The following is a 72,089-nucleotide window of genomic DNA, read 5'->3' on the forward strand; positions in this document are numbered from 1 at the left end:
ACAAGCAGAAGAGCATGAGTGTCCTTTCCCTTGTATGGGGACTGAGATATAACACACATGTACATTAGGGTAAGTATAGCAGGTGCCACAGCATGCTGTGTAAGCAGCCTCTCCCACTTGCCATCAGAGCCATTTTGGGTGCATTGCCATCACTACCTGGAATGGCTCTGACAATTAAGGGGAGGGGCCACTTACATGGCCTGTTGTGGTGCCTGCTATACTTATCATCCCCCCCCCCCCCCGTAGCTCTGGGAAGATAAGCATTGGGAAGAAAATTTCTTTGCCCTCCCTCTTTTTTAAATATATGGTTTTTAAATCATACATAAACCTCTCAGAACTTTTAAGATGGAGTATGATATAAATCAGATAAACAAATATAGTTAAATGCATTTTACCATAAGACAGTAGGATAACTTCTAGTCAAAACATTTTAGCATAATGCCTGGAATCAATTTCTCTGTTAAGCCGAAAGCAGCTTTTCTTATCAGTGCTTTGTAATAACCATCTTCAAAGACTTTTTGTAAAATACAATTGCACTTATTTTGCAAAATCTGTGGCTATTTGCTCTTTTTATAGTTCAGCCATATTTAAACACACATTATTCAAATCCCCTTATCAATTGACTTAGCTTGACATGAAACAGTACAAACAACCTGACACTTTTTTGAAAACTAGAAATTCATAGATTGAGACAGGCATGTGTTAATATTCTGGATGGATTCCCACGTTCAAATCTGTGGCACCGAGCCTAGATTTCAATGAAATTAGTTGACACTTAAGGAGTCTTCAATAGGATAGTGATGTTTATGAACCTCAGATGTGATTTACTGCAAAATTTCACTTTCATTTTAATGCAAAAACTGGAAAAGCTGAGGTGTGCACAGAGAATGCTACTTTACAAAGTGCAAGAACGCCCAAGTTCAACTACAGTCACTGTTAATTTAGCTTCTCCAACTCTGTTGCCTCATACAAAAAAAGCTGATAGAAACACTGTTAATACACTCCTATTTAGTATGCATCATTCTCACACGTTTCTTGCAGGTATTAGCCAGACTTGGTTTTCTCTGTTCTCTATTCAATAAACCTCCAATCATATCCAATCCAGAGGGTCCAATCCAATCCAGTGGGTCCAATCCTATCCAACTTTCCAGCATTGATGAAGCCACAATGCAGCTTCAAGGTAAGGGAGGCCTCCATGACTGGCCTCCCACCACAGGATGCAGTGCACGCCCCATTGGCATGGCTGCATCACTGCTGTAGGACTAGGCCCCAAAGCATGTTGCTCCTCATTAATAACCCTGCAAAACTATGGAAATTCCTCTCTGCCCCCCTTAGCAAAATCATCAGCTTATGCTCTGGTCATCTCTCACCTTGACTACTGTCACCTTCTTTTTTGGCCTTCTGTTTCAGCTCAACCCCTTCACTCCTATCAGGGCAGCAGGGGAGGATAGCCCTTGCTTTCTCAATAGCAGAGTGGCACAGGAGCATAGGGAGACAGCACAAGAAACAGGCAATCCCAAACAGAGCCAAGGAGCAGACACAGGCGTGTTTGTTGCAGAAGCATGGATTGGTAAAGGAGCAGGCAGAAGAGTAGTCAGTCAAATGGTCCAGGAATCTGGGCTACAGAGAGGCACAGTCCAAGTCACAGAAGAAACCAGCAGCCCAACACACAAGAACTCCACCACATCAATCCACATTTGGAGTCTGCTCTTGCCCCCATATATACCAGGGCCAGCCAATCAGAGCAGGGCAACCTCACAGTCACAAGACAGTCTTGTGACCCACTCTTATTGGCTGTCCAGTGGTGCATTGCACCACTCCTCCATTGCCTCCCACACATCTCCCCAGGTCACATGGCTCCCACCTAACACAGGTGCTTTTAATTGCTAATCACACACATATACAGTGCAGCTGTTCCTTTACTTGCATTTCTTATCAGGCCTGGACATCAAGGCCCCTCCTGCCATATCCTGGCTTACAACAAGTCAGGGCCTGGGATGCTAAAGGTCTGACAACTCCCATGCAGCATTCTGCTTCCCAAATCATTAACCTCAGTCATGATTTTTTCATACCCTTCTTTAAATCCCTGCTTGGGCTTGTGGATTTTAGTGCAGGCTCCTCATTCTTACCTTGAAAGCTCAGCATGGCCCTGCCCTTCTTAGCTCTTACACTCCTACCACACTTTCTTCTTTGGTCCTCCATCTCCACCACCTTGAAGGTCTCCTGTACCCTCAAATGATTCTGCCATTTCTCTCTTGCTGCTCCTCATGCTTAGAACTTCCTCCCAGTTTGCTGGTGTGATGCCTCCTTTCCTTACTTCCTCAAAAATCACCTTTTCTGTGAAACCTTTGGCACACCCCTTAGTTCCTATACTCCACTGCAAGCAAACAGAATGATTGTCAGTGGTTGCCAAATATCTACAGGGAATTTGGGAACCTTGTAAGTATTTACAGGGATGGGGGCAGTGATAGCACCACTGATCTCACTGCTGCTATAACCAAGGGATCTCATAATGTACCTGGAGGATAGCACTGGCTATCTGGAGGGTGCAGGGGGCTTGTAGCCCCCTCTACGGGCCTCCCCACTGCTCAGAAAGGCTCCTTGATCTGATTGCAACCCAGTTCCAGATATATTGTGAGACCCCTTAGTCATGACAGTGGAGCAATCTCTGTGGTCATCAGTGCTTGACCACTCCCCTTAAGGGGCAATGGCCTGCTTCTGGTTCCCCTGATTGGTTCTGACCCACCAGTTCAGGAACCACTGTTCTATTCACATTCTTCCCTTGTCCACCCCTGTTGCCACTCCCGTCCCCTTCCTCTGTTGTCTTCCTTGTGCCTATTGTTAGACAGTGAACATCTTGGGGCAGACCTGTTGTAAAGCATCATGTGCATAGATGGCACAGTGATAATGATGATGATGATCAAATGTTTGGCACAGTCAACTCTGTTACTTGAAAGAGGGAAATGTAGCTACCTACATTATCCAAGCTCTCCACTCACATAGAAGGAGGGAGGCCTGTAGTGTAAAGACAGGCTTGAATACGCTACCTCAGGCTTGAATAGGCCCTCGGTTTGGCTGTACTTGTCGTAAGAGGCGACTAAACAGCCACCGGGTCGATGGGACTCGTCAGCCTGGGAAGGCAGCTCATCTGAGAGAAGGAAAACTCTGACCCCAAACCTCCACTGCCTTGTGGCTACATCCAGTTATGGAAAAGGCTTCAGGAGTCAACCTCGAGGCAAAATCAGGAGCCGGAGACCCTGAGGCAGTTCATGGCTGAACACAGTCACGTTCTGGCAACTCCTGCGACGCCGCTGGAACCAACCATATTGGCCTCTGCCTTTCCATTGGACCATTCCAGCGACGTGGAGAGGGGGGATTTGCTGCATGGGTAACAGCCTATCCTCCATACCTACTTTACCCAGGCTTCGCGCACTGGAGAGGACACTCTGTTCCAGAACCACCATTCAGAGCGCGACACCATAGTCTTCCGAGACTGAAGGATGCCAACAACAAAGAATACGCTACCTTGGCTCACAGCCTGATCCTACTGGGCTGCTGCACTGGAAAAGGCCCACTCCGCTCATGCCAGCTGCTGAATAGCAGCAGTAAAGTGCTAGATGTTAGCACAAGCTGCTGGTGCGCCAGTAATGGCCAGGCTGATCTTTTTCTTCTTGCTGATGTTTTTGCTGGGACGGAGCCGTGTGCGAAATAGAGCTATGGGACTTCCTAATAGAGCTTCCTAAAATAGAGCTATGGGACTTCAATAGGCATTCCTGTTTCACCTAGAACTGGGTTCCCTCTACCGCTCTGTGAAATCAAGTCTATAGTGCCAAAATAACTACTTAAAGCACACTGTCTTGGGGAAAAAAACACACGCAGAGACACACAAAACCCTGATAATCCTATTTCTATGATTTAAAAATAACACAGTCTTTGTTTTGCATTCTCTGTGTAATGAGATCACTGTGGAGAGATGCCTCATGTTGTATTCATTAAGGTGATTGTGACCAGGCTCTTGTACTGTCGAGGGCACATGAACATATGCGAGAGTGTGAACATACAAAGCTGAGTTCTACTGAGCCAGACTATAGGTCTATTCAGTTCACACTAACTGGTGGTGACTCCCCAGGGATCAGATGAGGTTCTTTCCTGGCTCCTCCTGAAATGCCAAAGATTAAACCTTGGATATTCTGCATACCCTGCATGTACTCCACCATTGGGCTATGAGCCAGTGGCATCACTAGGGTTTGCATCACCTGATACGGAAGGCCAATGTGTCACCCCTGTGATGGACCTCCTCCCATGCAGTGGGCAGGGCAATGTAAGGTAGCTTTCTTAGCAGATGTGAATTGTCTTCCATCATTTCCCATGCCAGGCCAGAACTGAGTGGTGGTGCAATGCACAGACTGTAATTCAATCTCAGATCACTACCTCAAGTCCAGTTGTGGGCCTGTATCCCAAAATCATGTCAGCAGCAAAATATCTGGTGTGAGTGGGGTCTACAAACCTTGTAATACAAGGAACTTCCTGAACACCACTACACCCAGGAGAATCCCACATTTTGTGAATGAAAGATAATGCTACTGATTTATCTGACTCCCACCTTTAGTGAGATGTGTTATCAAATCTATATCCTTGATTCATTATAAGGCTGGACTTTGATCTGGTGAAACCAGAGGTGTACCCAGAAATTTTGGCACCCAGGGCAGTGCCATGACATCATGATGCCACACTGAGTCACAACAACATTAGGGTGCATGCGCTCCAATTGCTTCCCCACTTAGGAAGCAGTTAGACCACAAAGGTGCACTCAGCAGTCAACTGGGCAATTTTGCAGGACCGGCTGCTGAGACAGTGCATGTGCTCCAATTGTTTTCCGAGTGGGGAAGCAGTTGGAGTGCATGCTCTGGCACCCCCTCCAGTTGGCACCTGGGGCATATGCCATGTTTTGCCCTGGGGCGGTATGCCTCTCAGTGAAACAACTCAAGAGGGGCTCTTCCACTGTCAGCTTTGGGAAGGGAAAGAGCTCTATGTATCCCTGGAATTCCATTTGTTGTAATGAGAGCTTTATGTTCAAAGCCATAGCCCAGTGTTATTCAAACTGTGAGGCGCGGCTCTTTAGGGCAGTGCCAGGGACTCAAAAAGGAGGTGCGGGATGTCCTCTTGCAGCAGTACAGTCACACCCCTGGGCAGAATATGAACCCATCTTCTGCCCCTCGTCCGCACTTTTTTTTAAAGCAGAAGAAATGGGAGTTGCTCAGCTGCGAGAGTGGCTGCTGCTGCCCCGCTGTCTTCTGAGCATGCTCGGCTTGCAGTCCTTAACCCTCGCTGATCCTTGTCTAGTTGGTTCCTAGTTCCCAGCCTGGGATCGCTTCTCATCAAAGTGAAATCTCTCTTTTCAATCCCCTCTCTCTTCCACTCCCCCCTTTTGATCCCCAAACCTTCCCGCTTTCCTCCCCCTCCCCAAATAAAACGCTTCCTATTTTACCAGTCACCAGGGGTCTTATAGTTGCTTCCATGCAGTTGGCAAAAGGGGAGGAGAGGGGAGAGACAAGCACACACTTTACTTGACCAGGAGCAGAAAAAGGGGACTGTTTTTAAAGTGATTTATTGTTGTTTGACTGAAGAGGAAAGGCTGTATTTTTAAAGTGATGAATCTTGCTATTTATCAGAATACTTATCAGCCATTGATGAAGTGATTGCCAGCCCAATCCTATCCACACTTTCCTGGGAGTAAGCCTCATTGACTCTAATGGGACTTACTTCTGAGTAGACATGCATAGGCTTGAGCTGTGCATCTCCTAGTATAGGAGACAAATCAGCTTCCTAACCAAACCCTTATCAGCTTTGATATATTTTCATGGTCTATTTTTGTTTTCCCCACCAGCTGCTGGAAAAATTTAATTTCATTAAATTAATAAAGGGTTCAATCCTATCCAAGGAGAATGGAAGAAATGACTAGTTGGATTGGGGTCCACAGGGGGGTGTGTGTGTAATGTTGGTCAGACTGGTTGTTCACAAAGTTCATTTGATAAAACAATTATATTGCTATGCTTACAAAGTTTTAAAAAATGAGTCCTCCTGGACCAGACAAACTCTACCTATTCCAGCATCCTGTCTCCAACAGTGATCAGCAGGTGATCATTTATAAAGCATGTATATTGCTGTGTATTAATAATATATTTTTAAGATCTGCATTTAATTAATGATGTGATTAATATAATTATTATTAATATAGTTAATATATATTTTATATTATATATTATATTATAATAAATATAATATTATATTTAATATAGTTAATATTTCTGGCCACTTCCTGTTTAATGATATCACTTCCAGCCCTCAGGATAATGATGGGGAGTCATGGCCATCAGCCACGGGGGTCAAGGGAGCCACTGGCCGGAAAAGTTTAAGTACCACTGCCATAGCCTATATCCACAAAAGCTAAAGTTATTGTTTGTATCAATGCTATCCCATTTTTCCAATGGCACTGGGCTAACCTATTAGTGGCTGGTTGAAAAGCACTCATATGCTTCAATTATACTCATGATGTGTATGTGAGTCTGTGCATCCGTGTGTGTGTGTGTGTGTGTGTGTGTGTGTGTGTGTGTGTGTGTGTGTAAAGGCAGCCCAATCCTAAGCTGAACTGGTGCTGCAGAGCCACATGGCCCACACTGCAACCAATACAGCTCAGGAGGTGGCTGGAGTTCTATATTTACCCTTACCCCAAGTAAAGCCCTAGCTGTCTTTATAGGGACATGTAACTGACCCACCTAGTTACATGTAGCTATGTAACTGGTGCAAATCCAGGATGCTCAGTGTAACGCCAGGCTGGTTGGGAGGGGTTATGATACAGCTGAGGCCTCCTCCACCGATCCCATCCCCTCCTGGGCCTGGGAATCTGTTCCCCATTCCACCCTCCCTTGCCCACAGAAATCCCTCCCTGCCTTCAACACACCCTCCCGCCACTCTTTCCCATCCCTGGAGCCACCCAGAGTAACCTTACATGTGCCAGACGGTGCTGGGATGGGATGCAGTCCTGTTGGGCCGGTGCAGCCCTTTGTGCAGGCCCAGCTGGCTCAGGAGTTGAGGTGTTTGTTTCTGGTAAGATAGCTGTGCATCAAAGTCTTACCTGACACAATGGGCTTACTTATGAGTAAGGTAAACAACACAATTGTCAAACACATCTACTCATGAGTCATCACAGGCATGGCTTATGGCATGTTTGTGGCCCTCTGTGCTTGCACCAGCTCAAGCCGAATTTAGGAATGCACCATTAGTTAGTTCAATTTCCATGCCATCCTTTTGCAAAATGTCAGAGTGAGGAACAGAGTTAAAATGAAAACAAACACATGCAAAAAAAATTTTTAAAAAATTTAATTTACATCACCTCTAAAGTCAGCCCAAAGAGAAATGTTTTACTGTGTTTCTGGGATCTTCTGGGATATATTCCAGTGTGTACTTCAGTGGACTTGTAGAGTTACTCTACTATTGTGGACCACCACATAGAAACTTTTGTATGCGCTGTTGCTGTTCAAACCCGATACACAGGTAATATAGTCAAGAAGTGCTCTCATTCCATCCAGATGGCTCAAAGGAAAGAAGGTAGTCTTCCCTAGTACGTATTTACACCCAAAGCCAGTAAGGATTTTTTAGATCAAAAACAGCATCTTGAATTGTTCTTGGAAGACAATAGGGAGGGTGTGCAGGTGCTTTTTGTGTTCTGCCCCAGCAAGGAGGCGGACTGTTATTATTTAAACACCACCAACAGTGTGCATAGCATTTACAGAATAATACAGTATAAGCAAACAGTCAAGTCTCTAAGTTTAAATCTAAATTTAGACAGCGGGGGAGACAGCAGATGGAGAAAAGGGAAGGAGAGAGGGATGCAAAGTGGAGCAGAAACTGCGTGAATATAGTCACATATTTAGGTTTTGTTTGGGGGGGGATTGGGGCTGTGTTCCTTTAACTAGTGTTTTCCTTTGTTGAAAGTGACTCACTTTGCTGATGGGGCCTCTACCTGCTTCCCTACTTTACGGTTTTGACATTCAACTTCACAACACATCCAGTCTGTTAAGCGCCAACTAATGAGCATAACTGTAAACAAGTCTTCTGATGAGATACTAAGCTGTTCAGGGATGCAAAGCTTATCTGGGTGGAAATGCAAAGCATATATTCTTTGCTAGACTGCTGAGAGCAGAATAATATTTGATGCTCATTTTTTTAAAGAAAGGAAGCAATGCTCAAGTAACACATGGAAAGGACAAGCATGTCATTTCACCTTTTTGATGGGCCTTATCGTTTGCTTGCAGCTTTGGCAAAATGCTTAAATGACAGCAGAAACAAGATTAGATTACCCTGCAACCTGCCTAAGGATTTTTGGAAAGGGTGGTTCCTGGGGCTGGAGATGCTTTTATTTTTCAGTTTAGTTTCCTTCATTGTAGCTGGGGCACAAAGAATGATTTCAGATGTTACAGATGTATTGGGGAGGGGGGAGAGATGGGGTTGCAGTGCATTGGTAAAGCACATGCAGAAGGTCCTGGATTCCATTTTTCACATCTCCAAGGAGAATAGAGGGAAAAACACCTGTCTGAAATCCTGAAGAGTCTACACTGACAATGCTGAGCTTGATGGACCAATGTTCTCATGCAGTAGAAGCCAGCTTACATATTTAACCATCAGTAATTTGCAAATGAGGTCATTTTCACATGTGTGTACTTTTATTTATTTTCACATTTTATTTATTTCTCACTTTTTTATACCACCCTTCCTCCAAGGAGCTCAGGACATCTATAGTCAGTTCTTATTATCCACTAGGATTAGGTTCCTGGAAAACCTATTGGATACCGAGTTATCGGATACCAAATCATTGAGCTTGTGGGGAAAATGGGATTAGGTTCTAGGGGACCCACTTCCCCATATACTCAATGAATCTTATGAGCCTTAACTTGATGTAAATGGGGCTAGGTGATAGTGAGGGCTCATCAATATATCCAACGCTTCCTCCTCTGAGCTAGATATCCCTCGACATGTTGAAGGTTGTAGTAATGGAAATTTCTCTGTGCTGGCTATCCCTTGGCATGTTGAAGGTTACTGACCCAACAACAAGGCCTCAGAGCTCAACAATGGGAAGGGGGTTGATTCACCATTCACTTATCTCTTGGCTCCTTCCCCAGGCTTGCCCCAGACCTATAACAGCCCTCAGGTAGCCTTCCAGAGACTTCTCATCATCAGCTTCTGATCATTGTCAGAATTATGAAGGTTCAGCTGGAGTCTCCAAGATGGTGGGGCAACTCTGGAAGTGGACACTGATGTACTCACCAATTCTCCACGGGCCAATACCAGTGCCCGTTTGATGCTGCACCGGTGCAGTATTCATTGTCAACAAGAACAGGCAATTCTACCCCCCACAGATAAGCAAATTCATGGATAGCAAACTCACATATCAAGAAAACTGATTGTACATGGTTCCTTCCCTTCTTTTGTTCTCACAACTTTTTTTTCACAGCTTTCCATGACATCGCAGATCCTTGACATAGGGTGCAATCCTAACCCATTTTCCAGCACCAACATAAGGGCAATGCACTTCTGAGTTACTGGTTGGCAACCTTCAGTCTCGAAAGGCTATGGTATAAGCCTACAGCACCCAGTATTCCCAGGCGGTCTCCCATCCAAGTACTAACCAGGCCTGACCCTGCTTAGCTTCCAAGATCAGACAAGATTGGGCATGTGAAGGGAACAAACATTTCCTTACTTTGAGGAGGCCTCTGCTAGTACCAGCCAATTTCAGGATATAGCACACGTCCCATTGGTACCGCTATGCCAGTGCTGGAATGTTGGTTAGGATTTAGGCCACAGTCTGTTAATGGATGTGGTCCAAAGAATGCCTTGGCCCTAGTGCAGATGTAAGAAGTTGTATGTCTGGACTTAAGCAATTGGTTGTTTTCATCCTGTTTTTGGTGCCCTCTCCGTGCAAGTTGTTCAGATGATATAAATGTCTTATTATGAAAAACAATTGCAGACTGAATCAGAAAAAAATGTACCTTCCTCAGTTTATGATAACACTAACACAGAGGAGGAAAGGAGATGTTCCTTCTCTGGCTGTCTGAAAGAACATTTGTTTTTATTTGCTTATTCTTATAATTTGTATTCTAGCCAAAGCACTACCTGCAGTATCCAGTAGCATAGCAACGGGGGGTCAGAGCTGTAAGTTTTGCAGGGTGCCTCATCATGCCATGGAAGCTGCCCCCCCCCCTCACTGTCAGATCCATTCCAGGCAGTGAGAGCAAAGCAGAGGAGACACTTTGCATAACATGAGTGACAGGCGTGTAACAGGAATTTGTGAACCACAGATACCTAAAACTGTGGGAACCTCTGATATGGGGGGGATCACTGTACTACCATGGTTTTATTTGAACAAAATTGCATTACAAAAAAAGATGATGGATACATCCATTATAGGTATATCTCACGTTTGTTTGTGACTCATCACATTTATATTTCTCTTCCCAGAGTCCAAGATTCCCACATATCTATCCCACCACATATACCACAAACTGACAAGCAGTGGCAATGACATCCTTCATAATCTAAGCACAGGCTTCAGCAGTAATATGGGGATAGTGGCTTTTGCACTGTAATTCTGCAGGAATTTTACAAGATCTTAATAACATGTTAATGTCAAGCAACGCTTTAGCACCATGGTTGCATTCACACGCCAAAATATTTGTCTTTAAGTATATAAGAAAATTATTTTGACATGGACAAATCAACAGTCACATGGCAGGAAACATTTTTGGTTGCTAAAGTGCAGATGTTTTCATTTGCACTTAACTAGAAGTTTCTATCTCTCCATGCCAAAGAAAAGCTGAAAAGCCAACACTTGCTATCATTTCAATCAGATGGGGAGGGAGAGAACTTATCTAATTAGGATCTTCTAAAATAAATTATATTTGGGGGAGAAAATGATGCTCATGAGAAAATAGTTCTTCAGGCTTTTTGTGCCTTATTGGAATCGGATGATGTGTTTGCTATATTCAAAAATAAACATAACTGCAAAATGCTGTGTTTGGGGCTATAAATAAAGCCGCATCTGTCAGAATAAAAAAAAACACCCTTCAGGAATCTGTCCATATATCAGGGAGCTACCCTATCAATGAGCTATTTTAAAGCCACAGGTGCAGGGTTTGTTGGGACAGGAATACAGAAGAGATGCAGGGTTAGGAACCAGCTGTGGAAATGCCAAGTCACATTTGATATTCAAATCAAAAAGGTTTTGTCAAATTGAAAAACAATATTTCCTGTTTCTCAGGAGGTTTGGATTGAGTGTATGTTTAGATGTTGCAACAGTTGTTCACAGGGTGTTTATACCTTCCTGTTTCACCACCTCTCCATCCTATATAGGAAGAGGACTGATGTCAGGAGTCAACGTATTTGGCCAAGTGGACTCAGAAGGGCTCAGATCAGACACTGCTGATCTCTGAGATCACCTCTCTATGGCCTGTCTCAGACGCATATCTTGGGTGTGGCAAGACAAGGCAAGTACCCTGGGCACCACTTGGAGAGGACATGGGACAAGGGAAGCGATTAGAGCGCAGTGTGTTCTCAGTAGTGGCTGGGGCAATTTTGCTCCAACTGCCCCTGAGAGTGCACTCCAGTTGATTCCTAAGTTGGGGAATGCTCAACTCAGAATGCCAGATGCAAGGGAGGGCACCAGGTTGCAGGTCTCTTGTTGTCTTGTGTGCTCCCTGAGGCATTTGGTGGGCCACTGTAAGATACAGGAAGCTGGACTAGATGGGCCTTTGGCCTGATCCAGCAGGGCTCTTCTTATGTTCTTAACATGAATGGTCACTGCAAATGAGAAGGAACATGCTGATCCCTGGAGAAGGGGAAAAAATACATCCCTTAAAAACTGCAGTTTAAAAAAACTGCTTTTCTTACTAAGAGGCAGTCAGAGCGATCTCTCTCGAGTCGCTTGCAAATCTAATTGCTGACTACCTCTCTACAACAGTAAGAAAAGCTGTTTTTAAACCATGATTGTAAAGGGATGCGGTTTTTTATTTTTTTTTAAACTGCTTTTATTTAACACGTTTTTGGTATCAGCCGGGAGTCCCAGAACCAAATCCCCACAGATGCCAAGGCACAATTGCACGTAGTTTTCAGCTTTCACTGTTGCAAGGTTCTGTGCTAGAGTTGCTTAATATTGGTGTTGGCTTGGACTGAAGATTGCATGAAATTGGTTCTTCACAAATGTTGAAGACATACCTAATGTTCTAAAGATACATCTAAAAGAATCTCACTCATCCTGTCATCTGTCATATAGCTTCTCGGCAGGAGGGCTCTTCTTTGATCATACTCTTTACTTTTAGCCATTGAAAGAATGTACCTACGGTTGATACCAGTATATGAACTGGATGTGCATTGTCTGAAGCTAATAGAACCAATTAGAATACAGCTCAGTGGCCTTTACATGATAGTTATGAAGAAGCTATCAGCTCCGTTTAATGATTCAATATCTGTTTATGAAGTTACTGCAAATTTAATTAATCACTGAAAGTTACATTCCAAATAGAGATCTGGTCGAAGAAGAAGAGCTTCACAAAAGTTTATGCAGCTTGAAGACAACAGCATCTTATAATGCAATGTAGCTGTGTGTGAATCATGCATATTCAAAAATATTCAATACAATTTTGCTTGAAATGAACAACTGATAAGTATGAAGGCATGGTAGTAACACAAGCAGAACTGAGTAACACAAGTAGGTAACACTGAGTAACACAACACATGATAGTAACACAACAGAACTGAGCAGAATTCAGAATTCCAGCCAATGGATTTTATACAAAAAATATAGATGATGAACATGATTTTTTATTCAAAAATCCACTGGTTGAGGCTGGATTGCTATTAGGAATCATTTTTCTATTCAAAAACACTCACAGCAGCAAACAATGACTAAAAATGGTGGAATCAACAGTACAATCACACAACATGGCATAAAGCTCAGTCATAACATAGAACATCTTCCTAAGTTTATTTGGGTAAATGATAAAAATATTCTTCCATTTACTAAATTTTCTCTTATTGCCACCTTTTAAAAAAAACAACACATTGTGTTGCCATTTAAGGGTTTTATGTGTGTGAACTGATGCCTTATGACAATGGTAGCAGCAGAATTTTTTTTTCCCAGTAAAATTGCTTCATTTAATGGACAAGAAAATCTCCAGCGCTTTGCAGGTTTACAGTTACAGAAAGCACAGTGAGATTTTTGCAAGTTGAAAAACGCTTAAGTAGAAAAGACTCACTTTGCACCACTGACACTTGCTGTGTTAATGACTGCTAGATAATTATAATATCACACTACCTTCCTAAATATGATGATATGGCTATATATCCATATGGGTCTTATGGGATGCTGGAGTCATGATAGCTATGGGTTGATTTGCAGCACAATCCTATGCACATCAACTCAGAAGTAAATCCTATTGTGTTCAATGGGGCTTTCTCCCAGGAGAGGGTGTAAAGGACTGCAGCATTGCAGAGCAGGAAGCAAGCTAGTTAGGCTAATATATTGCACTTCACAGTATCAGCACAAGCCTATGCCTCTCTGCCCAGAAGTAAGGCCTTCTGAGTTCAATGAGGTAAGCCTAGGTAAGCCTGTATAGGATTGCAGCCTAAAGCTGCATACATGACTTCAAAGACTCACACATATATAGGCAGAATGTAAATGATAATAATTCTAGCAGCCCAATCCTATACCCAAGACACATCAGCATAAGTTCACATACTGGTGTTCCCCCACTCATTTGACAGTTTAGGGGCCAGAGCAGTGGTAAAAAGAGGGAACAGTTGAAAAGTGGAACTTGGTCTTTTTTTAGTTTCCAAATGTTGCTTTCAAAATTTTTTTAGCTAGCAAATTGCAAATGCCTTTTTTATCTTGCAAATTCCTGCTGTCACACAAAGATTTCTGCAAATGGAATCTCATTAATGCCTTCAGGAATAGGAATAGACCCAGAGTTAAAGTTGGTGTGTGCTCCCTCCCCCCTCCCTCTCTCTCTCACACACACATGCACACACACACCAAAACTCTTTGAATCCCCATGTCATATGCAAATCAACATGGGGGAGGGCAGTTTTAGCCTTTAGAACAGCAGAAAGAGGTTGAAAGAGCAGAGCATGCTTTGAATGAATGACTTCTGGGAATAATTGAAATGTGTTGAACGAGTGGATCATCCATAAAACAAACTGTCAGAAAATGTAGGAATACCTGTATTTTGGTGCAATGGTAGTCCCACTTGCCTCAGACAAGTGCACCACCTGCTTGCCTCAGACACCTGCGCCACACCACACCAGTGTAACTCAGATGTTGGAGCAACTTTGCCAGAGGAGAGGCCAAAGTGGGGAGGAGATTAGAGTATAATGTAGGAGGAGTCAATATACGCCACTTTCTGAGCACCTCTTAGATCAGTGGTTCTCACACATTTAGCACCAGGACCCACTTTTTAGAATGAGACTCTGTCAGGACCCACCAGAAGTGATGTCATGATGGAAAGTGACATTATCAAACAGGAAAATTTTTAACAATCCTACCCTCACTTACCCAGGAGTGCCCCATTGACTATCATTGTTTAAAGCAGTGTTTTTCAAACTGTGGGTCAGGATCCACTAGGTGGGTTGCAGGCCAATTTCAGGTGGGTCCCCATTCATTTCAATATTTTATTTTTAATATATTAGTCTTGATGCTACCATGGTATGTGGGGAAATGTTACAGACCTGTACTTTTAACAAGCTACTATGTATATTCTTTTAACAATGATAGTCAATGGAACTTACTGGGTAAGTGTGGGTAGGATTGCAGCCTAGGTTGGTCAAAAATGTTCCTGCTTGATGATGTCACTTCTGGTTATGACATCACTTCCAGTGGGTCCTGGCAGATTCTCCTTCTAAAAAGTGGGTCCTGATGCTGAAGATGTGAGAACCACTGGTTTAAAGAATATACATAGTAGCTTGTTAAAAGTGCAGGTCTGTAACATTTCCCCTAATGCAGCCACATACCATGGGAACATCAAGTTCTGGGAAACTGGAAGTACTGCTTAAGAGCACTCCAGAAGCCTCAGAAGGCTTTTAGAGTGGTCTTAAATGCCGCATGAGGCTCTGTAATGGTTAGGTAAGTATCCCAGGAGTGGGGGTGATGTGGCCACAAGGACCAGGTCTATAACTGTGTTCCACAGAGTTAGCTGCTGCCACCACCCCAAGAGAAGGCAATGCAATGTTTCATGCCACAATATATTTGCCCCACAATAGGGACAATTTATGATTTCCAAACAGAAAAAGTTGAAGACATCTTCTCGCCACAGTGGATGATTCACAAAATCCCAATTCTTCTTTCCCCTTCCCCCTGGAATTTAGATAGCAATACGGTACACCATTCCTTGGAAAATGATGTTTGAAGCCAGCAAAGGGGGGAATGCATCGAATGTGAATGCAGCATACTTATGAGGCTACTGCAATCTTCTTGTGATGTTCATTAAGCCAAAAAAAAAAGCATTTTAAAAAGACAGGGTAATCAAATTAAGGTTTGTGCTCACATTTTTGTAGAACTACTTGGCTGCATTCCCCAATTGAAATGCAATTCTAAATTGAAAGATCCAAAACAACAACATCGAAACCTCTTTGGGATAATGAATCTATTTATTTACTCATTTTAATGGCACATAAAGCAAGAAATAAAACATTTTTAAAGTGCCACTGTTAGGTATTTGAGGGCAAATTCGCAGGCACATACTCATCACCTAAGAACAACCGTATAAAATGATTATTTATGAATCAGGATAAAGATATTCTCCAAAGTACAGTAGTCCCCCCCATCAGCGGGTGATACGTCCTAATCTACCACAGATTCCTGAAACTATAAACCCTATACAGAAATCATTCTTTGTTTACATGCATACCTATGGATGCACTGGCAGACCTCGTGATCTGCCACTGCATCCTGTGAGCTGCTGCTGTGGTAGCAGCTTTGCAAAGCTGCTGCAAGCGCAAAGTCCAGGAGGTTGAGCATGTGCAACAGTGGCTTACGGAACCTCTGCCACACCAGGTGAGTTGGCCCCAGTAGCAGATCATGGTGGCGCCCAGGACAGGGGCAGGTTGGGGGAAGATCTCTGTGGTATTGTACCGTTGAGATCTGGAGCCCCTGGCCTGGGTCTGACATGCTCCCTTGGACCTACTGGATTTACACTTGCATTGGTGCCACTGCTCCCTGCAGGCTTGCCGAGGATAGGATTGGGCTATAAAACAACTATTTGCAGTTTTTTGGGGACCACCTAACAGCCTATGAGAAGGGGATTTTCAATGGAAAAATATTGATGGTAAGGGGAAGGAGTGACCCCACTTTTGCTGTTCTGTGGTCCAGATCTGGATCAGGCCTCCCATGACTTTTTCACATTATTTATCACACTACTACTTTTGTTTGTAGTTTGCCCTTAGACTACCACAGGGAGTGAGAAAAGTATGCATCATTAGATTAGTGGTGGAGATGCACTTTAAAACGACTCATTTGTTGTGGCAATCTTGTTTGCTCTTCTTCCTCTAATGGATGTGTGCTCTGGGGAGGGATGTTGTAAATTATCTTTTCTTTGCCAATTGAAGCCTGTAGGTGTTTAATTTGCTCTTATCTGTTCAGCTGAGGCCCGATTAACTACAATATAGGACAGGGCTGTTGTAGTACAGTCTTGCCAGAAATTCGATAAATTCCACATACGTTGCGTGGAAAGAGTGTGGGAGTGAAAGAAATGAACTATATAAAGAAGTAGCTAGTGTTTCAGTCTGTCTTTGATGAAATAAATCAACATCTGAACCTACAACTACAAAATAATTTTGGCTCAATCTGTGGAAGAAAAAGGCCAATATGAGTTAGTGTGAGAATGATTCTCCTCCTTTGGTCTCACGTTTAGTTCAAACTAAGTGCATTCCCACTGGAAAACTCTCTTGGCACAATTTTACTCCTGAGAAAAAGCTAGTGGATTTTGAAGTTAAGAAAGATACTCAGTAAAGAAAGAAAGAAACTTGAAGTAAAGAAAGGCAGAAAGGAAGGCATCTCAACAGGTCAGGGATAGAGAGGAAAAGAAGCACAACACAATTTGTCAGAGATGGGCAAGCCCAGTGCAGCTTGAGTCAAGTCACAAGTCTCTACCCCCTTTAACTCAACTCAAAAATGAGTCCTAACAAATGGAATTTCCAAGTCTTCCAGACTCAAGTGTTTGCCTGAGTCTCTAACACATGTGACTTGAGTCAGCACTTAACTCAAGTCACTTAACTCAAGTTCCCATCCCTGCAGTTTGTGTTCTCAGTTAAGGTGGGAGACAGACAACAACTGAAGGTTATGTGACAGAGCTGCCATTGTCTATGAGGTACATGGTCATCAGTTCAGACATATTTTACAGACATAATGAAGCTCTGTAATTAACTTCAGGTCTTCCTTGACCAGAAAAAATAAGATTGTCTTCATCATGGGTAACAATAGCTGTATCATACCACCATCAACTCTCTGAAAAGGCTATCGTTTGCCACAATAGCAAAGGAGCATTTAAACTTCTGTGGACTTGTTAGAATATGCCAATGAATGCATATTCCGGTAGAACAAGGTAGGAAATGAGGAATATGGAAACATTTGATGTAATATTTAATCTCTCTTTTTGCTCCAAACATCAAAGCCAAGAGAATATGCACTTACAGTAAAATAAACCTTTTATTTTGCTGAGGACAGAGAAATGAGAGAGTTATGGTAGTTGGTAATTTAACGGTCCTATCCTAAGCTGACAAATAGTTCAGCTGCATGCTATGGGCTGGTTGGGAACCACCGAGTGACAGAGAGGTACGTACAAGAAAATGGTTACTCCGTTGTGCCATGGTCCCCCGTGGGATCCACTCAGCTCTGCACCAGCTCTTTGGCTGGCACAAATCTGAGTGGGCCAAAGTGGACATATCAAGGCTGGGAAGGGGCACAAATATTGGTGGAGATACTGCCACCAATATCTTCCTCCTGCCCTCCCCTGACACACCCTGATCCCCACTATGATTGTTCCCCTCCCCTCTGTGATCTTCCCCTTCCCCACCTACAGTACACTCACTCTGCCAAACTGCTGGCAACGTTGCTGGCTGGAAGTCCAGTTGCACATGCTTGCAGTTGCCAGCCATTTACACTGATGGCCCTGTTGCACTCACCATTACTGCAGCTGCAGCGCCAATAGCCCAGAGCTTCCATCACTGGAATGCCAGTTTCATCAGCAGAAGGCCCACAAAGGATTGAGCCATTAGATAATCAGCTGGAAGTCACTGTAGGACAATTGCATATATGTAAAATTGAAGCCCATATACATTTTAGCTAAAGCTTTCTTTTAAGTGTTTTTTTTTTTTTTTTTTTGGCATGGTATGATGCTGACCTATATGAGTATCATGTGATTTATATATCAGAGGATTTTCAGAAACTCTTCGAATGTGAGAGTTGTGTATCCAATGATCCTTCCACTTGGGTGATGGGCTTACTTCACATTTTACACAAATATTCACATACCACTTTTCAACAAAAGGCACAGTGCAAGATTCTTGCACACAGAATTCTGCATGAAGTTCAGACATGATTTAGTGCATGAGCAGCACTTTGTGTTCCACTCTTAGAAAAGTTAGATCAGTTTATCAAGAAGGGACCATAGCTCAGGGACAGAGTGCACACTTTCAATTCAGCTCATATGGAGATGCTCAATAGGCCTGAGTGAACTGAATGGGCACACTAGAACACTTCCCAGAATCCTTTGCAACATACAGGAACTCTGCAGCAAATGCACTGGGGTTCCTTGGTAGCAATGTCAGTGTGGAAAGGGCTTCCTGAAAAATTCACTGAGATAAATTCACAGTGGTGTACAAAGGTCATTTGGTACCCGGGGCCCATAAATTTTTGGCAACCCCCATGAGAAAATTATTTTCAGTAATAGTCATCATGATATAAAATGAATAATTATGGCCAGAGAAGAAGCGCAAACAGGGAACATTTTCATTTATTGAGCTTATATATGATAGGTTCCGCATATGTCATAAACATTAGCGATCATAACCCAAAACAAAACAGGGGAGGAATGCCTATCAAGATAACATGCAGTGGGCTTGTGGTCTATCATACATACAAAAGCAGTTTTGTTGTAATATAGAAGAAAGGCAAAACATACGTACATTTATAAAGAATACATTTGGTTTTCTTGAATGCTTGCAATGAGCTGTTTATTCCCAGTGGTATTCACAGTGTAGTCCACTTTTTTTTTTTTTACGTGAGGCAGTTGTGTTTTTCTTTTCTGGTTTTTTTGGCTATAACATTTGATAGAAGAGAGATATTTCAACATGGCTTGTTTCATTGCATTCTGTATGAAATTACACACCGATTGATATATAACATGATGATATTATTAAAAAAAATACCAAGATTTTAAAAATTGGGAGGTTGCCTCTGTCACCCCCCCTGTAGCTTAGCACCTGGGGCCTGCATCCTCTGGCCCCCCATTCATACACCACTGCAAATGCACTGAGTTAAGTTTGAAAAATACACTGGGATAAATAAGATATAACTTGCAAAACTTTGAGGAGTACATTTGTTTGTTGAAGACAAGTATTTAGCCAGGGTACCAACTTTACCCCTGATAAGATGCTAGGAAGTATGTTTTGTCAAGGGTTATAAATACACATTGGCTCAGAAAACATTTGTACTGAAACGACTGAGGATAATCTGGTGTACCAAAGTATTTTACGTCTGCTCATCCTGTTTTAGATGGTTTTGCTTGCCATTTTGCTTCATTTATCTCAATTAGACATAAATGTATATTATTTTAGCATTAAGAAAAATCTGTGTACACAGGAACTGTCATCTATAAATGTCAACTCCCACAAAGTTCATGAGCTCTCTCTCTCTCATTAGAAGATTGAATTTAAAACATTTCTTTGGAATTAAGTGATATGGAATTTTTGACATGGTTTATAAAATCTGAGCAATGTAAGGAGTCTGGTATTCAGGCTGCAGACTAATTTCCCCTGACTTTGAGAAAATGTGGAAATTCAATCTAATTGAATGTTAACTGTTTCCTGACTTTTATCCTCTGCATTTTGAATTCTCATCTTCTTTTTTTTTTAAATGGATGTTTCAACAAAGGAAAATTGATGTCTTTTAGTTATCTCTTTTGCATTTTGGCACAAACCAATGCTCTGTTTGTGCCAGCAGAGTGCATGTTCCGCTGTTGTGCACAGTCTCAAACATGCTGTAAAGCATGTTGTGACAATGCACCATTCAGTAGCAGCAGTGGGAAGGCCTGAGCCTTCCTGCCAATATCAGTGCAAAGAGTGACGCCCCCTGGAGCAGGTAAGGTCTGAGCTGATCAGTGCAGAGTCAGGGAAAGGGAAGGAGGAGGATGAAGAAAGGGTGCAACAGTGTGGGGGAACAGCAGCAACAGGCATGGGGGGTGGGCAAATCAGGCCTGAGAGGGGGGCAGGATCAGCTGTGCCAGTGTGCACCATATCCTACCCCCCTTCCCAGGCCTGATCTGCTGACATGGATCAACACAGACTTTATCTTCATTCCCCCAAAAGACTTTCCACCTGCTAAACTCTCCTGTGGGATGTAGCATAGCCCATGGCAGTCCTGCTTCCATCAGTGAAGGGAAGCTTAGGTAGGATTGGCTTGCCCGATTGATTTATACAACTTAGGACCACTCAAGGCACAGAGCTAATCACACAATTGCTGCTTAAACTGGAATTTGTGCATCTAATGATCCACTCCCTTTTCTACAATGTCTACTGAAATTTACCAATGTCTTGAAATCACCACAGCCTGCATTTTCTTGCCCCTGTGTACTTTACCTCTGTAATGTCTCTATAATAAAGGAAATTCAGAATATTGTGAGGATAGAATTTGGGAAAGCTTTACCAGACATTAAAGAGGAGGAGGGAAGCTACGTGCCCACTTGCCAACTTTGGTAACAGTTGCGCATTTAATATGCCATCGAGATTGGCCTTGATAGCACATTGGCTCCAGGCCTCTCAAAATCACAATATTTGCTACTGCAATGAGATGAAACATTTTCCTCAAGGCAAATCTACAAGGTCTGCTTGCAACCTCTGATAATAATTCTCTCTCCATTTTGCCAATGCAGATCTTTCCCTCTTGAAGCTGCTTTGCAGCAGACATGGAGTGGCTGGAATCTAGTAACATGAGGTACAGGAAGAATATGTAAAAAAAAATGTAAAGAATTGTTTTTTGGGGGAAAAAATCACAATGTTCATTGTTCAAAATGCACAGATGGGAGTTATAGCTAAAGCCAATCACCAAGAAAAGGGGCCTCGGGTGTCTTGATCACTAAACCATGTTGACTGTTCAGAGGACATGGACATGGATGACTCTAACTAAACTACTTTTATAAGAGCTGTATTTGGCTTGCGTGAAAAGCAGAGATCAATGTGGTGTTGCACTTAGAAATGGTATTACCATGCATTCCCCAATAAATACAGCCGACAACAGGTATGGGATTAAATGGGCCACTTTATTAACTTACAACAAGCACAACAAGGCAAAATAGGTAACAATACCCAAACTAAGTGCGGGGTTCTAAATGGGGGAAACGGCCCTAGCTGTCTATGTCCCCCAGTCTCATAGGGTGTCCACTCAACTCCAGGCGTAGCTCAATTGTTATTAAGCCCGCCTTTCACCGTCGCCCGAAAAGGGTAAGCCAGCCAAACTACTCTGCCTTCAGGTCACCCCTGCAAGGCCCCAAAGTTCAGACCAGGGGCTAGCCAGCCTGCCTCCCCAAGCCAGTCAAGCATCTTGAGAGCAGTTCTGGTTCATCCCTGCCCTTGCTGGCTTAGATTGGACGCCGAGAAGGTCTTCTGTCTACCCACCCCGCACTTCTACCGCCACAAGGGGAGGTCAGCCTAGCGCTTGGCCTTCCCTGCACCCAAAAAGAGTTTCAAGCCTTGTTGCAAATCTGAAAGAAAGCACCCATAACCCATAGGGGAAAGGTGAACTCCATCACCACGGTAAAGAGCAGCCTCCTCAAAACCAATACTGGGATGATGGATAGCCGTTCCACCAAGCTCTGTGACAACACTGCCCAGGTAAGCGTTGACCCTTTTGCGTGCTACGTCAATTCTTTTAACACAACTCGCCCACCGCCAAACTCGCCTAGGCAGCATGTCAGACCACAGGATAGTGATCCCGGGAAACTGACGGACTAACAAGTTAAAATCCTTGCGGGCCTGGAGCCTCAAGGACATGGACGTCCTCTGACCCAGGTCATTTTCGCCCAAGTGTACCACGATTACCTGCGGCAAGGGGTTGATAGCAATGTATTCCAAAAAGGCCGGGAAAAATTGGCCCCAACACATACCCCTCTTGGCCAACCAGTCAATGTGCGCAACATCACCCAGCGCCAGCTGAGAGCCGAAACTGGATGACATGGCATGCTTCCGAGCCCAAAAAACTATGGAGTGTCTGTAGATCAAGACCCTGGCTGGGCAGCTCCTTCGCGGACATGTTGGAAAAAGAAGCACATCGTGAGATAAGCTCACTGGACAGGCCAAGAGAAAGGAGGAATCCTTCCTCCGCTCTAATGCTCACCCCCATGGCCAGTCACGGAGAGTGACCTGGTCCGCCCTACCTAACTTACAGGATACCCCACCTACACATCACGCCAACAATGGCGCGGCACATGCCCACTAAGCGCTGCCAACAGAGCCTACGCAGCTCTGACACATCTCGCCAACACGGCGCAGCACACGCCCACTAAGCGCTGCCAACAGAGCCTACGCGGCTCTGACACATCGTTCCAACCTGGCACTGCACACATCGCGCCCACCTGGCTCTGCACACGCCCACTGGTGTTGCACACGGAGCCCTTGTGGCACCTTAACGAACGTAGTATTTAAAGGCACCAGAGCGCCATCTACCGATGCGCCTGATGCCCTGGGGGGAGAAACCAATGCTGGCTGCAGTGGATGCTGCACCAATCCTAAACGAATGCAGCCCAAGATCAGGCTCAGTCGTCCCGCCCCCCAATGCCAGCCAGCCAATCAGCTGGCAGCAAAGCCCTGCTGCCAGCTGATAGGGGGGTTAGCCTGGCAATCATTGCTAGCGTGCCCATACAGGCACGCTAGCTGCCTAAGCCGAGATTATCTAAAGCAGGGGTCTCCAAACTTTTTGGCCAGAGGTCTCCAAACTTTTTGGCCAGACATCAAATGTCTGGCATGGTTTTGAGGGCCGAAAAAAATTTAAATATAAAATTTATATAAATAAATAAGAGATGGAACTTAGATGTGTGAATAAATGAATGAATGGGCTCATTCATTCAACCTCTCTGGCCCTTAGAACACCCTCCAGATAAAACCAGAGCATAGTTCCAGTCATGTTCAACAAAGTAGGCCAGGGGCTTTCAGGGGACAAGAGGCTGGCCGTGGGCCGGATAGAGGCTAGCAGTGGGCCGCATCTGGCCCCCGGGCTGGGGTTTGGAGACCCCTGTTCTAAAGTAAGGGCGAACAGGGTGCTTCTCACAGAGTGGAGAAGAAGTCGAACGTGTGCCTGTTCCTGACATTTCCACAAAGCTAGTCCTTTCCTGCAGAGACTGTGAAGCAGATATTCCTTTAATCCGCTGCTCAAAGAGAACGAGAAGGCTCTTGATGCGCATTGCCAGTAGTGCTTAAAATAATGGCGGCAATCAATAAAGCAAAACATGCAGAACATTAACCTGGAGAGTTCAACAGTTTGGAAGTAAAGGAAAAGCAAACAAGACATTCTTTTCAATTGTGATCCATGAAGACAAAGAAGGCAAGCACACCAAACCCATTTGAATCCCTAAGGAGAAACATGAGGATTTCATTGTTAATTATGGTTGTATTCCAACATACTCACTGGAATATGACAACAATCACAACAGATTCTATGGTTCATTGGCCTTTACCTACAGTGCTAAAACATTCAACTTGCAAAAATACTTTAACATGCTACATATATCTCTGCAAGGGAATGATCTGCTGAGCATGTTAAGACAAGCCTTTTACTGCAACTGACATTCCTATTGAGTTGTGGCTCACAGTAGATCTCTCTAAAGACCTTTCTCCCAGCTGGGCTCTGGTACTGGAAGTGAGCCTAGCTGGGTAAAGAGTATGATCTCTGTGTATGTGTGTGTGTGTGTGGGGGGGGGGGGTTTGGGAGCATGGAGAGGGATTAGCACTCCCAATCCATATGCCCTCCTGGACTTTAGCTTGCACTCCTTTGCCTAGTGAAACATAGCATTGTTTCAACATGTTCTACAGACCCCAATTTGAGGACATAAAGGTAGACTTTCTGGTGAACTGTATTGGTGGCATAACTGGAGGGGGAGTGGAGCAGCCAGTGGGGCAGGCAGCCTCAGCGTGGCGGGCAAGCGGCCCCTCCCTTTGGAGCCATTCCCGGCGGGGGAAGCAAAACGGAGCTGTAATGCTGCGGCTCCCTGCCCCACTGGCTACTCTGCCCCCCCCGGCTACACCACTGAACTGTATTCAATTATACTTCAGACCAAGAAGTATGAGTAAAACAATGAACATTTTCAATTTAAAAAGATGGCATGGGAATACATTAAAACAAACAAGGACACATTTAGAAACAGTTTGAGGATATGAAAAAGGAACTAGGAAATAGGATATCAAAAAGGAAATAGAGTATGAATCATTCTGTATCAGCATATCGGTTTTTGCATCTTTATTGCCCCTTCTGCTTTTATTTGACACAGGCTTGCAAGTGAAATGATACTGACCATACTCTGAGAAGAGTGAGGTCTACTCACACAGGAACAAGTTTCCATCTGCAAGGTTTCACCACTGAAAATGAAAGCAATGGCATCTGCAAGTGGGGGGGGGGGAAATGCAAGGTAAGGATACATCTCCACATGTCATAGAGGACAAGAGTAAGGGTCTGAGCATCCAAGCCTATCCAGCTTTCCAGCACTGATGCAACTGAAATGCAGCCTTGAGAAAAGGGAACAAAAATTCTGTTACCTTAACTGCCCTCCCATCACACGATGCAGCACATACTCCTTTGGCATGGCTGCATCAGTGTTGGAAAGTTGGATAGGACTGGGCCCTGAGGCAGGTACAGCCTCAGTCATCTGCTTCCTGGGCAACACACCTGCCCCAGTGCCCTGCAGACAGTGTTGTACCTTCTTTCCAAGAGATACAAACCCAGAGAAGTTCTTCTATAGGTCTAGCAGCGACCCTATTGGCTCCCCAGATCACCTGATTCCTCCTGGGATTATTGACTATAGTTTCCCTCATGGCCACTATCAGGGATGTGCCATGGAGCAGCAAGACTAAAGTCAGCCAGTTCCTTTCCTGACTCTCATAAGAAAATAAGAAGAGCCTTGCTGGATCAGGCCAAAAGCCCATCAAGTTCAGCTTCTTATATTTCACAGTGGCCCACCAGATGCCTCAGGAAGCATGCATCTTGGTGCCACTCTCTTGCATCCAGTATTTTGAGGTAGCCTAAAACTAGGAGATTGCACATACCATCACGGCTTGTAACCTATGATGGACAAATCCCGGTCCAACCCCTTTTAAAGGTATATAGGCCAGATGCCATCACCACATCCTGTGTCAAGGTGTTCCACAGATTAATTACACGCTGGGTAAAGAAATATTTTCTTTTGTCTGTTCTAACTCTTTCAACACTCAATTTTAGTGGATGTCCCCTGGTTCTGGTATTGTGTGAGAGGGAAAAAAATATCCCTCTGTTCACTCGTATATAGTCTCATCATAATTTTGTACGTCTCATTCATGTCCCCTTCAGGTGCTTTTTCTAAACTAAAGAGCAACAAATGCTGTAGCCTTTCCTTGTAAGGGAAGTGCCCCAGCCCAGTAATTGCTTTGGTTGCTCTCTTCTGCACCTTTTCTAGTTCCACTATGTCTTTTCTGAGATGTGGCGCACCCCCGCTAAATTGTATGAATTGTTGGCTTCCAATTTTAATATTACATTTTGAGAACACTGGAACCTTAGTATCCCTGGTGAGTTTGTCTTGTTTTGAATATGCTTTTGTTTGATTATATCATAAATATTTATACAGTATATTCCATCCAGGAATGTAAAAGGTCACGCAGCATCAAACATACATTTTTATAAAACGTTGATAAAGAGTGAAGGCACTACCACTGACAAAAAGGTTTGACACTGAGTGCATCTGTGCATTGCTAGAAATTAATTCAATATTCAACAAAATGAATATCTACACCAGATAAAGTGTTTTCAGTTTTTCTCCATCAATTATTTTGAGAAATTATGCTGTTCAACCAGCCATGTGTAGCCAGTTCCAGCTGAAATACCCAGTTATGCCATAGATCGCTTGTCAATTTTAAGTCATCATGTCAATGCCTTTGACATCTGGATACCTCTCCTCCAGCTGAGAACAGTGGAAAAGTCTTGCTGTATTCTTTTGATGCTGTGGGACAGAGTGCATCTATTGTACAATAAAACTGCAATTACCAGTCACACGGCCTTCTCTATTGCAATGCAGAAATCACATTAATCTGTGTATTTTTTTTCTTTCTGTAAACCGCTTTGGGAACTTTTTGTTAAAAATAGGTATATAAATTGTTGTTGTTGTTGTTGTTGTTATTTTCAGACACAAATTTACTCTGTAATTTTTCAATGAGTTATGACAATATGAACCACATAAGGATATGGGCCAATGGGATTGACTGTTTGTGCAATGTCCATCTTTAACTTCTGAGCTTTTTCCATCTGTGCATTCAATTTTTTATGTTACTACATGGCATCCTGGGAGTTCTGTTTCAGGACAGCCCCACCATGAATAAGGAAACCTGTGGATGATGGAATCCCCTGATCTTGGGGCCCCTGTGATCTTCCAGAGGTGACGGGAGATGTGCTCCCATCAGCTCCAGAGGATGTTCTCAGGGTTGAGGAGGCAGCATGTGGTCTCCCCAGCTCTCAGAACACCTTCTAAGGCCTTCTGAAGGTCACTTCTGGTTGAAAACTGGAAGTGACGTTTAAAGGCAGACAGACAGAAACTTTTATTGGCATGTTAAAAAAAAAAAGTATATCCAAAAACACATACAGTTTACAATCCAAGAACAAATCAATCAATTAATTGGGAAGAGTTGCACTCCCCATTACTACAAATAAAACTACGATGTCTCATTAAAAACTTTAAGAAGACCCCCATGGCCTCAGTTGTAGTGAGGTCCACAGATGACAACAAATTTCTTAATTGAATGACCTTTAAAGGTCTTAAACGGCCTTCAGAGGTCCAGGGAAGCCCTCCAGGACCCTCCATAGGCCTTTTAAAGTCCTTAAACCAATTTCCCCAGTTGCATCAAATTGGTCCGTGCCTCATGAGCCCTATGCCGTGGCACCTCCTGCTCACCCATGCCATGTCCGTTTGGCCCAAAATGGGTCTCCTGGAAGCAGCTGGTGGTGATGTTTTCAAATCACTACCACCTATTTCCAGGTGGTGCAAAGCTTCATAGCAGGTGCCACTGGCTTGGGAAGCATCTGCCACTCATTTGGGTAAGGGAAGGCCGCGGAAGAGGGAGGGGTCCCCACAAAAACTAGTGCTGCATCAGGGCCCGCAGCTCCTAAGGCCAGCTCTTTCAGCAACCAGAATCCCCCCCTTCTGCTGCTAAGCCTCTTGGTGCCCTCAGCACCACTCAGCCAATGCCATCATTTTTCATAATACTCATGAGACAGTATTTCTACCTTTTTTGGTAGGGGAGATGAAATATAACAATTTTGTGAAAATGGACATTTCACTTGGGAACTAATGTCAGGCGCAATGATAAGAAGCAGTTGTGCATGTGACAGCCCACATCTGTCTATTGTCAAAGCATGAGAGATGTTTGAATTTTTGAACAGCCACTCAAGTTCACATAAAATAAAGGTAAACATGATGTTGAAAGCACAAGAAATGCTCTGCTGGATCAGACGGATGGGCTGTCTAATCTGGCATCCTGTTTCCAATACTGGCAAACCAAAGGTCTTCAGAAAACCTACAAAGATGACAGGAAGGCAAACATCTTTACTACTGTATATCTCTGCTATTGTACGTTAGTGGAACTTTGAAAGCATCTGAATTCCCCACAGGAATTGACCCCAAACCAGACAATGGGGCTTCTCAAATCTGCACCAGCTATTTTGAGCAGACCTCTGCCAGTTCCACCCCCTCCCTCTCTGGTTCCTACTCCCACCCCGTTCTGCCCACTCCCTGCCGCCACCCCAGTACTACTTATCGCCAGCTGGTGCTGCTGGAGCGCCAGCCAACCCTCCAAGTGGTGCTGAGCCTCAGGGCCAACTGCTCTGGCCCAGCGCCAGCTGCCCCTCCTCTTTGGGTGCCACAGACATGCCTTAAAGCACGTTTGTGACACCCAGCGCCAGCGGTACGCTTGCACTGTCAGCGCTAAAGAGCTCAGGATTGGGCTCTGACACTGTTACATAGACAGAACATTGTTGCCACATAAATGCTTTTGAACTAAAAGAAGTCATTTCAAAGTTGGGTGCTCTTGTTTGTTTGTTTGTTTTGGTCCTCTGACTCATCGAAAGAACCCCCTGGAGAAAGGGATTCCATTGCATCCCTAACTGTGCTTGGCAGCAAAGCCTGAATGCTGGATGAATCCGTCAGCCGATGCACCCGTGTGGAAACTTTCACCGCGAGCAGCTGTGACTGATATTGTGCCACTCTAGATCTGCATCACAGCCCTAAAGATGGCTTTAGGCAAAGTCTGTGAGAGTGAGGGCAGGGGGGCGGACAGGGACAATTTCCTAGGCATGGCCACAAGCATGGAGCAGGCTAGCTTTCGTTTCTTGACTGCAGGCTTCTCCTGTCCTTTTTGATGGGTTGGCAAGGGTCGTGCAACACTGTGGGCTTTTACCCTTCCTTCTCCTGTAATTAGGCAGGGGACAGGAGGGAAGGCATCGGGAACAGTTTCTGCTTGCCAAACTGGACCTGGGAAAATATACTTGGGCAAGTAGAAAGAAAGTACGTGAACTTTATCTCTTTACCCACCATACTGGGATGAGTGGGGAATGGCAGCTCAAGGAATGGTGCTTGGCTAGGAAGGCCTTTCCTTGGCAGAACATCATTGTTGGCTGGAACTACACATTCCTCATACTTCTTTTTTTCCATGTAACCATGGAAGCAGATATGGTAGGGATAGGTCAGACTGAATGAGTAGGGAAAGCAATGTGAAACAGCCCAAAACCCACTAAGTTCAACGGGTGCATCTGGGGAGAGTTAAAGAATTCTTCCATTAAATTCTATAGTGTCTCATATTTAATATATGATCTACACATATTTCCTTCTGTGCTGGTGGGTCCTATTTGGCAAATCCACCCAAAGCATGTTACTGTTGACAGAGTGCAATCCTGACTAACAGATCGGCTAGCGCAAGTACCTTGCCCCAGCCCAGGAGTGTTGCAAATGCGCCATAAAGCATGTTTGTGCCTCCTCCAGGATGGGCTGGCGCAAGGACGTGTGCTGGCCTCTCTGCACTAGACCTGGGCTGAGTGAATTCACGCTGGCCAAGGCAGGCCAGTGCAAGAGTTGGAATGGGTGGCGGGAGGGTGTTCTGGAAGTGGGGAGGGAAAGTTTTGGGATGAGGTGGGCGGACCGGGAGGTGGATCAGGACTGGGATGGGGCATGATCGGCTGTGGCACTTCAGGCTGAATCTTAACCCCCACTCCCAACCCTTTAGGCCTTACAAGGACTTACAGATCCACTTGGATTTGTGCCAATGAATTCACTGGCACAGATCCAGGTAGCCCTATGGGGTGGCTTGCGCATGACATGGGGTAAGGGGAGAAATATTCCCTTACCCCGAGTTGTGCTCCAGCCAGCACCTAACATGTGCTGGATACAGCAGAGGCCACTTGGCCTGCCTGTTTCAGTGCAAGTTAGGATTAGGCTGCCCCTTGTACCAGAAGACATGGATGGCCCACTGACGCATGGACCTGGTTTCTCGCTATTTCCAGGAGTGGCCAAGCCTTGTGGAATGTCATGCTTTGCGACTGTTGTCAACGGCCATACACTACCAGACAATTAGTTCCAGCAGCATAAGGCCCTATTAGAATCGAGCCATTATTCTTATCACAGACCCACATTCCATATGTCAATAGCAACAAAATGGGTACAGGTGGGGCCTTGTTATCCATGGATCTGGCATCCATGGATTTGCCTTAACATGGATTGCCCCCACACAGACCTTCCTGATGAGACCGGAACCTTATTCTGGCCTCATCCTGGAGATTTTCTGAGCCTCATATAGGCTGTGTGCCACTGTCCCACTGTGTGCCATTCTGAGGCTCAGAATGCCAACCGGAGCCTTTTTAATGTGACTTCCAGTTTTGCCGAACATTGGAATTCATGTTAAAATCATGAAGGCTCAGAAGGACTCAGGATGTGACCAGAGCAAGGTTACGTGGCACTGCAGGCTGCATTCAGAGCCCAGGTGGGCAGAAAATCATGGATTTGATTATCCACAATTTTCAGTATCTGCGGGGGGGAGGGGTCTGGTGTGTCCTGGAACAGATTCCGCTTGGATACAAAGGCACCACTTGTATATTATGTGTGGAAGGACTCCCACTTTTCCAGGTACATATATAGCTCATCCAGTGTTGGGAAAATGGAAGGAAAACAAAACCATGGGAGAAGTTATCTGGACTCTGTAAATAATGAATGACTAACAGTTGTGCATTTTTTTTACCGCGATCATTGAGAAAGTCATTTAATCTTATTCTTCCCAGTTTATTTCTGTCTATGCACACCATAAAATAATTTGCAAGCAAGGCAGATACTGGATGGATACAGTTGACCATTTTATTTCTTATGAGACACAAGCTTATGAAGGCAACTAGCTTACAAAGCATTTATATGTACATCTTGCTAATTTATTCTTTGGTACACGGCCATCTGTATCCATCTATTTTAAAAAGTGCTGGGGAAACCCTAAACCTCAAAGCATAAAACAATCATTGTGGATGTCGAGTCACTTTCTGTTCCATTACAGCACATCTATTTGGCAGTTGTCACAATCCAGCAATGGATACGATGAGTGTGCTGCTGTTTACATTGAATGCAGGTTTTATCCCATTCAGCACCCTCTGGCACTAAGTATACCCAATCTAATAGATTTATGTATGCCCAGGTATGTTCAGTATACACAAAGTGACCTATGGGTGAGATGTGTTCCTATGCACATCTTGACTTAATAACAGGGCAGTGGGGTCACTAGGGTTTGCATCCCCTGGTATGGAAGGCCAGTGTGTCACCCTTACGATTGATGTCCTCGCATGCATTGGGCAGGGCAGTGGATATGGTGATATATCATCGCCATGCTCCACTAGTTTTTTTGGCTATAATCTTTGATAGAATATAGATATTCCAACATGGTTTGTTTCATTGCATTCTGCATGAAATTACACATCAATTTATATATAACATGATGGTATTATTCAAAAATATCAAGATTTAAAATTTTTTGATGAGTAGTGGTGTTTTCCCCCTGCACCCCTCTAGTAATGCCACTGTAACAGGGCAATCCTATACATGTTTACTTAGAAGTAAGTTCACCTGTATTCAATGCTGCTTACTTCCAGGGAAGTGTATCTAGAATTGCAGCTCTAAAGAACGAGTATCAGTTTTTAGACTTAAAAATACTACGTATAAAAAATACCACTTTTCTTTTTAAGTGAAAAAGCCTCTCAATTTGTAGCATAAAAATAAGGGCCCAATCCTATCCCAGGACAGCCCTGAGAGTACAATGCAGCCAACAAAGTGTGCACTGCATACTATGACTTTGGAGCACCAGTAAAAACTTTCTTTACTTGGCACTCTACAGGCCACCTGGTCTCGAAAGGGTCTACTCAAACCTACGCAAGCTTTTTGGCTGACTTAAATCCAAGGTGTCTCCTGGAGCGGGTCTGAGCTGGAAGAGGGTGATAGGATTTCAGTTCCAAAGGTGGATGGAGGAGGTTCAAGGTGTTGCTGTCACCCATGTACCATCTCCAGCTTTTTGCCCTTGCTACTGTAGCCTGTGAAACAGTGGACCAGCTTTCCTACTAGTCTATGAGATCTGTTCGCATAAGGCCATGATAAGATTGGACCAATACTAACATTTATTCATACTGCTATTCATACTGCTTATTTCATGAGAAGGGTAAATAATCATTTAAATATTTTAAAAGATGACCAGGGTCCTGTTGGATTTTTTTGCTGTTAATTCAAGCAATTCTTTATTTGCACACTTTTTCTGCAACACACTGAATAATGTTTTTCCCGTTTAAAAAACAGACACCGAGGCCATCTTGTGGTTAAGAACAAGGACTTTTAATTCAAAATAAAAGCTGATATCCATTTGTTTGCAAAGGTTTCATCTATGTCTGGACAGCCATAATTCAAATCAGGGATATCTAACTTTTCTAATTAGGCCATTCTATTCTTTGGACACAATTCTAGGGGCTAGAAGTATCTTTTAGCACTGAGCCCCTTCTGAATGGTCTGGTTCTATAGTAACACTGGAACCATCTATTGGCAATTAGGCCTTCTCAGATATGGAGCATATCCACTTAAACATAGGCCCTTAAATACAGCATTAGAAATAAAGTTGGGCAGATTTAAATCAGATATTTTTTTTAAGTGTCACTTTTCTTGTACAACACTGTAGTACAGTATTTCCCAAACTGGGTAGATACCCATCAGTGTGTCATGACCTGATAGTTGGTGGAATGTGAAATTGAAACTGATAAGCTAATAGCCAACAAGGGAAATGCATTGATCCCTATGGACCCAACCCACAGGCTCGTCATATATTGAGATTGTTGCTATTTCCCAATCACTTACAATCCCCAACCCCATATGCTTAGGCTCTCTATCCAGCCCACACAGAAAATGTTTGGCTGTAGGTCTCACAGAGGAATGCATTGTTGAGCAAATGGAGAAGCATATCTACTGATCAGCCATTTTGAAATGGCTTCATTTGAATGATTGCAAAGAATTTGGCTTAAAGTAATTGTGGGGTTTTTTTTTCCTGCTAAAGAAATCAGGTTTGCTTTAACACATCTCAGTATTGCAGTTCTGTCAGTGGGCTTTCCAAACAGATACTTTATTCTCCCATTTGAAGTGGAGATCTTCAGCTAGATCACTTCTGCCACTCTTACAGAGATAGCGAGAGAGGAGCTGGAGCTTGTCAGTAGATCGGGGAAGATTCCTTTTCCAGAAGCACAGGAGTTCGTAGATCTGCTCGGTGAGATTATCAGGGCACTTCAGTTTAATAAGCTGGAGAGTGCTTCGATGGAGAGGCAGAGAGAGTGCGAGGCGCACAGCGTTATCTTCTGACAGCTCTTGTGATACCCAGTACATTAAGCTGTCCCACTGTGCCTCTGTTAGTCAAAATAGTAAGTTAGTGTTTTTGTTGCAAAAAGGCAATCATAAGAACATAAGAAGAACCCTGCTGGATCAGGCCATAAGCCCATCTAGTCCAACTTCCTGTATTTCCTACAGCGGCCTACCAGATGCCTCTGGAAACCCACAAGCTGGAAAGAAAAAGCACCATGAGCATCGAACCTAAGATTGAAATCCTAAGTGCTGTTATTCAGTGGGACTTACTCCTGAGTAAATAAGGCATAGGGTCATGCTTTATGTCATCACCTGCTGCAAAAATAATTATCTTACCTGCTGCATCAGTAGACCTTCGTTTTGTGCTTTGTGGACGATTGATGAGCTTTTCTTTCTATACAAGAAATGGTATTCAGATGAAACAAGGATGGAAGGATAAATGAAAGTTAGGCAAGTAATATTCAATATTCATATTGCTTTTGAAAAGGAAATCAGGACACTAGTATTAGAACTTTTGATGACTTAAGAAGGCAGCCATGTGCTACAAACAAGACCCTCCCTTGAAAGGGTTTGAGTCCTCATAGGGGAGTTCACCAGTTGGAAGTAACTCTTTTGCCAGGGGAGGAACCAGAATGAGTCACAAGGGGAGCTTCAACAGCACTCCGGCAAAGTAGCATGCTGGGAGCTCACTGGACAGGCAAGGAGCTGGCTAAGGGACTTGCCCTAGCGAGTGAGGCATTCACATTTTGCATGACTGATCAGCAACACCCATGCCATGGCAGGACAAAAGAAGGCCTTCAACTTCACAGAGCTGCTCGCTAACCATCCAGCCACAGCAGGAGACAAGCAAAGAGTATCCCTTGAGTATGCCCCAAGCATAGAGTATCAGAATTTGATGCATGATGTATCATATATGTCTGAAAGAGGTGGCATCATGTTCAGTGGGTAGTAAGGTAATTGCATCCTGTGCTATAGTGTCCTGGTCAATTGCATCCTGGTCATTGGCATCCCTGGACATTCAGGTCTGGTTTTGGGGGGGGGTCTGCACGCACACATGCATGCATGTCCCAGTCATTTGCATCCTACTATAACTGGGCAACAAACTCCATGCTATATATGCTAAGCCTGTTATCCTGCCCTAACCCTACCTTTGTGTGTTAAAAATAATAAGGTGTATCTAATATAAATACAGGTGGGCCCTCTTTATCTGTGGATTTGGAACCTGAGGATTTGACTCAGTGAGAGTGCCAGACCTGTGCTAGGGGGTGTCATGACTGGAAGCACTGTCCGGTCACATCCAGGAAGCTTTCTGCAGCCCAGAGAGACCACACACAGCCTCTTTGGGCCTCAAAACACCTCCAGACACAGCCAGAAGGTGCTTCCAGTCAAGTCTGGCCCCCAGGTATTGGCCCCCAACCATGGATTCCATTATTCACAGGTTCCATTATCTGTGGGGGGTGGGTGTTGGGAATGGACCTCTGTGGATACCAAGGTCTAACTGTATACATACATATATTGGGACACAAATGTTCAGGGTGCAAAAAGAACGGACACAAATGTCCAGTGCTGAGCCACATTTGACTGGGACACAGTTGTCCAGGACACTGTGGTCTTGTCACTGATGAAGTGCTCTGTGGTTTTAGGTTATGACTAATTGATAGTGTGGCAACTAGATAAAAGTTTCCTGACCTCTTTTATGAAAAAAAAAAAATGAATGAAGATACTTTAGAATACACCTAGCACCTGTGGCTAACATGCTGCCAACAAAGCATAGGAATTCTGGAGCTCACCTTTGGCAAGGTTAACACCAGTTTACAGAGAGGCGTCTGTTGCTGGTAGTCATCGGGCAAAAGAGGTTGCTCCAAGTCCTTGGCTATGGCTTCTTTGCTCAGTTTATAAAACAAGATCGTTCCCTTGTAATGCGGTGAGCTGTAGTTCCCAAATTCGTCCACTTCCTTGATTTGAAGGGCAAGCCTTGACTTTCTTTGTGCATGAAAAGTAAGCTTATAGGTCTTTCCAAATGATGTGCCATCATCTATATAGATGCAGTGCAAAAAGGAAAAGTCACTGACTTTACTGCAATGGATCAGCATTAAAATATTTTGTGGGTTATTTATTAAGCTGCTGCTTCATTAAAGGCGCAATTCATGCATGCATTCTCATACCTCTAAGGCAGGGGTGCTCACACTTTTTTGGCTTGAGAGCTACTTTGAAACCCAGCAAGGCCCGGAGATCTACCAGAGTTTTTTTTACAATGTTCACGCCATCATAACATATAACATTTATGTGTACAATGTATGTTGGTGTACCTTGAGCCCTACTGAGTATAACAGGACTTACTCCTGAGTAGACATGCCTAGGATTAGGCTGTGAGGCTGCAATTCTAGCCACACTTACCTGGGAGTAAGCCCCATTGAGTACAATGGGCCTTACTCCCGGCGTTTCCTCCCAGAGGCACCTGAAGGGGGGGGGTCTGGCACTCCATGATCTACTCATTTTGCCTCGCGATCTACCGGTAGATCGTGATCCACCTATTGAGCACCCCTGCTCTAAGGCAAATCAGTGAGGGACCAACCCAAAGTCAAGGAGCAGCCTGGGCGTAATATTCAGTTCCAGTCTTAAGACGAAAGCACTCTTATACAATATTCAGTCCACCAAAGCAGATCATCACCGGAGATACTCGCCTATAAGTCGACCCCGCAGATAAGCTGAGGGCAGGTTTTGAGCCAACAATCATGGAATTTTCTATGACCCTTGGATAAGTCGGGGGTTAAACTTAGGGGGGGGTGCCTGACTATAGTTTTGTCTGATTTTACCCAATGCCAGATCCTGAAGGAAAAAAAAACCTACCACTAATTGTTACCTAAGAACTGTAGTCTCTAATTTATTAAAAACATAGTAAAATCATAAGATACATTTTTATTCTTTTTAAATTCTGGTCTTCAACACCGTTTTGTAAACACTATCAGAGTAAGTGCACTGTAAACAACATACCAGTAAAACAGTGGTTCCCAACCTGGTATTCAAGTACTCCCAGGGACACTCAACAGGACATGTAGGGGTACTTGAAAAAGAATGGCAGAATGGCAGAAAAAGGCAGGTCGTGCTTCAGAATGTTTTTCAGGGCCAGCAAGGCAGGAAGGAAGGTAGCTAGTTGGCTGTGAAAGCCCCACCACTAGCTAGTTTTTGGTCATCAGTTCATATATGCACCAGTGATTGAAAACCAGCACAGTAAAAAAGCTGAAACATAATATGGAAAGTGATCGATCACCCAGAATTTCTCAGCACACTTCTGGTGCAAAACAGTGCAAAGGCAGAGCCTTCTGTTCTTCAAACAGATAAAAAGAGAAAACACTGTAATAAATACATGAAGTCTGGGTTTTCATATGGGGGAGATGAGGGCTTGTATTATTAATTACAAACATTTTGCTAATAGGAAGGGTACAATTTATGGAAATGGGCTGCCAAGGGATATGCAAGTGAAAAAGGTTGAACCATGAATCAAATCCACCTTTAAGGTGCCTGGTGTGTTCAGCCAGAAGCTCTACATACAACATACAAGGTATAACACATAACTGGGAGTGTGCAATTCTGTTCACAGCAGAGAGATGCAGCTGCATATATTTACAGCCCTTTTTACTCAGAAGTAGACCCACTGCTTTCCATGGGTGTTATTCTTAAGTAATGGTGCACTGAATTGTAGCCTGGAAAGGAGGGTCCCATCCTGGTGTTTCCAAAAACAGACCTGCTTTGCAAGCATTTGCCAAGCAGAACCAGGCTGCAGCTGAAGGAAGGAGATTAAAAGGTTAATTTTGGCTGTAATTTCCCAGTTGCCATAGAAAGGATCTCTGCCCTGCCTGCCTGGTGCCTGCCTGCTGCTTGAGAAACTTGGTGCCTGTCTGTCTGCAGCTTGAGAAAGGAAACTGTCAGAGTTGAAAGGTTCTGCGCACTGATTGACCCGGAGATCAGGCAAAGTGAGAATTGGAGCTTGATTACTTGGCAAAAATTTCACCTGCTATACATGAGTATCTACAGTACATTTCATTAGGTTTTGCATGCATTATTTAATTAATTGTTTGTTTTGATTTCTTAAAATAAAAATTATACCCCACATTTTTTCTCTACTAGGTTATTCAAAGTGGTTTAGAAAAGATAAATGAAAATAGCCCATACAATTCATAAAATAAACCAATATGTATCTCAAAAGGCAGCAAAAAAAAAAAAAAAAAAAAAACAGGTTGAAAAGGAGTGGCAACAGACTAACAGCCCAAGCCTATGAATGTCTACTCAGAAGTAAGCCCCATTAGAATCAATGGGGCTTACTCCCAGGAAAGTGTGGATAGGATTGGGCTGTCAGTCAAGAGAACCTGAGAAATGCCTCCTGAAACAGTTGGGTCTTTAATCTCTGATGAAAAACCGGAAGGGAGTAGGCCAGGTGCACATTATGTGGCAGGGAGTTCTGGGGGATTGGGAGCTAACACTGATAAGACTCTTATCTCAATAGTCCTTACAGCAATGCTGTAAAGTAAGGTAGTATTAAGTCAGTGTTGCACATGCAGGCAACAGGTTGCATCCCAAAAACGATTCTCAGCTTTACCCCCACACAGTGTTGTCAGTAGTGCTTGTGTCACCCAGTGTGGGACACCAAAGCATCACCCCTATGATGGACCTCCTCCGGTGCAGTGGGCAAGGCAATGCCCCAGGCGGTGGGTGTGATGATGTACCACTGGCCCCCCCACTGGGTTTCTGGGTATAACTTTTGAATGGAATAGAGATATTTCAACTTGGTTTGTTTCATTGCATTCTGCATGAAATTATGCATCTCTATAGCTATATCTATAACATGATGGTATTATTTGAAAATGCCAAGATATTTAACATTTTGGTGAGAAGTGGTGTCACCCCCCTCATGTGTATCACCTGGTACAGCCTGCACCACCCACACCCCCATAGCAACACCACTGCTCCCACACTCAGATCCAAGGCGGCCAAAAAAGATGTAAAGCACGTTGTGATGTTACATCTGCCATGAAACCTGAGACATCAGTGTGAAAACTGGTGATCAGTTTTCATTTAAGGAAATTAGGCAAGAGGTACGTACTTTAAAAAATCAGCTTCAATGACATAATGATTTCCTGATTGTTCAAATGTCACAATCTATATATTACATGACAGGGGTGGGCAAACATAGGCAAACATAGATATAACATAATCTATATATTATATGACAGGTGTGGCTGCGTAACATAACAGCCACATACAATAAACTTCAGATGTTTGAAAGCTGCAATATTTAAGAAGCATTTAAATTCTTAAATAGTTCACCCATCATGAACATTAAATGTACAGTTTAATCCTGTGGTTTATCCTTAGTTTATACCTGATAAATAATTATAAAATTTGAAAAAAGTTCTATTTTCCTTTTCATATTTCTTATTAAACTTCTTATTTCTAACTAAAGGTAAATTTCTTATTTATCTTATATATTATGGTGCAAAAAGGAGCTCAGCCAACAAATTTCCGAGAGTCGCATATTATATGTCAAAGAGCTGCATGTGGCTCAGCTGAGTGGTCATTCCTTTTATATTACATGGCATAAGAAATGGAATAAAAACAAAAAGGGAACCTTTTCCCCTTGAGACCTTTTTGTGGTTGATGAACTGCACCCCGTTCAGATGGACCTTCCTACAAGGTTGGACTACATACAACCAGGAAATACATGTTACAAAACTAGTGACCTTTGTAACTAGTAGCACTTTGAGGAAAGGAAAGTTAAAATGTTTTTCCTCTCCTTTTGGACATACTGATGGGGAAAACCAAATCAGCATTACCAACACTTCTGGAACATGGGCACAGGCAGAAAAACCTACTTACCCGAGGCAAAAATATTTCCGCTGAATCTGAAATGAATTTGTTCCCCTTCTCTTAGTCTGAACTGCTGAGAGGAGTCTGGAGGACCAGAGTAGCCCTCTTCACGTAAGCTCTGCAATTCCAAATTCAGTTCCTTGGATGGAACCAGTAAGACAACTATCTTGTAAGGGTCCTCTTTTTTTCGATACAGTGCCACTTTGGCCATAGTATTGTAAGTAGCCTCTTCCAGCTGCTGAATAAATAGAACTAGGTGCGCGCTGTCCATAGCAGAGGACAGGCGAATGACAATAAAGCTGCATTGAGATAAAAGGAAATAAACATTATTACCATGCATTGCACGGAACTGAGCCGGGTCTAGCGCCTGCACGCTAGATCGGGCTCAGTCGTCCCGCCCCCTAATGCCAGCCAGCCAATCAGCTGGCAGCAAAGCCCTGCTGCCGGCTGATAGGGAGGTTAGCCTGGCAATCATTGCTAGCGTGCCAATACAGGCACGCTAGCTGCCTTTTTGTCTAAGATGGAAAAAAGGCTGATTGGGACCTATACATTTTTTATTCGTACTATGTTGCCAGGAAAATCATTTCTGACATTTAGCCTCTCCTTCATTATCCTCATCACCACCACTGCAATTAAGTTTCCACAAAATTTCACACAGCAGTTTACGCAGCTAAATGGACAGAGAGACAAAGAAACAAAGAAACAAACAAATGTTTTCCTCTCCCAAATAGGGTCTCACAGCAATCCTATTCTAAGCCAACCTGTGTCCTAAGCTGGCCTGTTGCATCCTCCTCTCCATCCTGTGCGTCAGCTGGGGGCCAGGCAGGCCAGGAGAGGTTAAGGAATTTTTCCTTTGCTATACCCTGATCCCAAGAGCTGTTTCACAAATACATATTTCTCACTTATTTATGGTAGCATCAAGCTGCGATTTGTCTATGTGACTGACACAAACAGCCCATCACAGGATAAAGTGGTCCTGTACAATACTGTTTCAGATTGTGATCAAGAGATTGCATGACCAAAAGTTTCCCCATATTTAAAAGAAAATCCCTGCACAAGAAAAACAAATATCAACAGGAAGGATTCTGGCCTAGCCTTTTTCACTGACATGCAACCAGGTTCTAAGCTGTCACTGTATCACCTAATGCTCAGAAGGAATGCTTTCCTGTGGGGACCCATTCACAAATTCAGATGGATCATGTGGTGAACCCTTGTGTGTGAGTTGGGCCTAAATATGGCATTGATTCAGAATTGGTCAGAAATTTCAAAGATGTGAGAAAAGAATGAAGGACTTGCATTTCTTCTTTCTCCTCTTCCACTTGAGACAACTGAGATAGGACTAATTGATAAGTTGATGAATATTTACCTATTGCTTTTCCACAACAACAACAGCAAATTTGTTAAAGCAGTTTACAGAGCAAAAGGTATGATTAGATCAGCAGTGGTATAAGTAAGGCCTGCTGGCCAGATGCACCCCACAGAAGCAATTTATCTGGCCCCTGTTATACTTGGGCTCTCCCAGCATGACAATTGGGCTCTCTCATATCTTGAAATTACTCTTCTTTCATTTGCAGCTCAGTTCCTATGTGAGAACAAAATGCTTATTTCTGGCCATCATCTGCTTAATGATGTCACTTCCTGCTTAATGATGCCATTTCCAGCCCTCAGCAGGCAACATTAATGCTATTTGGTCCACTACATGAAATGAGTAATTTTTATCTTGCCTATGGTGAGATGTGCAAGCTCCAGAAATCATTTGCAATTCATGGAATAGGGGTTATGGTGGTAAGCATTTTAAATGTTTACTGAAAATGGTTTGTACTGTAAAGCTCATACAGAATCAGCAATTTTCCAACCACCTCCTTATTTGGCTATGACATCATTAGCCATGTGATTGCAACTCACCTCTCTAAGGTCTCATCTAATTCAAATGACACGAGGCCACGCTGTGCATTTCTCACGGTGATGTCATCCAGCAGAGCCCATCCCTCTTCTTTGCTTCTGTACCCCAATAATTTCAAGGATTCATTGAGATTCTCCCCATGTTTTCTTGGAGAAGCACTCATCACTCTAGAGAATGAAGAGACCTATCAACCTTAAAACCACAGCATTTAAGATATTCACAAGCCTAAATCCTGATGCAACTGCATCCCACAGGGCATTTTTGGTTGTTGATGGTCTCCTTGGGGTAAGGGGACAAGTCTGTGCAGGCGAATCAGGCCTGGGAAGGGGAGAGTTGGATGTGGTTCATAACGGCACCACTGATCCCACCCCCTTCTGGGCCTGATCTACCCATCCCCATCCCTATTGCCACTCCATTCCACCTTCCCCCTATTCCATTCAACTCCCTTCCTCCCCCCTTCCTTTCCTGTGCTGGACTTACTTTCTCCAATGGTTCTCCCAACAGTCACTGGTGCTAGCAGGAAGGCTGCAACCTTCTCGCTGGTGTGCCTTGGCCTTGCGCTGTCACAAAGCACTGCATGGCGTTTTTGCAGCAGCATACACTAGCTAGCAGAATGTGTGTTCTGTTGATGCAGGCCCTCAACAGGATTGGGTCATCAGTCACTTCTGTCCTGATTCTGAGAAACCCTCTCTGTCAAGTTTTGTGATTAGCCATGAAATTCTCTTGACCCAGGCCACATCCTAACCCCTTCTTTGTAGGTTCCTGTATCACTTGCAAATGAATGGGGAACATTAGAAGTTTCCACTAATGACCATCAGGCAAACTCTGTGGCAGAAGGGATGTCACAGTACATCTACCTAAAGGCTAAAGAATTTGCTTGATGGCCTTTCACATCCTTCTTCTGGCCTTCTTCTCATCCACAACTCCCCATCTTGTGACATCATTGTGTGTGTTTCCCAACATTCAGTTCACAACATTGGCCACTGCTGGCAGTGGTTGAAAAATGCACGGTGTGATGAAGTCACAGCATGAAGTAAACAAGCCCACATATAATGGACCAGAAAAGGGAGAATTCCACTTGGGGATGTGATGCCTGATATTACAAGCAGTGAATTTTTGAAAGGCATGATTATGTGCAGAAGAAATTCATCATTTCTCAGTTAGAAGTGCTTCTTTCTCACCGGAAACGATGCACAGTTGCAACCCTGTGTACAGAAGCACTAGCTGCTCTTCCATGGTCCATCTCATCTCCTTGCCTAATTTTTTCTGGATTTGGAGGGCAGGGGAGTATAATTGTGATGGGCTTGTTGAATGGCTGGGATGAAGAATGTTGCAGATGCAGCAGCGGACTTGTAGATGCTACTGAATGATACACGTCATGCTTGGTTTTTAACATGGAAACTGTTGATGGCTCCACTGGTTGCACCTGGATGTAATTATTATGTATTAATACAGTTCAGTCAAATGTTCATGGCATTATATAGAATAATATAAATAAAAAGATGATCCCTGCTCCAGAACAGTTTATAACTTCGATTTCCAACCACTGTGCTGTGGCACATTGGTATGTCATGAAAGATCCACAGTAGTAACAAACTGTCCCTCTACAATTCATTATTAGAATTAAAGATCCACAGTTCATGTGGATCTACAATTCATTATTAGAATTAAAGATCCACAGTAGTAACGAACTGTGGATCTACAATTCATTATTAGAGACCTAAACATTGCCCTAAACACAAAACCCAGACAAGCCTCCTGGAAGCTGGCAGTGACGTCATAAGAGGTGATGACCATAGAGGTCAGTGTGCTGTGAGAGGAAAAATATTGAAAATTGCTAGCTTATGATCTAGAACAGTGGTTCCCAAACTGTGGGTACGCAATCTGATTTTTGATGGGTCACATAGCACCCAACAGAGTCTCCAATGAAAACAATGTGATGGAAAGCTGGAAGCTGGCAGTGACGTCATAAGAGGTGATGACCATAGAGGTCAGTGTGCTGTGAGAGGAAAAATATTGAAAATTGCTAGCTTATGATCTAGAACAGTGGTTCCCAAACTGTGGGTACGCAATCTGATTTTTGATGGGTCACATAGCACCCAACAGAGTCTCCAATGAAAACAATGTGATGGAAAGATCAGGTTAATTACTGGCCTTAAGCACTGAGGGTGTTCAAAAATCAGGTAGCTGCTAATTGCCCTGCAAAGAACTCAGCTCCTGCAGTTTGCAAGCATGTGCACATATATATGGAGATAAAAGTTTGAGGGTCTTTTTCTGGTTATTACTTGTTTTTCTGGTTATTATTACTTGTAAATAAATAAATAATTTCTTTCTAGATTACTTTTTTTTTTACTGTCTCACAAATCTAGATGGTTCCCAATAGACCAGGGGTGTCAAACTCATTTCATTCTGAGGGCCGAATGGCATTCATGATGCCTGCTGAGGACTGGAAGTGATGTCATTAGGCAGGAAATGATGTCATTAAACAACTCATAACCAAAAATAAGCACTTTTTCTCACTTAGGAATTCATTAACTACAAATTAACTAGCATGCATACACTGGTAAAGAGCGGCTTGATTTTAAAAGCAATAAGGTTAGTCTAACTGAAGCTGGGACTTTGGGGCCTCAAATGCTATGCTATACACTTTGGAATTTAGCTTAGATAACAGTATCAGGCTGGAGACGTACGCCTTGGTAGAAGTTAAAACACACCTGTGTCCACCAGGAACACTCTGTAACTATGCTCTTATGCTTTTAGAGCAAAAGCATACATATGGAAACCAAGTGATCCCTGATGCCAAACTGCACCCAAGGTAAAAGGGTCACAATAGTTATATAGAATTAAGCCATAGAAACCAAAGTGCTTGATTTAGTAAAACTTTTAAACCTCTTAATAAAAGAAGCCTCAGTTTTGCAGACAGTCTTACAGTGTAACTGTTATGGAATGCAGAAGAGATAAGATCTCGAACAAAGCCACCCTAATGAGGGATGAGGACAGGTCTGAAGTTCTGCCAAGATGAAGTCTTCACACCTGTATTTAACTATTTTGTCCTCTCTGTTAATGATGTAAGTAAGAAGTCCTGTCAAAGTAATTTTAATTGGATTGATGGATGTGAATAAGGTTCAACACTGGGTAAATGGTATTATAGCATATCCTACTGGTTTTTGAAAACTTTGAAATTCAATATGTTTAAATGTCTAATTTTACCTTTTATGGAAACCTGTAACCTGAAACACACCTATCAGGTGTCTCTAATGTTATCTATAGCCTATTAAGCATCTGCCCCATCTATGATGAGAAACTTCAGCCAATGGGAGGTCTAGATTTTCAGACAAAGAACCGAGAATTTTATAAAAGTTCTGGACACTCCCAAAACCAGGCTCTCATGCTTTGAGACATTAGTCCCATGAGATGCCCATTGCTTGCAATGAAAAAAAAGGCCTGTGAACCTTCACTCCTGAGTGCTGAGTTATTCTTGAGTTGCGTTTTCAACCTTGCAACATGGCCAGTGACTAGTTTTACTGGGAGGGTGACATACAAATGAAACTGGGGGCATTCCCCAGATGTTTTTCTGCAGAATGGCCTGCTGCCAGGTTCTATTTCCATAGCCACCCCTTTTTTACCTCTAAGGTGATGAACTGGGACATGATGCTATTCCAGGGGTCACCAGTTGCTGATTCTTATCGCAAAGCATTGTGTCATGCATAGCTTCAATAAATATGGTGATTTGTAGTTTTACATCAGGCCTACAAACTCTTTCATGTTGCCAGATCTTCTGTCTTTTCTCTAATTTAATGCAACTCTGTTTTCAAAATAATTCATGCTGGCAGTCTCTGGTTCCATGTGATTAAACTAATTGACTAAGTAGTGTTGTGGCCATAGGTCATGATGCACATGCTGGGGTTTTCCACTTTTCATCTATGAGCAGGGAAATGGTCTGAGTGTACAAAAGGGAATCCTCCATCTGTGCACAGAGCATTTCCCTTCATACAGATGGCAGATGGGAGTAAGTTCCTAGGGTTATCCGCAGGGTGGAATTAATAGCAACTTCTGTTTTCTTTCCGTTGTCTACCATAAAGGCAAACATGCCACAGAGAAAAACCAACTACTGTTGTAAACTCAATAAAGAATGCATTTTAGGAGAATTAGTGCTCAATCCTATTCAAGATTGGGCTGTATTGTGGAGCATGTTGTGACAGTGGAAAACACTTCTGCTGTTGCAGAATGGCAGCTGAGAGCACATGGAGTGCTCTGTCAGTGGCCATTTTCCAAGTGCTGCTGCAAGAGGTGGCAGCACTCCACCTCCCCAGCTGGACCACGCCATGCCTGCCAGAGGCAAGTCAAAGGTGGGAGGCAGGCAGGTAGAGGGAGAAATTGGACAGGGAGCAGTGGCGTTGCTGGGGGGTGCAGGCCACACTGGGTGATCTGCACAGGGAAGTAACTCCACTACCACCAAAATTTTTCAAGGCTGCAATCCTATGCACACTTTCCTGAGAGTGTGTGTTGGCAACCTTCAGTCTCGAGAGACTATGGTATTGCGCTCTGAAAGGTGGTTTTCGAACATCGTCTAGTGTGGCTGAAAAGGCCAATTCGGGAGTGACAATCCCTTCCACACCGAGAGCAAGTGCAGTCTGTCCCTGGTCTGTCTCCCTGGCTATGGGCTGCCCTTCTTTGCCTCTTAGCCTCAGACTATTGGCCAAGTGTCTCTTCAAACTGGGAAAGGCCATGCTGCACAGCCTGCCTCCAAGCGGGCTGCTCAGAGGCCAGGGTTTCCCACTTGTTGAGGTCCACTCCTAAGGCCTCCTAAGGCCTTAGGCCTGAGAGTAAGCCCACTGAAGACAATAGAACTTACTTCTGAGTAGATTATAGGATTGTGCCCTAAATCTTAGTGTTTTCAATTAATACCATCATGTTACATATCATTTGATGTGTATTTTCATGCAGAATGCAATGAAACAAACCATGTTTAAATATCTCTATTCTATCAAAAGTTATAGACAAAAACCCAGCGGGCACAGGACAATGGTGCATCACCATGCCCGCTGCCCAGGATGCTGCCCTGCCGACTGCATGGGAAGAGGTCCATCATGGCGGTGATGCGTTGGGCTCCTGCACCAGGTGACGCAAACCCTAGTAATGCCACTGGCAGGGTGGAGGAGCAATGGGGTGGGAGGCTGCAGAAGGGGGTGATCCGGTGGCAACTGCATAAGCTGGATCCTATTCCTTGGTTTGCAACACTCCCTGCCCCCTTTGTGTCATCTGACTTGTGACAGCTACAAAGGAGACCAAGGAGACCCATTGCACAGTGAGAGGCTCACAATAGGGTAAGGGGAGGTAATTCCTCTTTCCCCTCCAAAGCCTCCTGATCTGCCTCCTTCCCCAGGTGGATGCAAAATGCTTGTTTTTGGCATGGCTGTATCAGTGGAGGGGGGAGATTGAATTGGGCTCACATTTCCAACTAATGAAATGCCTACCAAATGGTGGAAATGTTGACAAAGTAGCCGTACTGGCTACTAATTCTTGACCCTTTGCTTTCAATCCTATTAAGCATGTTGCCCTTTTCTCTTTTCTTCATCATGGTAGCTAGTCATGGAAATAGGTATGAGATGTAGGTGGGGACTGGTATAATGGTTTGCTGTTGCATCAAAGGCAGTAATGGCACCCTGAAGAAAGCAATAGGATACCTAATCCCTAACATAGCTCCTGTGGGGTAGGGACATTTTGAGAGCTATTCCTCCGTGTAAAAATTTGTAGGTTACCAAGACACCACAAATCACAGACTCCTCCCTTTGTACATCTTTCTACATCCATTCTACCTCTCCTGCTCAGATAGGCACAGTGGTTCAGTAGGACAAAGCAGGAAGCAGACTCATTAAATATTCAGCATTATTGTGGATGATTGCTGAGGACAATCTGTTTTTCTTTGGGGAAGAATGCAGCCATCCAGCCAGCTTGTCTCTCTCTCTGAATGCAATATTTGACATTTGGTAGTCAATATGCAACAGCAAATGGCTCTAAAAAGGATTTCCTAAGCCTTTGCTGCCACCAAGGGATGAAATGAATGATAGCCTCTTTTTCTGATCAAGAATCCTGAGAGGAAACCATGGCCCTGAGGTTATTGAAGTCATTTTTGTTCATAAAGGAAGGGCAACTTATTTCTTGTGACCTTTAAGGTTCTCTTCAGACATGACTGAGATCTATAAAAAAAACAAAACACCAGTATGACAAGTTCTGAATATTGTAGGATTTGCATTGGTTGAAAAGTAGTATTCTAATCCCAACTGACTATTCCTTTTTGAATCTGAAGGGGCTTTAAAAAAGTCATTTATGGTATGGTTCTGTCATCTGCTATAGTGGTACATATTAAAGTGTAGGAGCTTGCCATGACATCCCCTTCCAAGTTGTGTCCCATTAAGACTTTTAAAAAATCAACTTTAAATTCCTTTGTTAAGAGTGTTTTCTTCTCCTTCACTCATTTCTACTTCATACCTTTTAATACCTCATTTAGATCCCATTTAGATCTGTACTGGGGAGGGTGTTGTGACACTTTCGCTGTCGCAAAATTGTTGCTGAGTGCTCCATTGGTGGCCATTTTTGGAGCGCTGCTGTGAGAAATAGCATTTTTTCCAGTGAATAATACCCATAATTCCAAGGATAATTGTCAACACAGTTTGAATTTACCTTTAGCTGCATTGATACTCGAGATGTGAACGTTGACGGTGGATAGCAAAATGAAATTCTTGAATCCATACTCAGTTTTCGTGAAAGGCCTTTCCTTGGAATGGTGAACATTTCCAATTTTAAGCATGAAACCACGGAAAACAGACCAAGCTGGCACGTTTTTACCTCAGCGAAAGTCCCCTACATGGAACAAAAGAATGAAAGATGCTGTTATTGAAAGTGGATCATGAATTCTAGTCTGGTTAATTTAGCCTGAGTCAGATAAATGAAATTAATTTGAGTGTTACCAACACTGGGAATTGATGTTTTCTCTGTTTTGTTTTAAGTAGAGTTTATCTGAACACCAGTTCCTAAAACATACAAGACCTCTTTCTAATGGTCTTTTACGAATAAAGAAGCTACGCCAAGGAGGGAGCTATGATGTAGTTCTCTCTCTTACCGGCATCATCCACCCAGGTGACTGGGTGATAGTCATATAGGAAGAAAGCATATGATTGGCCATCATCCACATGTTACAAGAATATATGTTAGCAGGGGAAGAAGCAATGGGAAATTGATCCCACCACATTCTAGCAACATCTGAATTTTCCCTCTCGTTAAATATATGTACTTTAACGAGTATATCCCTGCTAATTGGGTAAGAGGCACTTTTTCAAGTGGGTGCTCCTTTTTTTTAGCAGGGGGAGAGTAACTGGCCCACCTCACCCCAGCACTGTCTGTTCTAGTGGCTGTCTGCTGGTATTCATTTGCATCTTTTTAGATTGTGAGCCCTTTTGGGACAGGGAGCCATTTAGTTATTTGATTTTTCTCTGTAAACCGCTTTGTGAACTTTCAGTTGAAAAGCGGTATATAAATACTGTTAATAATAATAATAATAATAATAATAATAATAATAATAATAATAATAATAATCTTGTAAATGGGGCTGGACAAGGACAGAAATGGGGCAGATCAGGCCCAGGCACACGCTGAATCCTGTTCTGCCTCCCATGCTTGAAACCCTGACATGGGCCTTCTTGAATCTGCACTAGCTATTTGGCAGGCGCACGTCTGTGTAGCTCCATTGAGCATGCTGGGGCTTTGTCCCCAAATGACCCTTTATCCCAAAAAGACCGCCAGCCTGCTTCTTCCCAGCACTGGATACCGCGTAGATCAACAGCCCAATCCTATCCACAGTTTCCTGGGAGTAAGCCACATTGATTCTAATGGTACTTACTTCTGAGTAGACATGCCTAGGATTGGGGTCCTGCTGCTCCAGCTATGGTTAGGATTGGGCTGCCTGACTCAGAGGCATTGCTAGCGGGGGGGGGGGCAGTGCACTAAGTTTTGCAGCGGGAGCCATTCCTCGGGAGCCCTCGGGAGCCATTCGCCTCCGTTTTCCCCACCCTCGCCCACATGGCTCCAAAGGGGGGGGAGCTGCTTGCACACTGCAGGGAGGCTCTCTGCAAAACTTAGTGCACCGCCCCCTCTCTAGCGACGCCTCTGGCCTGACTAACTCCAGGTGATAACACTGGCTGTGGTGCATGCATTTCAGGAAATGGGATGGCTCTGTTTTGTTGCTTTACTAATTCAAGCTTTCCACTTGAGAATAAATGTTATCGAAAACTTTCTGGTCTCCCCCATCCTTAGCATTTGTTCTAGGATATCTAATGCAGCCAAGTGAGAGTTCACCAACCTTCTGGTTTCCTTGGTACCCCTCCAAAGAGACTGGAGTTAGATAAATTGACTGAAAGTTCATGTCAGTCACCTTCACCATAATGTCTTTGTACATTCCTCTATATCGGGCAGTAAAAGGGATCACAACGATGATAGGAGAAACTAAGATTTGACTGTCCTGTGAGCTCTCAATGCTGATGACATTGCTGACCAATTCTTCTGAATCATTCACCACCAGTGAGCTTAAATAATTGACAGTTCTGATTACGAGGTGTTCTAGAACATGAAAAGGTGCTGTAATACAACAGGCCAGTTCAGAATCAGAGTCGCTCATCGCATTCTCTTCTACAAGAAACCTGCAGACAAAGGACAATATTCTCCATATTTGCAATATCATGAAAAAGTGGAGTGACTAACAACCTAGTCCTGTGGGCTGTTTACAACAGTGGATGGCCCTGAGGTGGTGCAAATGTCACACGTCTGACATTTTTATTTAATAAAAATAACGTTATTTATTTATTTCATTAATTAAAAATAACACATATAATTTTTTCTTTTCTTTTTTGAAGAAGTCAATGGACATCTAGTTGAAATCTCTGCTGCAAGTTAATCATCTACGCCCAAACCACCAGCACTCCATTTCTCATCCCATGCACTTGATGAAACAAGTATGACTGAAGCAGAAGTTAGACCTGAATTTCTGCTTAGCAGAAAGATTCCTTTGAATTGCAAAGGCCTCTCCCCTTAAGCCTTTCTACTAGTGGCCAAACTGGAGAAGAATACATTCATTCTCTGTTTGAAATATCAAATTATCCATAATTTTGGGATTTTTTTCTGTACTGTGATTTATTGTTTTGAGTTTTTTCACTGGCGTAGCTGGAGGCAGGCGGTGCACTAAGTTTTGCAGGAAGCCTCCTTGCAGCGTGCAAATGGCTCCTCCCCCTCCCCTTGGGAGTCATTTGCCTCCGTTTAGCCTCACTTCAGCTTGCAAGCCGCTCCTCCCCTCCTCTTTGGAGCCATGTGGGCGGAGGGGGAGAAATGGAAGCGAATGGCTCCCAAGGGGAGGGAAGGAGCCGCTTGCACGCTGCAGGGAGGCTTCCTGCAAAATTTAGTGTGCTGCCCCCCCTTCTAGCTAAAGCCATAAGAACATAAGAACATAAGAACAGCCTCACTGGATCAGGTCATAGGCCCATCTAGTCCAGCTTCCTGCATCTCACAGCGGCCCACCAAATGCCCCAGGGAGCACACCAGATAACCTCATCCTGGTGCCCTCCCTTGCATCTGGCATTCTAACAAAACCCATTTCTAAAATCAGGAGGTTGCACATACACATCATGGCTTGTACCCCATAATGGATTTTTCCTCCAGAAACTTGTCCAATCCCCTTTTAAAGGTGTCTAGGGTAGACGCCAGCACCACATCCTGTGGCAAGGAGTTCCACAGACTGACCACACGCTGAGTAAAGAAATATTTTCTTTTGTCTGTCCTAACCCGCCCAACACTCAATTTTAGTGGATGTCCCCTGGTTCTGGTATTATGTGAGAGTGTAAAGAGCATCTCCCTATCCACTCTGTCCATCCCCTGCATAATTTTGTATGTCTCAATCATGTCCCCCCTCAGGCGTCTCTTTTCTAGGCTGAAGAGGCCCAAACGCCGTAGCCTTTCCTCTTAAGGAAGGTGCCCCAGCCCCGTAATCAGCTTAGTCGCTCTCTTTTGCACCTTTACCATTTCCAGTTAGTTTTTTTTTAATCCTTGATGTTTAAGGGCACAATCCTAACCTGGTCTACTCAGAAGTAGGTCCTATTTTGTTCAATGGGGCTTACTCTCAGGAAAGTGTGGTTATGATTGCAGCCTAAGGGCACAATCCTAACCCCTTATGTCAGTGTTTTCCAGCACTGGCATAGCAGTGCCAATGGGACGTGTGCTGCATCCTGTAGTTGGCTGTCACTCCCGGACGCCTCCTTAAAGTAAGGAAATGTTTATTCCCTTACCTAAGAGATGCATTGCCCTTATGTCAGTGCTGGAAACCACTGACATAAGCGTTTAGGATTGCTCCCTAACTCACTTTGTGATTGAGGTCCCCTTCCAACACTGGCAGCCCAATCCTGTCCAACGCTGGTACAGCAAGGGCTGCTAGGCCCTTGGTGTATCCAGTGTAGGATTTGAGCAGGTGGGAGATTTCCAAGGGGTAAGGGAACATTCATTCCCTAACTCAGTGTAGCACCTTAGCTTGCTCAATGGGCCTACTTGGATCTGCGGCAGCTATTTTGCTGGTGCAGAACCAAGCAGCCTCCGGTAACACTAGCAGAACCGGGACAGGGATTTGGATGCAGCAAAGGCCTGCTCTGCCATTCCCTTCCCCCTCCCAGGCCTGAGCCTCTTCCTTCCTATCCTCTGCACCATCCTGAAACACCCCCTCCCCGCCTGTGGAATGCCCTCCCACCACCCTCCCCAGCCTCTCTGTTGCCTAGCACCTACCTGCCCAGCCGCCATGGGGCAGGATGTGTCACACGTAGGACAGCGCAGTCCTTCCTGCTGGTGCCACTTACTCATTGGGTGATGGAACGCCCTCTAGCCCCAATGCTTCCAAAAGTAGAGCATTTCCACTTACTCTTTGTTTACCCATTCATCTTCTCTGTCCTCTTCTTCCAGCTCACTAGTGGGCAAGTTGATAGACTTGTCCGTATGCGCATTTCCAGAGTCTGAAGAGCTAAGTACACTTTCTTGGTCACCTTGGATGTTTTCATTACTTATCTCAATTTGGTTGATGTCTTCAGCCATGTTGCCTGGTTTGACTATCAGCTGGTGCTCACTGTTTTCTGCTTCCTTTGGGATTTCCGTTATCTCTGCCAGTACTTCTTGGTCGGGAAGCTTCCCTGCCTGTTCCACACCATTATTTTCCAGCTTGTTGGCAACAGTAACCTCTTTTTCATTGTTTCCTGGTATGTCTTCCAAACCTATGTTTATGGGGATTTTCTTAGTTGAAGGCTTCACCACATGGCAGTCTGCTGTGTTTGTTCTTGGCACTCTAGGTGGCTTCTCTTGCATAATTAGATCTTTTATTTCCATGACAGTTAGAGATTCCTGGCTCTGGCCAGATAATATTTCCTTTAAGTATACAATGGTTTCAATTTCCTCTGTTTGGTTTTCTATTACTTGGGTTCTGTTTTCCTCTTCAAGCACAGTGGAAAGTTCATGGAGAGGCTGATTTACACATGCTGCTACTTGCACATCATTTAATGTCTCTTTGTCAGTATCATGCTCAGACTTCCCGCATGTACATGGGTCATATTGAACTTTATCGGTTATTTTAGAGGTTGTTTCAGGTAGTTTGGTTTCTGCCACTCCAAGGTATCCAACAGCATGCACTATGTGCTTGCATAATTCCAGAAGCCAATCTGCAAGTCTGTTCCCTTCTGTAGAAACGAGCAAAAATGCAACGCGTTCTTTGGGTGAAAAAGTCAAGTATACATTTTCATGTGTGCGTCATGGTTGTCAAGTAATTATATAGCTCTAAGTGCTGAATCAAGAGAAAGATTCCTTTGAGGAAATGCACTCTGGGAAGGTGAAAAGCTGGGTTTTTGATGGATCTATAGGTGCACTTAGCCACATGAGCGCAACTGTTATTGGATCAACATATGTGGCAGAATGAGATAGAATAGTCCCAAGGTGGTAGAGTGGACCATTTCAAATTTTGGAAGGGAGGAGTGGTAATTTTGAATGTTTCTTTGTGTAAGGAAAAAAAACAAAACATGTTTATGGAAATAGAAACTAGAACAACAAGGAGAAGACCAGGATATAACTTTGTATCTGGTATGCTAGCTTTCTGTATGCAGAAAGTGTTTTCTGTAGGAAGTGTACAGAAATGGTATCTCACCTGGAGGCTGAAGTGGTACCATCTATTGTGCTGCTTCATTTCCCCCCATTCCTCTGCATGTGTAGGCTGGAGACACCCAGCTAATCTGAGTGTTGTTTGTGGTGACCTTTGTCTAAGTCCGATATGTATTAGACTGCTTCAGACTACTGCAGATGGGGTTTTCCCTTTTTATTTTCACAACAGTCCTGTGAGGCTCATTTGAAAGAAAACACTTTGCCCATGGGGTCCAATGTACTTTACATTTGCTCTAGTTTCATGCATTTCACGAAGCTACTTTGCTGATGAGGTTCACATTAGCAGACTTTACAAGAAAAAGACAAGGACAGACAGGAGGTTGTACTGCTGTTACGCTTCTGATTTTGAACAGGGCTCCATTAATGCAGGCCTGTCATAAGAGCAAAACTGAAACAACAACTACTAATAGATAAGGACAAAAGGCAGAGTTTGTACCCCATAAAGATGCTACAGGAGGTACATGTTGCCTGTACCTTGCTATCCAAATTCATTATAGGTTTGTAAAACAACCTGTTTGTACTGTACAATTTTATTTGTACACCGGGGTGCTTGTTGATGAGTGAGCAAAGACAACTTTGGTGTGCTATCCTATACCCATTGAACACAATGACTTACTTCTGAGTAGATATGCCTAGGATTGTGCTGCAACTGTCTTGTCACTATTATGGGAATCAAAGTTCACCTGGACACATCAGTGGTGTAGCTGGGGGCCCTGGAACCTGGGGCAGTGATGTCTCGATGTCATGTGACATCGGTTCTGGGTTCTCCCAGAAGAGGAGGATGCAATGGCGTCGTGATCTGTTTGCCGCCTGCTTTGGAGGCTCAGTGAGAGCCTCTAAAGGAGGAGGAAGAAGGCAGTGAGGCAATCTTGCTACACGTTGGTGGCTTCCAGATTGGAGGTGGCATGTGTATGTGGTGGCGGCATGGCGGGGCGAGAAAGGAGAAGGAGGGAGCAGCAGGGTAATCGCACTACCACCCCTTTCTCCTTCCTCGTACCCCCTTCCTCACTCCACAGTGTTGCTACATGATCTGTGATTGAGATTGAAACACTAAGAGGTAGCAGCCACCAACTTGGCTGGACCTAACATGGCACCCACTCACATGACACTCCCTGACTCCTGCTTGCTATGCCGCTGGAACATGTGTGAATTTGAGGTTCCTATATTAAGATGCTGCTCCATGTCTTATTATAGATCCTGTATTAGATTCTGTTTCCCAACAGTGTTCTAAAAGAAACTATTAGAAACGCATAATGGAATTAAGCAAGGAAACTAAGAACTTTTTATATGTCCGAATCATGTGAATGTCTTCTTCCTTTCCTTCCTGACTCTGATAACCCAGTTTACAATACAATGGCAAACTCTGTTCTGATCTCTCATCTCTGCTTAACAGAGTATTTTATATAGAGAGAGGGGGGGAGGGTGGCAAGCTGTGTTGAGAGGCATTTTCTTGGCAAATGTGATACACCACACTGAGAAATCTGAAAAGGAACGAATGCAGATCAAACCAGGACAAAAGGGCACACCATTGAGATTCTTTTCTCACAAGAAGGCTTCTTCTATTGCTTTCTTGAATTGTTCCTGAGAAGCGGTGGTTCTTAGTAGCCCAAGCGCAAAGGAAGTTTCAAGATAGGAAGATTACAGAGAGGGCTCTGCAAAAATATTACTATGTATCGCCAGTCTGTAACAGCCATGTTCCTGCTCAGGGTTGTAGCCAACCTGGAAGAGGACATTTCCTGAGCGCTCTCTCTCTCTCTCTCTCTCTCTCTCTCTCTCTCTCTCTGTGAGTGTGTGTGAGGGATATTTCAGGAGCAGGAGGGAAAGTGCTGCCTTTTTTCTTTCCCATCTGACTGAATCTTTCCCCTTCTGTGCTATAAAGAACAAAAGGCTCATGTATGGGGTTTTCCACCAACCCTGAGTTGTTACATATTGGCAGTGGGGAAGTTTCTGGAGAGTGAGAAAAGACGTGTACAACTGTTCCTTGTAAATTGTTACGCTGAGTGATTATTAGCTTGGAAGTGAAACAGGGAAACCCCAAAATAAGGCAGAGTTTCAACATACTTGGTGGAATTCCTAGACACACATAACATTTGTAAATTTGTAACCGGGCTAGTTGGGCACCACTTTTAAAGTGGTGTCTACTTATAGTTAATAGGGGCAGAGCAATTGTCTCTCATCACCCCAGCATGGTGTCTTTTTCAGTGGCTGTTGCTGGTATCTCTTCTTTATTTCTTTCTAGACTGGGGCAGCCCAATCCTGAGCTGCCCGGCGCGCGGGACTGCAGCGGTGCGAAAATGGCTGCCACCGCATCCTGCATGCTCCAGTCAGCCGCTGGTGGTTCCTTGAGAGAAGGAGACTTTCATCCCCTCTCCCCCAGGTAAAGCGAGTAGCCCTGCAGTGTTGAATAATTCTTCTCCCAGTGCTATATATGTTTCATAGAGAAGGTAAGGACATTTCTCCTTTTCCACTCTTTGGATACAAAACTCCATAAAATGCTCCAGTCCAAGGCTGGCAACTGGTTCCAGACTTCATGCCCTAAAACCATGTAGCATAGCTGAGAGAACTTAAAAGTACTCAGAAAAAAAGTGTTATTTTCCCTTTCCCTCTCTTGAAGCCCCCCATCCCAATTCAGATCTTTGTGTGAATTGTCAGTTTACTCCTGTCTCCTGTTGCTTAACTAGTTACTAATCCACAACAGGATCTATCTTCTTTTACCTTATCCTTGCTAAGTTTTTTTCAGGAGCCTTTAGTAGAAGACTTTGTCTAGGATTTAATGCCATCAGATCAAAAGCTATCTCCATGCTTGTTGACACAGCCAGATATTTCAAAAAAGTTTGGTGAGGCAACAACAGACCCCTTACTTGCATTTTCTAGTTTTTTTTGTATAAGAAAAGTCTTTAGCTAGTGACATATAAAGAATAAGGAAAAACATGGAGACAGTATTTTTCTTGATTTCTTGTGTTTTAGCAATGAGTACCAAGTCACTGATAAGCTCTTTGGGCTAGGGCTGCCAACTCATCTGGAAAAATGGCCTATTCTACACCTATGACTTTCAAAGTTGGTCTGCATGATCTAGTTTTTTTTTCACAGTATGAAGATAAGAATTATGGCCTGCTAATGTCTACAGAACGACAGACTTTTAAAGGCAGAAGAGTCAAATTTAGCCTAATAATTGGCAACCTATTTGACATTGAATTTAATGTGTTTTTTTAAAATCAAATTTAATGCTACACATATTTAATTACAGGTATGTGTCACTTAGCAACAGAGATACGTTCCACGAACCCCATCGTTATGTGCATTCATTGTTGTCTGGGCAAGTATGAAAGGCAACCTGAGGGCAGCATTCCAGAATGCCTTGTGGGGCTGGCAGAAAGGAAGGGAGCTAGCTAGCGAAAGCGTGAACAGAAAATGTGTGAAGCACCAGTTAACTGGTTGAGCCAGCAAGGAAGGAGGTAAGGAAGCTAACCTGGTGAGTTTGGTAGAACCACCATGATATATGCAACCTGTTATTGATCCAAGCACAGTGACGTCACTAGGGTTTGCGACACCTGGTGCAGGAGGCCAGCTCATCACCTCCCATGATGAACCTCCTCCCATGCAGTGCATGGGGCGATGCACCATTGCCCCGCCCCCACTGATTTTTTTGGCTATAAAGTTTGATAGAATAAAGATATTTCAACATGATTTGTTTCATTGCGTTCTGCATGAAATCACACATCGAATGATATATAACATGATGGTATTATTCAAAAATACCAGGATTTTAAAAATTTTGGTCAGTGATATCAGCCCCCCATGCGTATCACCCCCCTAGCAACACAGCTGCCCGAACATCACTATATGGTGCATACTTGCAATAAGTGGTAAGATTATTTGTATTTAGATTTTTGCTTTTTAACATAGATTTATGAAATCCATGTTCATGTCTGCCTAACATTTATGGCTGCAAGCTTGCCCAAAGTAAACTGGATCTGCTCACCTTTCTGTGCAGGATTATTTCAAAAGAAACACGGCTGCATATGATTAGAAGATGCAAAGCTAGGAAATGAGAAACCAGTTTCCCTTAATGTGCATATTTAAACATAAATATTCATGATTTCACATGTGATTGGACAGGAGAGTTTGACTATGCAGTGAACACACATTTTTGGGTTACAAAGTCAGCCTTACTTGCCTTGACTTGAAATCTGTTACTAACCTTTATCCTGAAGTGCGTTCAGCAGCTGGGAAGTGTTTTGAAGAACCTCAATAGTGTGATCCAATTGTCCGCTGAGGGCTTTGACAAGTTCCAGAAGCTGACGAGTCAGTTTTTGAATATATTCTGCTATCTTTTCATGGACCTGACAGTCACTTTTGTGCAGAGCTTCCCTTAATGTAAGGTTTCCGTGCCAGATTTGTTCCAGTATTTGGTCTGGTTTCTCGACGACAACTCCAGTAGTTTCCATTTCAAGCTCATGCATAAATAATGCGATATATATATTTTTTCTTTATATGAAAATCAATTTTTAAAGTGCTTTTCCTCAGGCTATTCTTAAGCTGGAGAAATATTGTGCATTGGTTGTACTGAAAAAAAAAATATATAAGCACTTGCCAATGAAACATTGAGTTGCTGTTGACGATGAAAAAGTTACTAGGTGACAAAAAGGAGTGGCCTTCCTGGCATGAGCAGAGCTGAAATACAAAGAAGTCATGCCTGATTTGAACAAAAATAGTTTAAGATCATATACGTCGCCTCAGGAAGTTGATGAGCAACACAGTTAATGAAATTGTAGCCTACAAACTGATTGACGGACCCATCTCATACTTACTGGCCATTGTCTTTGCCTCATCTGTTGGTGCCGACTGCCATAAAGCAGTCTGTGCCAGTTATAAAAGGTGCTGCAGTAGCACTAAGCACTAAGTTACTAAGCATGCTGCAGGAACGCTGGTGGGAAGGCCAGAGCCTTTCAGCTGCAACAGCGATTCCAGTTGCCTTCTGATCTGGAGGCTACAGAAGATGGATAGAGTGGATAGAGGAATTCTCTTTTCCCTCTCACACAACACCAGAGCTGGGGACATCCACTAAAATTGGTTGTTGGGAGGGTTAGAACATACAAAAGAAAATATTTGTTTACCCAGGATGTAAATAGTTTGTGGAACTCCTTGCCACAGGATGTGGTGACGGCATCCAGCCTAGATGCCTTTAAAAGAGGATTGGACAGATTGAAAGCGGAAACTTCCATTACAGGATACAAGCTGTGAAGGGTATGTACAGTCTGAGATTAACTGGTTGCTCATTATGAGGGCCAGGTAGAATTTTTTTTCTGTCATCTGAATTGGCTGTGGATGGCAGTTCTTTCGCCTAACCCCCCACCCACCCCAGGATGCAGCAGTAGCCATTTTCACATTGCTGCATTGGAGGGGGGGGGGAGGATAGGATTGGACTGTGAGCCAAAGATAAAGCAGCAGAAAATTAAGAAGCAGAAAATTACTATATATAATTACTTAGAAATAAATTCTTCCTGGCTGCTGCCTCCATGTCTTCTTAGTGTGCAAACTGCATTCACCACTGGACATAATTGAAAGACGGTTCTATCAACCTAGCCGCAGAAGTAGCTTCATCTTGAATATACAAGATACTGAAGACCAGATTTACCAAGGTGAGCTTTTTCATGCTGGGCTGAAAATGTTTTCATCAAGTGCTATGGGTGATTTTACCACCTTGTATCCCTCTAAGTCAGGGGTGCCCAAACTTTTTGAAAAAAGGGCCACATCATCACTCTGATACTGTGTTGACAATGGGCCAGGAAAAAAAGAATTAATTTACATTTCAAATTTGAATAAATTTACATAAATGAATATATTAGAGATGGAACTTATATGAATGAATGAAGGTCTCATGATGGCTCAAGGCGTATAAAAGACCTTGCACAAAGCAAGGCCAGCCTTTCCTTCACTGCCACTGCTGCATCACAGATATAAAACAGGAAGCAGTGGAGGAAGCCCTCTTTCCACAGCTTACACAAGAGGTTGAATAGTGGTCCTCATGCTGAAAGCAGTTGTGTCGGGTCAGCGCAGACTCCAGCAAATCTCCTGAGGGCCAGAGACTTGTCGGCGACTGGAGGCTCCTCATGGGCCGAATTGGGAGTCCCTGAGGGCCACAAATGGCCCCCGAGCCAGGGTTTGGGCACCCCTGCTCTAAATGGCAAGAATGATTTTACCACATATCAAATGCAGGTTTTCTGGTTGAATGGTGTTTTCACATTTTCTCCCTAATTACATTCTGTTTGGGGTGGGGTAGGGCTTATATCTCCTCCTGCCAATAATTCTTCCAGAAAAGAAAAGGCATCTCTTCCTTGGTCCAAAACGAAAATCATAGTAAGAAAGTGGTTTTAATGTGTGATTACACACATATATTTGGGATACACAGACACTTTGGAAACAGTTTTTGTCTGTAAGCAGAGTTTATAGTTACATCGAAATTGTCCTGGTATGTAGGATTGATTTGCAAACTGGTACACGTTTAGGACATGAAGCTCAGGAATTTGAAGGCAAGGCTCAGGGAGGGCAAACATAACTGTGGTTTGTCTCTTTAGCAGGTAAAATTTGAACATTGACTGAATGATGAAGAAATGTCTTTGCATAGGCCTCAGAAATTCCAATGATCTTATAAATGAGTGATTTTATTTACTTGTACTTAGATAAGGAAAAAAATTCTTTCCAATGATGCTAACACAGAACTTCTGAAGAAAAAGGCAATATCAGATAATAAAATCTCTAGAGCGTTCAAAGCTGTTGGCTGATATTTGCAAACCATGAGCCACCTGGGAACACAGTTCTCAGAATAGTGTTGTCTAGTCCATCTTGCAGAATCAGATTTGCATCAGTTTCATGGAATGCAATTTCCTTTCAGATTTTTGTCCGATTCTTTTCGGCTCAGCACTCCTGCTGCAGGAGAGAATTTCCGGTTGGCTGTAAGTGTTCATTCACTCAGAGCAAGAAATGATGTCTCATTGCATCTGAGAACCGGAGTTTTCTCATTTCTCTAAAATTGGGGCACACGTATAAAAAGTATTGTGCGAGATTCCAAACCACACACACAAAAATAGTCTTCAATGTTCTGTTATGAATTGGATACCAGATATATATATCTCAGAATATATGTATAGCAGAAGCACAGAAGAACTGAAGCCAGTTACAGGAGTTGGTGCCAGATTTAGAAAGAAAGAGAGAAACAAAGTTCAGAAATAATATTTGCAATGGTGCCTATGGACATTATTTGTGTCTGTGTGCCCATGCATAGGTATATTTATTTTTCACATTTTTATACCACCCTTTCTCCAAAGAGCTCAGGGTTGTATACATAGTTCCCTCCTCCTTTTGTCCTCACAACAGCCCTGTGAGGTAGGTGAGGCTGAGAGATAGTGACTGGCCCAAGGTCACCCAGAAAGCTTCATGTCTGAGCAGGGATTTGAACTTGGATCTTCCAGGTCTAAATCAAACCCCAGAACTACTACACCATCCTGGGTCTGGCCATCCTGATACACACACATCAACATAAGCAACAATTGCCCCTATTTCCTGCTACCACTGCCTGTTCCTTTTTTTTTTTTCTTTTGGAGAAGAAGTTAAAAGTGTGTGTATGTTTATATATTCAAAGCAAGAAGTACATGTGCATGAACCAAAGCATCAAGGGAACATCTAGTTCACAGCCTGCCATTTCATAGACTGCAGCTCATTAGATTCATTTTGAACTATTAAATATGATATTGTACTGAACAGAACCGCTATGTTTTTTCCTAGTGTATCTTTAACCAAAAGAACAAACACTCTTTGGTTTTCATTTTATTTTTTAATCATATGCTCAGTCTTGGGCTGTGGTTAAATGAATTCTTTCGTGGTTACCCAGATGCAAAATCCAGAGTACTGTATCCCTTCCATGGCATCCATAACCACCTTTCCAGCCAGTAAATACTGCTGAATGTGTTTTGAGTTGCACTTTTTCTTTGTAAGTAATACAAAGAGCTTCATTGTGAAGTTAAAAATGTTTTGTTTCTAGTTCTTGGTAAGGAGAACACAGCTTTTTAAAAAAAAACAAAACTTTTTTTTTTTAATTTTCAGATTGTGTTACAGCAGTGGTTCCCAAATGTTTTTGCATCAAAACCCACCTAAAAAAAAGTTTCACTTTACCAGCTGCTCAAGCTTCTGTGGCCATAATGATGAATGGGCAGCAATGTCCCTCCCCCCCAGTAGTAGGTTGTTTAACCCTTGATGCAGCTTTTGGTTGCTGTATTGTTGCACAAGGATTTGCACTAGAGTGGGCTGTTTACTTTCTTCCTTTGTCAGTAATATGCAATTTTGCACAGTAATATGCACAGATATTAATCTGTGAAAAGTCAAGCAAATAAGCAGGGCTAAACAACATGGGTTAAAGGTGCCTAGACTGGGTCAAACCATCCTGGCCCAGGCCTTTCACAACAACATGATGTGTGCCAGCCCCTGATAACTAGGCAGAGAGGCACCCTTCAAGTGGTGCCCTCTGATATTTAGTGAGGGGAGAGCAACTGTCCCTCTTCACCCCAGCACGGTGTCTCTTCTGTCCCCCCTCCCTGACTGTAAGGATTTTTGGGACAGGCAGCCATTTATTGATTTGTTTCGCTATATAAACCGCTTTGTGAACTATTCCTGTTGAAAAGAGGTATATAAATATTCTTAATAAGAATAATAATCAGAAGGTGAAACTTTTCACATCATGGATTTATTTACTGATTTTTATTTATTTATTGACATTTTTATACCACCTTCCCCCAAGGTGGAATATATGGTTCCTTCCCTCCTTTTGTCCTGACACCTACCCTGTGAGGTAGGTGAGGTTGAGAGAGAGTGACTGGCCCAAAGTTGCCCAGGAAGCTTCATGCCTGAGCAGGGATTGGAAGCTGGATCTTCCAGGTCAAAGGTCCACATTAGAACCACTGTATCATCCTGGCTCTCATACTTCAATACTGGTACTTCAAATGCTCCCACATGATAAAAGACACTGACTTATTGACTGACCCATCCAAGCCTTTATCATTGTATCTTGGGGAAGCTGAGACATTTCACTGGATCACTATTAAGTTGGCCTATGATGCAAATTTTCCATGAACGGTCACATCTATTGCATGGGGTTGGTTGAACATTTGAAGCATCATCTGTATATCAAGATGCTCTATGCACAAAAGCCCATCTAAAAGCTAGTAGAGTTTAGTTGCACCAGGAAGCTTCCCTTCCAGGACAAATAGCACCTGAAAGGAGACCAATCTGGATTGAGACTCTGAGGAAGACAAAGGGTTAAAATCTCCACTGCAATATTTGCAGTACTTTATTGGGGAAGAAATCAAGGATGTCACTAGGCCAAATGACACAGACCAACACACATTTTGCTGCTTTAAAAGACATTCCTGGGTATACTTGGGATGCTGATTCCAAAAATGGCACCAGTTTTGCTCTGTCATCTCTAGTTTTGGAGATATGGCATAGCCCTGTTAGTGAATGGTTCAAGCAGCTTCCTTGTGAGGAAGCCCAAACCATGGCCTCCTCACAAGGAAGCTGCTTGAACCATTCACTAAGGAGGCTATGCCATTTCTCTGAAAACTAGCTGTGATAGGGCAAAACTGGTGCCAATTTTTGGAATCAGAAACCCAAATTCATATAAAACCACCATAAATTTTGAAATTTTTTTTTTGACCCTCAGTTTTGCAGGCCTGTGTAATGGGTATAGCACAATACACAGCATGGCTGGGTTGGCAACCTTTCTGACCCTTGGTTTTGCAGGCCTGTGTAATGGGTGCAGCACAATATGCAGCTTGGCTCAGTTGGTAACCTTTCTGACCCTCGGTTTTGCAGGCCTGTGTAATGGGTGTAGCACAATACGGAGCTTGGCTCAGTTGGCAACCTTTCTGACACTCAGTTTTGCAGGCCTGTGTAACGGTTGGAGCACAGAAAAAGTGTAGCAGGTACACTTTTTTGGCTTCATGCCAGGAGAGAGAGCTTTACCTGTGGAGTCTCTCCCTGTCAAGCTTCTGTTCCAGGAAGACACAAAGTTGCTAAATCTTAGCAAAAAGAAGAGACAACACACACACAACCCAAAGTCTGCATCGCGTCTCGCTTGCTAGACTGCCTGCAGCGATTGCACTCCCAGGGGCTCGGCCGCCACCCTTTGCCCCAGCAGATGCCTGGCGATCCGTTTCCTCCCTTCTCCCCGGGACATCGCAAGGCGAGAGCACGCCCCATGGAGGCGCCTCTCCCAGCCCACGCTGGAGCCCTGCGCACCGCAGAGCGCGCAGGCCACTCTCCAGCCTGGCGGGCTCCGCCTTGCCGGCTCCAGGTGGCCCTTCCACCTTTTCCTGGGCGGCCAGGTACGGTGGGGCTGCCGGGGAGACCGTGCCAGGCGCCCAAGTGGGGCAGGATCGGATCGGGAAAGGTGTGGGCGAGGAAGGGGAGAAAGAGAAACTTCTCGGGGACTTCCTTCCTCCTGCCCGATCTGCGCCTTGCAAGTTGAGAGGTGAGTTTGCAAGCGGGGGCGGGGACAGGCGCTCCGAGAACGCCGAGCTGGGAGAGTTCTCCGCTCTCCTGGGTAAGGGAAAGGGTGAGTGTCCGGATGCCTGTTGGGGGGGGGGGTAGACCCCCCCCTGTAACCTCTGCCCAGGGAGCTTTCGAGGTGGTTAAGGGGAGTGAGAGCCCAATCCTAGGCATGTCTACTCAGAAGTAAGTCCCATAGAGTCAGTGGGGCTTGCTTCCAGGTAAGTGTGGATAGGATTGCAGCCCGAGAGCCCAATCCTATGTACTACTCAGAAGTAAGCCACATTATAGTCAGTGGGGCTTGCTCCCAGGTAAGTGTGGCTAGGATTGCAGCCTGACTCATCTGTTCCAGGAATCTCATCCTCCTTCCCCCGTGATAAAAAGTAACCCAGATTTTATGGGAAGTTTTGAGATGTAGTTTAAGTTTAGGTTAGGCTAAGTTTAAGTTAGGCAAGCAAGAGAGGAGAGCTTGTTTACTGCTGCCTGGCCTATAGGTGTACACAGTTGGTTGCTGTTGCATATATGCAACGTTGGGCAGAAATGGCTTGTAGAGGGCCTCATTTCGAAGCACAGTTAAAGAATTAAGTCAAATTTGTGGTTTGAGGAGTGCAAAACTGTCCGTGTTAAATGACCCACGGATCAACCAGCATTGACTGTACAGTAGTACATTTTAATGTTTTTCTTTAAAAAAATCAGGATTGCTTCCCCCCCCCTCCAAAGTTTGCTGGCATAAAGGAGTGCTGACCTTATTTTTGTCATGCTTTACAGCCTCATCCTAGGCATGTCTACTCAGAAGTAAGTTCCATTGTGTTCAATGAGGCTTACTCCCAGGAAAATGTGAATAGGATTGAAGCCTTGGTATATAGTTACACACTTTAGAGTAGTGGGAACTTTTATACACACAGTATATCAATCATCCTTACAACATCCCTGTAAAGCTAAGTAAGTTAGTACTGTATTATGACCATATTGCAGAGGAAAGGCTGACACCACAAGCCTATGCATGTCTACTTAGAAGTAAATCTCACTGTATTTAATGGGGCTTACTCCCAGGAAAGGGTATAGGATTGTAGCCTGAGTCTGGAAGAGAGTTGACTTAAGGTAACCTAAAGTTCATAATGAGGTAAGATTTGAACTGGGGGCTTTGTAGAGACTTTTAGAATTGCTTTTTTTTTTTAAACTGGTGATACTACTGTACCATTTAACAGCACATTCATACGCAGGCAGCCCTTATTTTTGGAATTTGCTGTTTAAGCTGTACTAACCAAACAGTGGCAAGTTTAGGCAGGTCCATTATCTTCCGTTGTCTGGGAAGTCTGTGGAAACCATCAAGGTACTGAAAAGCTTAAAATTGTTCTACTGTTAGTTCTTAATGATGACTTTTCAACAGGGCTTAATAATTTGTGCCAGGCTTCATTTGAGTCAGCTCAGTGTAAGAGCTCAAAACTGCAACATTAAAGTAATAATAGATGATAGTGCCACTGGGCAAGTGCAAAGTACATTTCCCTTTAAGGCCTAGGTTGACTTTTTCTACATGTAAAGTACTGCTGGGTGGGGAAAGAATGTAACTCCCTTAAGCATTTTACTTGAAAGCAATTCTACCACATTCAGCACAACCATAGGAGAGCAGTGGTGTGGGATTTTGGCCTAAGACAGACCAAGGTGTGAATTACTACATGGAGCACTGCTGTTGCAGCAATTGAGCAATAATTATCCAGCCTCTACTTCTCTCTTGAGATGAATTGCTGCTTATTCATGGTGAGCTGTCTGATGCCGGTTTCTTTCTCTTCGGGGAATAGTGTAGTTTCATGGGGATTTCATGCAATGGAGCAAAAGGTTGTACCCATTTCAAAGAAACACTGAAGCACATGTGTCTTGGAGGATGGTCTGTAGGGTCTTATTAATTGTGAAAATACATTGCTGTTCATTTTGTAAGCTGTTTCTACTTGTGGGAGGGTCTGAGAGGAAGAGGCAGCTGTGTGCAAATAACTCTGATTATCAGAGCTGACGCATCCAGTTGAACTATGCAGCCTGTAAGCAGTGTTCAAAACAGGGTCAAGGGAATAAACGCCTCTTGGGTGACATGGGTGTGACTTTATAGAATTGAGTTCTGCCCCAGAGCTGATAAAGCCATTCTTTTCTCTGTATTGCACCAGATGTTCTCAGAGCCTGTGCACAAGAGAAGGTGGAGGAATGAGTTTCCTGAGCCCTCTTGTACACATTTCTGTTAAGGAGTCCTTAAATGTATGCATAGAGTGGGCAGAGCAAATGGTATTTGACCCTTGTCCCTCTAGCACATGTACCTTGTTTCACAGGAATGGTTTTATGTGAGTACCATATGTTGTTTGGTGACTTGCTGGATGTGCAGTTTGGCTCAGCTTGAATGTGGTGTGTTTTAAGGTGCTGTTTTGGTGTGTGAAAGCTCTGTGTTCTGTGTTGGATTGATGATGGTTTGTTTTGTGCTTGTGAGTCTGTCATTGTTGCATGCACAAAGAATGCCATAGCACATATGTTGTTTCTCTTTTTTAAATGGTTTAGTGTGGTTGTTTTCTCTGCTCCTGTCTTGGAGATACTCGGGAATTGTTTTGCACAAAAAGTTTATTAGATCATCCATGTTATGACACTTTTCGTAATAGGAAATGTAGGTGCTCTTGAGAAAATAGCAATACATGAAAATGACTTGTGTGATCATACATGGCACAGAACTAGATGTGGACTGTTATGCAACGCATTGTTGATACTCTGAGGTCACTAGTTCCTCATTGCTGACTTATAAGTACAACCTTCTTTATAAAACATTCCTGTGATGTGGGTCCTGTGGCCTGGTACCCTTTATTTATAAAGTGTTCAGGAGGTGCACATATGTGTATGGATTACTGGGTATGTTGCAGGATAGTATGATCCAGGCCAGTAATGTGGCACTGATTCCTGGACTGATGGCAGGAGGCCTCAAATGCACTTGCCAGGAAGGTCCCACTTTGGATACTGGAGCGTTCCCCCCCCCCCCAATGAAGCTTGATGCTGCATTTCAAATGGAACTCTGCTCTAGAATTCAGATAGGCTCCCAAATTTCAATTCAGCACCAGCATCTTGCTGGCACAGCAAGTTCAGCCTTGACAAGAAGCCACCTCCGAGGACAGGGGTGTCAAACATAAGGGCTGGATATGGCTCGCGAGATAACTCTGTTGGGCTCTTCCAGCACCACCATCAGCTGAGCTCATCTGCTGAGCTGTGAATTGACACATCTGCAGCAGTGGTGCTTCTGCGCTGGGAGGGTCCAATGGTCATGCGGGCTGCCCTTTCAGCAGTACCACTTCTGCTGATGCACTGGGAGGGAGAAATAGAAGGAGACCTTGGGAGGCGATGAAATGGTACAGGGGGAGGGGCGGACCAAGAGGGGTGAGAAAGGAAGACACTGCTAAGGCATTGGAAGGGCCCAATTGTGATGCCTGACGGTACTGCTGAAAAAGGCGGCCCACGTGACAATTGGGCTCTCTTACCTTGAAAATATGATCAAGAGTTGCATACTTTCTCTTCTGTTGTTTGCAACTAATGAGTTCCTAGGCTAGAACAAAGTGCTTATTTCTGGCCATCACCTCCTTAATGAGGTCACTTCCTGCTTAATGATGTTACATCAGGCCCTCAGCAGGTGCCATGAATGCTGTTTAGCCAACCGCATGGAATGAGTTTGACACCCTTGCGTTTGTGGACCTAGAAGCTTCTTCACCCAGGAGGACTTAACAAAACAGATTCAGCTGTCTTCGCCGACTTCATGGCTAAAAGAATGCATGTTAATGAGTCAGCAAACCTGTGGACCTACTTAATCTCAGCAAGTGTCTTGACAAATACAGCACCCTTAAGGGCCATCAACTAACAAAGAAATGTCCCTTGGTTTGGCCACCCTACCCAGGATCGCATAGGAATCGATGAGTGGCTAGCCTATAAAAACTCTGAGCAATAGATGTTTGTGTCATTTGTTCATGGCCTTTAGTCCTGCTTTGTTGTGTATTTGACCAGTTGGCGCTACATGAAATCCCCCTCATCTCAGCCAAAATCCAAGAATGATAGTGCCTGCTGACACTGTAACTGGCATCAGTAACCCCTGCGTGCCTTTCTCTCTCCTTGCATTTCCTAGTTCCTGTCTCTGAGTGCAATTGAAGCCACTGGGACAGTGCAAGCTGGACAGCCAACCTTTGTTATCTGCCTTCTCAGTTTTTGGGAAAGCAGCTCCAGCTCTCCTTTCCCCACTTCCTTCCCTCTGCTACTGCCTAGCACAGAGGGGTGCTCATACTTTTCCATGCTGCGGCTACTTGTTCTCTGACAGAGGATTGGCCTGCGCTTGGCCTCCTCAAGCTTGGTTCTCCTCCTGCGCTTGGCCTCCTCAAGCTTCTGGAAGTAACTGGTAGTCACTTTCACGAATCCTGAAGTAAACCAGAAGTGACTTTCCAGCTGCTCCCGGAGGCCTGGTACAATCTCCAGTTGTGTAGGGAGGGCTCAAATATGGGGCCAACCAGATGCAAGAGCTGGTGGTGGGGGCCTCTAGCCTAGGATGCACCAGACATCAGCTCATAACCCACAGTTTTAGAAACTCTGTCATAGTGTTTAAGGCCAGTTTCAAGACCCTCTTTCTGACTTTGAAACCCTCTTTGATCAGAAGACTTGCGGTGTCCCAGCACCTTTTCCTGTACGTGCTAAGGCTCTTGTAGCACATGTGAAGAGGATTCCCAGCTCAGATAACATTTATGGCCAGATTTGGTCTTCTCAGCAGTGAGTGTCTTGGAGCCATGTGAAATCAGTACTGTGCAAGGTTATGGCCAGATTTCAGAGAACTGAATTCAGTTCTAACACAGCCTAGCTGTTGTTGTACCCTAAAGCCTTTAATTTACCTACTTAACTACCACCTTTAAATTTTAGCAATTAAGGTGCTGTTTTCCTAAATAAGGCTTACTGGAATTTTAAATCTGATGAGCCCATCTTCCTCTGAAGTGTGTACAAGGCCAGGTTAAAAAGCTCACTGGTGTTGAGAAAGATCCTCTTTTCAGATGTCATTGACACAAAAAGGGTTATGATGCATGCTGACCTTCTGAAGCACTGTGGTGTGACAGCCATTTGACCTCTGCATCAAGTGAATACAGGAAGTGACCTTTTTCTGATTTAGTCCATTGGTTCATGAAGCTCAGTGCTCTCCCTGACTATTGGTGGCTCTACTGGTTTCAGACAGGAGACTTTCACAGACCAACTGTGATATGCCAGGAATTGAACTTGGGAAGTTCTACATGCAAAGTTTGAGCTCCAATGCTGATCTATGGTTCATTGGAAGACCAATCCTAACCTGTACTGGCAGAGCCAGGCTGCATGGCCTGTACTGTATCCTGTGCAGGTTAGGAGGTGGCTGGAGGTCATCTTGGGGTAAGGTGATATTTTTCCCTTTACCCTAAGTAAAGTCCTAGCCACCTCTTCTTCTTGGGTCTACAGCAGTTATTTAGTTGGTGCAAATTCAGATAGTCTATGTAGGGCTGCCTGGAATGGGGGTTAGGAAGAGCGCATTCCTAACCCCTTATGTCAGTGCTTTCCAGCACTGACATAAGGGCAATGCCGCACCGAGGTAAGGAAACAAACATTTCCTTACTTTGAGGAGGCCTCCGTGAGTGACACCCAACTGCAGGATGCAGCACATGACCCATTGGCACTGCTATGCCAGTGCTGGAAAGCACTGACATAAGGGTTTAAGATTGTACCCACAGTCTCCAATTCTATGAACACTTTCCTGAGAGTAAGCTCCTTTGAAGACAATGGGACTTCTAAGTAGACAAACACAGAATTGTTCTAAGTGAAAATATATTTATAGACTAAGTTTTAAGATGCAGAGCTCCATACTTTAGGCAGGAAATAGTACATGTTCTTCTTCAATTCTTCAGGAGCTATGATAAAAGATGCTGTGCTGTATTCTGGTTTTCATGTTAGAAACTGGAGAGATTCACAGAGGGAAGCAAGAGAAGAATCAAATTTACTTTCAGCACTAAAATTGTATCAGCAAGATTCCGCATAGACCAAACCATTGCTTTTTCCCATGCTCGGTTCCCAGAAGCTTTGATGTGTTGATTCAATTACTGCCTTCTCCTCTGCAGGCTAGGGCCTGCCTGCCTTCCAGAGTAAATAAGAGATGAGCAATAAGACCTTGGGGAAGTTGGTCATTCCTATGGAGGTGGTGAGGGTGGCCTCGGAAATCACTTGCCTCTGTCCTGAGTTAGCAAAAATTCATACTATTTTTCTTGTGTCATTTGTGTTGTGATGAAGGCAAACACTCCATTCCTTGTTCCTGTGGCTGAGAATGGAATGGTTACTCTTGCTGATGAGTTTCAGTAAAATAAACCATCCTGGTGTTCATTTAATATTTGTGTCACTCAAGGGCAACTGCTTTTTCATAGCAGGGATCCTAACGGGCAGCGGTGTTGCTAGGAGGGTGCAGTGGGTGTGGACCGCACCGGGTATCACCCTGGGGGGACTGACATCCACCACCTGAACCTCCATTTGGTGATCTTCAACCTGTTCTGGGCCCACCTGCTTTACGCTCTCACTAACAATCATGTTTTTGCCAAGAACATGAAGCTACTCCAGGCTGAAGATCATTGAACTGAATTGCTTTTAGGCTTGTATGTTGATATGTGCAGAACTTGGGCTCATTTGACTGCTGTAACTTGGCCTGGTGGGATGCTAGCCTGTGCTTTTCACGAGCCAATAGACAGTTTGTCTGAGTTTGACTGAGCCAACAGTTACGAAGTTTTGTCTGAGCCAATAGGCTCACTGTTGAGCAAAGTGAACTGTGTATGACCTTGTAACAAGCTCTTAAGTATTGGGAGGGGCTGAGGCAGGAGATTTTAGTGCCCAGTGCAATGAACTTGAGTGCTGTGTGCAAAAAAGGCTGCAGTATCACTGGAGGAAAGCTAGAGGGCTACCTGCAAATTAGTGCGGTGTGCAGAGCCACTGGGACTATAAAAGGGTCTGCACCAGCACAGAGAGACCAGAGACCACCAGGGAAGCTTGGCAGAGAAGGAGCTGGAAGAGCAAGCTACAGAGACCACCAGAGAAGAGCTGCTGTGACGAGCTTTGGAGAAAGACCTCCAGGGAAGAGAAGCTGTGAGGAGTGAGCTGGGAGAGACCAAGCTGCAGAGAGGAGCTGAAACCTGAGCTCTGAGGGAGAGCTGAGGAGAGAGCTGCTGGAAGGAGCCCCTGGGAGAGCCTCTGAGAACCAGAGAAGGGAACAGCCACCCAACCTTTGCCCAGCTTGCCTCAGGTCCTGCTGCTTCAAGCCTGCCTGCGTCAGGTCCTGCTTCAATTGGGGGAATTTGAAACAAGGTTGATTGAACATTGATTGGTTCAGGTTCCGTTCCTCCTAATAAAAGCCTTAAACTTAGCTTGGTGTCAGTGGTCTCTTTCGATCCTGCTACAACAATTTTGGCACCCCAGGTGGGACTTCCAGAGCGGGCTTAGCCTGGCTTAGCCCCCAGTAAAGTCCTGAACCCAGGGCAGGATCGGAGAGACACTAACCAATTTGGGTGATTGGTTTTAGGCTATGAAAGTGGGAAGGTGTCCTATGGTTCTTGGTATACTGGATTGCTTATTTGAACGGCAAATGCCTATGCTGATGTTTTATGCCTATGCTAATGTTATCTGCTGATCTTATGTTATTTACCAATGTTATATGCTTATGCCAATGTGCAAATGTTTAGCTAGAGATGCATGCTAGTGTTGTGTGAATGTTGTATGCCTCGAAGCGAGTTTACGGGTTGAAAGGGGTGGATGCTTGCCTTGATCCCTAGCCTTCCCTGAAACCTTTCCCCCCTGTCCTTGAATGCATTACGGTGGGCAACCACCTGGGTGAGGCTTAAGCAGTGCCTACGAGTGGCTGATCACCCCAGAGGTTTGAAGCAGGCTGCATTGCTCCACCTTTCCTAACCTTCCAGTTTCCTTCTCCTTCCCTGTCCTAAGTATTGCCAGACTGTGAAACAGTCCATGTCCCAGAGAGATTCTGCCGTAAGCCCTGTGCTGGTTCCAGTGTGGGTGTCCTAATTGGCACAGTGCTTGTGCTCCTGCTGAGAGCTTGGCTCAAAAGGACGAGGGGTTTGCAGGCATTGGAAGGTCTGTTG

At 43.9% G+C, this 72,089-nt stretch overlaps 1 protein-coding gene across 1 annotated transcript; it reads right to left on the bottom strand.

The window, feature by feature from the left end:
* Positions 1 to 33,143: 33,143 nt before the first annotated feature.
* DTHD1 (death domain containing 1) lies at positions 33,144 to 57,848 on the bottom strand. The gene is made up of 10 exons (XM_066632921.1): positions 57,602 to 57,848; positions 52,121 to 52,925; positions 49,529 to 49,865; positions 47,854 to 48,033; positions 42,351 to 42,595; positions 41,172 to 41,336; positions 39,276 to 39,565; positions 35,192 to 35,436; positions 33,738 to 33,795; positions 33,144 to 33,445 (listed from the first exon to the last, which is right to left on the bottom strand). The coding sequence occupies exons 1-10, from the start codon at positions 57,846 to 57,848 to the stop codon at positions 33,144 to 33,146; spliced, it is 2,874 nt and encodes a 957-aa protein (XP_066489018.1).
* Between the last annotated feature and the right edge of the window lie 14,241 nt (positions 57,849 to 72,089).

The sequence above is a fragment of the Tiliqua scincoides genome, chromosome 6 (assembly GCF_035046505.1).
Source record: "Tiliqua scincoides isolate rTilSci1 chromosome 6, rTilSci1.hap2, whole genome shotgun sequence".
In the NCBI taxonomy this organism is placed as follows: Eukaryota; Metazoa; Chordata; class Lepidosauria; order Squamata; family Scincidae; genus Tiliqua; species Tiliqua scincoides.

Excerpts from the sequence above, each read along its gene's own strand:
- DTHD1 (XM_066632921.1), bottom strand. The coding sequence starts at position 57,848 with ATGGAAACTACTGGAGTTGTCGTCGAGAAACCAGACCAAATACTGGAA. Across the intron at positions 52,926-57,601 it reads GAACGCACTTCAGGATAAAG|AAGGGAACAGACTTGCAGAT; the intron begins GTTAGTAACAGA and ends TCGTTTCTACAG. Across the intron at positions 42,596-47,853 it reads GAGTATCAATGCAGCTAAAG|GTGCAACCAGTGGAGCCATC; the intron begins GTAAATTCAAAC and ends AATTACATCCAG.